At 43.7% G+C, this 72,089-nt stretch overlaps 1 protein-coding gene across 1 annotated transcript; it reads left to right on the top strand.

Moving 5' to 3' along the window:
• Positions 1-17,134: 17,134 nt before the first annotated feature.
• LOC310871896 (NACHT, LRR and PYD domains-containing protein 12-like) lies at positions 17,135-65,997 on the top strand (the record flags this gene model as incomplete). Its single annotated transcript, XM_083783533.1, has 15 exons — positions 17,135-17,248; positions 37,377-37,389; positions 39,809-41,642; positions 42,793-42,957; positions 43,711-43,875; positions 44,629-44,793; positions 54,576-54,752; positions 55,239-55,484; positions 57,155-57,319; positions 58,072-58,236; positions 58,701-58,946; positions 60,711-60,887; positions 61,887-62,015; positions 63,225-63,274; positions 65,302-65,997. The coding sequence occupies 15 exons, from the start codon at positions 17,135-17,137 to the stop codon at positions 65,847-65,849; spliced, it is 4,359 nt and encodes a 1,452-aa protein (XP_083639659.1). The 3' UTR covers positions 65,850-65,997.
• Positions 65,998-72,089: the final 6,092 nt, after the last annotated feature.

Genomic DNA, 72,089 nt, shown 5'->3' with positions numbered 1-72,089 from the left:
GTCCTTGAATTGTAAGTCGCCATCTTTCTAGATCCGTTTGGGCCCAGCTCAGCCATTGGCTGGCCCAGACAACGAGGCGGGACTTCCCCCCTTCTTCTTCGTTGGTTTTTATTTTGACTCGAGTGGGTGGGGTATCCCGTTCATAGATTGTAACGGTAGCCACGCCCCTCAGAACATACAATACAATACATATAAATGGGACCATAAGTTTCCCAAAAGAATATTATGACATTAGAAATGAGACTTTAAACTAGTGACTGGAAGCAGAAAGTATTCATGACCATGTTTATTAAGGTAATACAGTCTAGGTGAAGTTGGGCCCAAATACATGGATCTCTATGGAGCTATGGGGTTTTTTGAGCCCAATGACAGCGCCACAACAGGCCATTATATGAATTTTCAGGAAATCCCGATTTCCTTATGGCTTCACAAAATATCTGTCTGACTGCCCCCCTGGTTAAAACACAGTCGACCATTTTGACACAACACCAACACAGAGAAATGAACACGCTTTCAGTTCACAACGAACATATTCAATTGTTTCAGCATCTTGTTCCAACATCTTAGCATGATCAACAGTAAATAATTAGTGTTGCTGCAGGAGTGTGAATGAACCGTGCGGTCACTGGAACAAAGCCACCGTATTAGCATTTGAATACCTGTTCTGTGAACACCGTAAAGGTGTGTGCAAAATGACCAGGGGGAGGGGAGCTTCAGCCTTCAGTCAGTGTGTGCTATTTGGCTTACAATTGTGTCAGTGGGTGCTTAACTATTTGCCAGATCCAAGGCATTTCAATGTAGTTGATATGATTCTCTATGGGATAATGCAGTTTTTGAATGATTTATTGAAAATTCTATTCTGAAAACTCTATTCTAAAGTATTATTTTCCAAATATTTTTTTTCTGCTGGGCGTACATACCCATGCCATGTCTCATTTTAAATGGTGAGTTGTCTAGTTAAAAAGAAAAAAAAAAGTTTCTCACATGTACCACTGTAGATATTTTGCCATCTATAAATAGCATGGTCAGTCATGAGCAATCTGACCAATCCATCCAAAACTGCCAATAGCTCTGAATTGGAACATGATAGAAACTCAACATTTTTTGGGGATAAAATTAGACATTCTAATGCACATGTTGATATGTTTACATAGTCTGGCCAGTACCTTGTCTATTCATGCATGTATCTCAAAAAAACTGTTATGAAGAAACACAGTTTTGATAAAAACACATCCAAGGACATTGTTTTGATATGACTTTGTGCCCATGATATGTATCAAAATATAGACTTGAATGTATACTGTATTAAAATTGAGTTCTCTCTACCATTACAGAGTAAATCACAGTTGAAACTCGCTTAGTCATATACAATAAACCTCACAATAGTGAACAAATAGCCATGACAGGTATAACTCTCATTGGAAAAGCGTCCATTTTATTTTGTATGACTACTGTCTAACATAATAGAATTATAATAAATATTACAGAAAATAAATAATAAATTAAAAATAACAAAACAGTTACTCCTCCCCACCCACTGCAGTCCAGTTGTTCTTCATCGCAGTCTTGACTCTTCATCCTCATCTGATGCCAGTTCTAAATATATAAAAAAATAAATAACCATACTAATTGTAGCCAACCGGCAATTCTTCATTGGTATTTTTTACCCTGCTGCTAGCGATCAAATTAATTTATTGTATACCGTGGCTTATAGCAGGGGTCTGCAACTTTTTTGAAACAAAGTGCCATGTTTTTAGTTTCTGGATAGTCAGTGTGTCACTTTAATGCCACCACACCACAATTCCAACATGTTTTGATTGTCCACGAATATAACCTTTTCCCTTGTTAAATATTATTTCACATTGTTATAATGATCATTAGACTCAGAGCATAGGCCTCCTATCTCTCTCCCCCAGTCAGAGTTCAGAGTTTTAATGAATGTAGAATGATGTGCTGGATGTAATTTACATACAAATATGAGTGAATTAATTTATTTGACTACACCAGTGCCAAAGGTTGCCTACCCCTGGCTTATAGGCTAGTAACAAGAAAAACGGGGGGGAAAGGAACATAAGTGTAACCAATGTGTCAGTAACCAATGCATGTTTGTTCTCCGTCTTTGTAGACAGTAAATAAAAAGGAACAAACATTACTCTTCAGATCACATCGCCTATAAGGCACGCTACAATATAAAATACTTGTACTGCCATGAGTGCATGCCTGCTACGATACAGACAGTACATACTACACATTTATCGTGGCAGGAATTGGCTTTTCTTCTTAAATTTCTGTCCTCCACATCCGACCGACCGACCAACACTGGAGGCCATCGTGGTGAGTCATTCTCGCGTCATGATCTGACTAGTAATTATCCAAGCATTTATTTGTAGCGATCATCTTATGATTTCTGATCACTATAGAATGGCACTTTCTACAATAAGATTACCTCAAAACATTCCGGGTTGATTGTCTTTGTTACATTCCCTTATATGTCTAGGGGCTATTAAAGGATGCAACACGGCTGGCAAGTGAAGTGTTGTTTATTCACGGTATAATAATAAGGTTACATACAATAGAAGAAATGCAATACAATAATTTACACAGGTATAACTATATAAATATGGGAGTATATAAATATATTTATAGTCTTCTAGACAACAGGGCTGAGCACCCTGCTCGAGCCGAATGTTACAACTTAAAGATCATGTTATTCAAATTATACAAAGACCAAAAATGGCTGTATGGGGCAACCCAGAGAAACAAACAAAAGAGACTATACCTATTGTAGAAACCAAATGAACCCTCTATCTAAACCTAACCAACAAAAGGAAAAGAAGGGTTACAAATGATAAGACTATATAAACTCTAACTTATGCCTAACCAAAGAATGACTGTTACAAAAAGCAAGCTCCCATACTCCTTTAAATCATACCTTACAACTCAATCCATGACATAAGTATAATTCACTGTAATTATACCTCAATTATACCTCACCAGGCACACCTCTTCTACTACAGTGAACGGTAGAGTGACTGATGTCAGTCTGCCTCAAGTCAAACGTTACTCTTTTACCTGCTTTTTACTAACACTAACATAACAAAGATGCCCAGAACATTGAGATGAACCTGTTTAGTTTATGGCTGCTCGAACAGCAATGGCAACATTAAAAAAAAAAAAAAACTGAATGTCAAAATATCCACCGTGGGGTCTGAGACCAGAGCCATTGAGTAATGGTTGAGATGAAGCAGTGAAAGGTCATACTAAGCATTTAAAGTAGCATTTAAATGACTCAATGGCTCTGGTCTCAGGCCCCGCGGTGGATATTTTGACATTCCGTTTGTTTTGTTTTTTGGAATGTTGACACTACTGCTGGAGAATAAACTAAACAGGTTAATCTTGATGTAAGCTGCGACCATAAGACCCGTTTCTGAATTCGCCCAGGGTGTCAAGGTGTATGAATGCCTTGTTTAGCATGTAGAATACATGACATCATCAAACATCAAACCCAATGTCCACCTGGTATGCAAACTGAAGGGGGCCAATGTTGTCACTCACCATCCGTGAGTGACGATTTTATACATGTGGTGGGGAGCTCAGAGTGGAAAGTAGGCTTTCTAATAACACAAACCACCTTTGTATTGGTGAGTATATAGGTAAAACGTATTTATATTCCCGCAACAGAAGAGAGGCTGGTCTGCATTTCATGCGAGACAACAGTCCCATAGCTCTAATGAAGGCATTAGACTAGATCTATACTATTACTATACTATACTATACTATACTATACTATACTATACTATACTATACTATACTATACTATACTATACTATACTATACTGCACTGTTACGCCAACACCTACAGTATGTATGGGCGATTGGGCGTACATACTGTAGGTGGTTATGGACAACTACCTATCCAATCACATCGACATCGGACATAAATTTGTGCATTCATTATTTAATACTCCTATCTGTATCAATAGGAAGATATATTAGAGTGTTCAGATAGATGTAATCATACATCAGAGCATTTCAATGTGTTTAAAATAGACACCACGTTTGTCAAACATTTCAAAAGTTCACTCGTTTTCACATAGCCATAGGGTTCCAGACACACCCAATCATAATGATAAACATCAACGCGTTTGTAATGGTCCAAAACTGTGACAGACACAAAGTTTGCATGTGTAGCTCATCTGGTTTTACAGCCAAAACAGTTTTAGTTAGCAGCCATTGAGGTTGCGATGGCGACCCCAAAGGTCGCCAGCTGTACATTAATGTCAGATGCTGTGACACTTTGTGATACTTGAATAAATGTTTTATACCATATGTTGTAATAATTCTGACCTTTATTACTTGGGCAAGCAGAGCGCGCAAGTAATAGTTTCTCCCAGGACTCGTATGCACCGTCCCAGCCAACCCGCCACTTTTGATGCGTATGCACCGTCCCAGCAAATTGTGCCTGATTTGCTGGTACCAGATTACATGGTGTGTATGTATAACTAGCTCTCAATGATGACGTAATAAATATGTGGATTAAAGGACCCAATGCCAGAGTGTAATTGGTTTTCGATGGTGACGTAATGACGATATGTTTTAGTGTTGGGAGGATTAAAGGTAATGCTCCTGTGTATACATGTATGTAATCTGGCACCACTGCCGTATCAGGCACAATTTGCTGGGACGGTGCATACGCATCAAAAGTGGCGGGTTGGCTGGGTGGTGCGAACGGCGCAAAGTAACCACAGTGTACCGCTAATCAACTTACGAATTACATATACATAGTATATGTATAACTAGCTCTCAATGATGACGTAAGAAATATGTGGATTAAAGGACCCAATGCCAGATTGTAATTGGTTTTCGATGGTGACGTAATGACGATATGTTTTTTACACCTAATAATTAGACATTTCAAACGTTCCTTCACAGAGAGATACTGAGATTTGACAGTTTATAGCGGTCGAAAGTACTTGCGCGCTCTGCTTTCAATGTGTTTAAAATAGACACCACGTTTGTCAAACATTTCAAAAGTTCACTCGTTTTCACATTATACATAGGGTTCCAGACACACCCAATCATAATGATAAACATCAACGCGTTTGTAATGGTCCAAAACGATGACAGACACAAAGTTTGCATGACTGTGTAGCTCATCTGGTTTTACAGCCAAAACAGTTTTAGTTAGCACCCATTGAGCCAACAAGCAAGCAAGTATGCACTCGACAGAGTGCAGTTCTAGTTGCATTTGTCTTTAGTCTTGTCCATTTTTTGCATTATTCAATTTATATGTCTCTCTCTCTCTCTCCCTTCCTCCCCCCCTCTCTCTCTCCCCCCCCCCTCTCTCTCTCTCTCTCTCTCTCCCTTCCTACCCTCCTCTCTCTCTACCCCCCCCTCTCTCTCTCTCTCTCTCTCTCCCTTCCTCCCCCCACTCTCTCTCCCTTCCCCCCCCTCTCTCTCTCCCCCCCCCTCTTTCTCTCCCTCCCCCTCTCTATCTCTCTCTCTCTCTCACACTCCCTTCCTCCCCCCTCTCTCTCTCCCTCCCCCCTCTCCCCCCCCCCTCTCTCTCTCTCTCTCTCTTTCTCTCTCTCTCTCTCTCACACTCCCTTCCTCCCCCCTCTCTCCCCCCCCCCTCTCCCCCCCCTCTCTCTTTCTCTCTCTCCCTCCCTCCCCCCCCTCTCTCTCATTTCTCACATTGCTTAAAGGAGCCTTCAGTGATTTTCAGTGATTTAGAAAAAAACCTGGTCCACCCAGGTAATATGATGTGCACATGCGCACGCTCTACAGTGGGGGGAGTCGGGGGACGTGCAACAGGCCAACAGCACGTGCACCAGGCCAACAGCACGTGCACCAAGGATTGGATGAAGGCTGGATCTAAAAAAAATTTTAACCATAGGGGTTAACTGGGGACATATAAGGAACACATTATATGGTCAGTGCACTCTATAGTAGGGAGGATTATATACAAAGTGATATCATCAAGTTTTTGGACAAAGGTCAAAGCACATCAAGGTGCTTTGCTGTCCTAGTGCCCTGTATCTGTGCACACACACACACACACACACACACACACACACACACACACACACACACACACACACACACACACACACACACACACACACACACACACACACACACACAGCGGTGGTGTTGTTACAACCGGTTTCCATGTGAAATGTTGTCACATGACAGCTTTTGTGCATCACCTCACAACAATGGTGATGCATGCCAGGCTCAGTGACAGACAGCGCCTGTGCATGCGCGTGTGTGTGTGAGTGAGTACTTTTCCCAGAAGGCAAGACTCAACTCATGTCAAATCGATTCAAATGAGATTTACTGGCATGAGAAAACATACGTTTGTGTCTGTCTCTGATTGGCTTATGCTGAAATCTTACCCTAGAACCAAATTCCAATACCCTAAATCTCAGCCACTCCATCGCTCCAGCATGGCATTATGGTGAAATATGTGACCTGCTGAAATATGTGACCAGAATACGTTGCCAGAATACCGCTAGATTGAACTCTGCTAATACACAAACCTCAACGATTTACATTCAGACACTGACATTATGCGATTGTCTACAGTGTATCTCCTGTGGAAATAATGTGACAATCGTGTAGACTCTACATGATTGTCACATATTTCCACAGGTCACCAATTCCACCGTAACACCACCATGCTGGCATGAGCCAGTGTGAGTCAGGGAGTGGCAGAGATTTTGGGCATTGGAATTGGAATGTTAACCAATCATCACTCCTCTCTGCCATGTTGCTGTGTGGCATGATTGTTATGAGTCACCTGTAAGGTAGACCAGTGGTTCTCAGCATGTGGGCTGGGACCCCCAGGGGGTCCACACATGACTTTGGAGTGGTCCCCGGATGACAGTGAAGTGGCAAGTTAAGGACTTTTAGGACCTTTATAATACAAAAACAATTAGTATAAAAATTAAAGAAAGAGCATTACTGCATCAAAACCTAATCAACAAACTATACTATAAAAACAGTCACAGTCACGTGCACACATTGTGCACGGTGTTTACTCTCCTACTGTTCCTAAACCACCATGCTTTACTCTCCTACTGTTCCTACACCACCATGCTTTACTCTCCTACTGTTCCTACACCACCATGCTTTACTCTCCTACTGTTCCTACACCACCATGCTTTACTCTCCTACTGTTCCTACACCATGCTTTACTCTCCTACTGTTCCACCACCATGCTTTACTCTCCTACTGTTCCTACACCACCATGCTTTACTCTCCTACTGTTCCACCACCATGCTTTACTCTCCTACTGTTCATACACCATGCTTTACTCTCCTACTGTTCCTACACCACCATGCTTTACTCTCCTACTGTTCCTACACCACGCCTACTGCTAATATAAATTATGTTCCTCGGTTTCCTGTCAATCAAAATCATGCCTAACATTAACCTCAGTAAAACAAATACAAGAACCGCTGGGAGTGAGATTTTAGGAAATGTTAGCCCCTCTAACATTCTCTGCACGTCTGTGTGTGTGTGTGTGTGTGTGTGTGTGTGTGCACGCGCATTATGTATACAGCAAACATTTCCTCTCTTTTTTTTAAGATTAGTTTTTGGCTTTTGTGCCTTTGTTGATAGTTACAGTGAAGCCAGACAGGAAAGAGGGAGAGAGAGAGAAGGGGAGAGACACGATGCAGCAAAGGTCATCATGAACGGGACTCGAACAAGCGACGAGCTGACGTGACAATAAGAGCCTATTATGTGGCATTATGTGGCATGTGCCTGGACTAGTCCAGCATTGACTGTTTCCTGGTGTATTGTGACTGTAATCTTGACAGGTTTCCTGAAGACCAAAGATGAGTCGGTGTGAGGAGAGAGAGGAGGAGGGAGCTGACAAACATCACATCCACAGAGCAGAGCCTCCATCCGTGTCTATGAAGAGTCATGAACCTCCTGACTTCAGTAATGAACCTGGGCCTCCAGATACAACGTATGTGAATCCTCCTATACAATTCAAGGTTCAATGCTGTACTTTATTCTTCCATCTTGTGTACACTACAGGTACATAAGAGTAAAACTTGGCTTCCTTCAGACAATGCAGCAGCATTATATACACAACACTATAATACAACTACTGTATGTGATCTCATGCTAAGTTACATGAATGACAAAAACAAGACATAACATCTAATAATTTTGTATCAATCCTGTTAAAAGTTAATCTACAGATTGTAAGTTACTGTGTGTGCAGTTTGTGAATGAAGTGGTACAAATCAGTGTGGTGTTCAGTAGACAGGCTGGCTGCTTGTGTGCATGTATAGTATGTGAACAGTAATATGTACAGTATGTGTAGGCTACAGTATGCAACAAGCCATGTTTAAACTATCACCCGTTATTGTATTGTACATTTAGTAAGTATTGTACAGTGACATCTAAAGTCTCTGTAATGTTTATGTTGTACTATTACTATAAAACTAAAATAAAGGGATTTAAGATCAATCTACCGGTATATGGCTCTGCCGCCTACTGACTGCCTAGTCCTAATCTGGTGTACTTGTGCCCCCTCTTGGCCAGGCCCTGTAACTACAGTATTTTACATGCCTAGTAAAACCACAACATAACAAGAATTTATATAATGTTTTTTGCAATTTTAGTTTTCTTTTCGCTGCAATGTTGTGAGAGGAAACTAAACGATGTTACCCTTGTATAAATAAAATGAAATGTAACAATAATACAAATTAAAAAAAAAAAAATGTCATTCACACAAACAATGTTATGATTCCAGAAGTCTGTACCACAGAGCAGAGTCTCCAACACCCAGCTACATGTCTATGAAGAGTGACACGTCTAAAGGACTTCCTCATGACTTCAGTAATGAACCTGGACCTCCACACACACAGTATGTGAATCCCCCTGTACAATATACACACTATGGTCCTCTCCTCATTGGCAAAGGAGAAATACGCCACAGTGTAACTGATGCGTAAACAGATGCATAATGTATTTATCCGACTCCGTCCGATCAAGCTGCAATTTCCTCCCGTGATATTCAGGGAACCTGCATGGTGTAATCACTTCATTTGTGCGGATCGCTGAGTGTATCCTTTCTGCATTTTTCCCAAGCGATTCGCCTGGTGTCGCCTGGTTAGTTGGAACATCCACGCCCATTCTGAATCTACACCATATAGCCTAAGGCAACAGTAAATCTCGAAATACGTCATCATAGACGGCACAGAGGATTCCCAAGCTTTAAATTATATACAACAGCCGCGATGAGCTTGTAGAGCAGTTCATTTTGACAGGAGGGTCTCTGCACGGACAGATCTTCAAGCAAACAGCGCGAGTTGTATATAATTATAAACGAAACTTGCCAACTTGGAACGCATTGCTTCACTCCTTGTTAAATGTCAGAACGTTAATAAGTTAACTGATGTTAGTTATACTTTCACATAATGAGAAATAAGTTAATTTGTACTGTTCACCATACGACCAAATGCTATATTACAACTCGGCAATGATAAAAGCCCTTACTGATGAATGCACTGCAGTCTGCAGGGTTATAAAAAAAGAACAATTGCACACTCGCCTGCAGAAGTACAATAGATATCTGATACTTTTTTTTTATCAGAGCTGCATTGATTCATGCGGGGAATAGATTAATATCATCTCACTGTCATCTGTCTGAATGCCATGTGGAGAATGGATTTGTTCTGATCATGGACACATAGGCATATAGCTATTTAAATGCTCAACCATATACGGCGGGTAGCCAATATCCTCTTTGTCAGATCCTCTTTGTCAGCCTAAGTGCAGGTTCATTGCATGATGTCGTCATTAAAATGATTTGCGGGAACATTTGTCACCAAACTTGATTGATCTCATGATGAGATCAATGTATTAGCCTACAGCCTACAAAGCTACAGTTGCCCATATTATAATTAAGGTGAGCTGGCTTAAAACTATGACTGGCCGAATTGCACGCGCTGATGCAATAATGTGGCAGCATGCTGCTGTCCCCCCCCCCCTTCTGAATAAATATACGCAAGCGTATGCCTTCTACACCATAGTGAGAGGTGGCGGAGCAATTTGCAGAGTTTCGGACCAACCAACGTCACCGTCAAGTTCACGGAGATATCCATGAATTCCGAATTAATGTGGGAATCCACGTAAATGCCTGTCCGCTCACGTTAAGCTCACGTTACGTAACGTTATGAGCGTAAACGCCTTTGTGAATGAGGACGTATAACACTACAATATACACACTGGTCCTCATTCACAACGGCATTCATGCTAATATCGTGAGCGGAGCGTGAGTGGACATGCATTTACGTGGATTCCCACATTTCGTGGGAACTCATGGCCATCTCTGTGAACTTGACGGTGACGTTGGTTGGACGGAAACTCTGCTGATATCCTCGTCAGCTCCAGTGTGGTGTAAAGGTCATACGGCCTGCGTATATTTATTTAGAAGGCTTTAGTCTTCATGCTGAATCAATAAAAAGTTACCAAATCTCAGATAAAATATGTAGGCATGTGTCCCCAACATTGGTCAGCACATAAAAAATGATAGCGTATATAAAAGCCAAGTATCACTTATATATCTGTCATGCATATGCAGTATGCCTACTGTATATGCATGCATTCTAGAGGCATTGGTCAATGAAGTTAGCCTAGAGTCCCATACAGAAAGTGCCCCCGCAAGCCCAAGCCTTTTTATTTATTTATTAGGATATATATATGCGGCTCACGATCTCAGCAGCCTTCTAGCCTACTCGCAGTGCAACGCGTTGTGAGCTTGTGGATCGGCTGCATGTTAAGAAACAAACTCACAATTAGGCTATAATAAGAACATGCACTTATATCTGCATTGTACAAATCTCACGTTGTTTAGTGTATAGTAATGCCTGCAGTAGGCCTTTTTTATAATAATGTATATTGGACACATGCGGACGCCCCAGTGGCACACAGAATATATCCAACTCTTACCTTGATCAGGCTTGATGTTGGATCGGATGAAATATAGTCCAAAAACTGATTAATCCCACAAGAAAAAAAATAAATAAAAAAAGAGCCAAAACCGCATGGTCCGGTGGATTAAATATGTCCTGTGTTCCCAAATCCGACAGTGCAGGGCAGGGAATCAATCACCCCAGTAATCAATAAATCAAATAGGCCAAAGGAAAATGATCAGATTTTATAACCCTGCAGTGCATGGCAATTCATCAGTAAGGGCTTTTATCATTGGCAAGTTTTAATATAGCATTTGGTCGTGTGGTGAACTGTACAAATTAACTTCTTTCTCATTATGTGAAACAGTGAACGTAACAGTAACTGTAACATCAGTTAACTTATTAACGTGATTTATTAACTTATTTAACAAGGATTGAAGCAATGCGTGCCAAGTTGGCAAGTTTTGTTTATAATTATATAGGCCTACATATAACTCGCGCTGTTTGCTTGAAGATCTGTCCGTGCAGAGACCCGCCTGTCAAAAGCTCATCACTGTTGTATAACTTGATCTGTGCAGGCTATGATGACGTATTTTGATATTTCCTGTTGCCTTATATGGTGTGGAATGGGCGTGGATGTTCACATAGGATAGAAAATATCCCAAGGATCACATAGGATCAAATATCCAATCGACAGTGGTAAGTTTAGTTATATATATAATAAGGACGGATCATCATAAGTCTCTGAATGGATATACAATATTATATTAATGCAAAACAAATAAAGGAACAGAAAATAAAAAAGGAACCTATCTTGACACCTGTCACATCATCACTTCATTTGTGCGGATCGCCGGGTGTACCCTTTCCGTATTTTTCCCAAGTGATTCGCCTTGTTTAATGGAACATCTATAACATACGACGAATTAGACCGTTCCTCACCCAGGAATCAGCCCAGCTCCTAATCCAGACAACAGTCTTGTCAAAACTCGACTATTGTAACTCCCTCCTTACTGGCCTACCAGCATGTGCACTCAAGCCTCTCCAACTGATCCAAAATGCTGCAGCTCGCTTGGTCTTCAACCAGCCAAAATTCTCACATGTCTCCCGCCTGCTCCGCTCCCTCCACCGGCTCCCGGTCGCTGCCCGCACAGAATACAAAACTCTGATGCTGGCTGCATTCAAAGCAACCAAAGGTATGGCTCCCCCATATCTTGCAAGTATGATTGAACCCAACAAACCCTCCCGCGCATTCAGATCAGCCAACGCAGGGAAGCTGGAAGTACCCTCACTAAAAACGCCGGGACAAGCTCCACACATTCCAAGCTCTTCTCCCTTCTGGCTCCAAAACTGTGGAATGCACTTCCCATTGCAGTCAGAACTGCAGCATCACTCCCAATCTTCCGCCGTAGTCTGAAAACCCACCTTTTCAGACTCCATCATAGCCCATAGCACTTACCCTACCACCTTAGATAGCATTTCTGTAGACTTAGATAGCATTTGATACAGACTTATAGCATGTAGACAGCACTATAATTGCATTGTATGTAGTCATAGCATGTCATAGCACATATGTATAGCATAGTATAGTATATGTATAGTTTATATGTATATTTTCATTATATTCCACTGTTACTTTCTTAGCTTACGCATGTTTCATGATAAATGCTTTTTATGTGATGTATTCCCATGCTTTTTTGTTCTTGCCTAATGTAAATCGCTCTGGATTAAGCGCGTCTGCTAAATGCCTAAATTGTAAATTGAACAACCATGCCCATTCCACACCATATAAGGCAATAGGAAATATCGAAATACGTCAAGTGAACGCGGTGCTCCGCGATGCATGAGCTTGTAGAAACAGTTAATTTTGACAGCAATGTCAACGGACGTTATAAAGTATAGGCTACTCTCAAAATCAACTTGTTTAAGTTCAAGCTCAAGGCTATAGCCTATAGGCCTACTTGACAAATACCTATAAGGTCTGAGGACGACCTAGAGAAAGCCATTTCTATTGAACAATTGCACACTCGCCTGCAGAGGTAAAATAGATATCCGATACTTTTTTTTAATCAGAGCTGCATTGATTAATGCGGGGAAGTCCGTCTTTTAGATTGATATCATCTCACTGTCATCTGTCTGAAAGCAGAATGGATGTGTTCTGATCATGGACACCTATAGGCCTATATATATATATACACATATATATATATATATATATATATATATATATATATATATATATATATATATATATATATATATATCAGAAGTGCATGTATATGCAAGTAAGTGCAGGTTCATTTCATATGACGTCGTCATATTAAAATGATTCGTGGGACATTTGGCACCAAACTTGATTGATCTCATGATGAGATCAATGTAGTAGCCTACAGCCTACACAGTTGCCCTTGCCCATATTATAATTAATTAAGGTGAGCTGGCTTAAAACTATGACTGGCCGAATTGCACTGATGCCATAATGTGGACTTCTATATATTTTTTTTATAGGGCTACTGTAATTAGCCCTAGTGATTGCTGTCTGTCTGTCAGACCGGCATGTCAGTGAACCCAGGGCTTGAAATTAACTTTTCTTGGTAGCACCAGTGCTCCCAAATTAAAGATGGAAACATTGGTGCTTTCTAGAGCAAGGGTGGCTATATTTTAGCTCACTAGCATTGACGCTATTTATTTACCACAAGATGTGAGGCACGCACGCGTATTGTACACACACGCACGGATATTGCTGGCCATTGCTGGTTTCACGCATGCGCACACCACTCGTGCTCAAGACGGATACATGATAAATGATACATGATACATACGGACATTCCTGGATGTAGGAGTGGTTGCACCACTCAAAAAGTTAGTAGCACTAGCAAAATATTTGGAGCACCTACACAAAAAGTAAGGAGCACAGACAATATATATCACGCAATACATTGTATTAATAAAACAGTATAACTCAGTATACCAATTTACAGTTGTAAACATCTCCATTTCAGTGCATTAGTCACGTGCATACCTAACCGGGGCATTAAGACATTGCATTTCTGAGCACTGAGCACTGCAGAGTTCATCACATGCCGGGTTAAGGCTTAACAATAAAATATTAATTATAATTATATATATATATATATTATATATTATTTATTCAGACCATGGAGAAAGCCTCGTTTTTCTTTTTTAACACATTGCACTTAAAATGAACTTTGTATGCCAATTTATTCAGTCCACCATAAACATTTTCCCTTCCCTTTTTTGCTAAACAGCTTGTCCCCCCAGGTCTCAATATTTGCTATTGAGAATAAAAGAAATTAAATCAAATGTCCACCAAATATGACGTATGATGATATAATAAGAGCACCTCACTTCACATGGGTGTGATTTTTAACTCATGCATTGTGCTGGGGCCAGGATTAAAAATGTGGTCTCCTGACTCTCAGTCCCTCCCTCTCCCATCCATCTCTTCACGGACACCGAAGCATCAAAGCTCTCCTGAGGAGGACCCTCTACAATTGCTCAATTCAACAGACCCATTCAGGATTCTAAAAACGCTTTCTCAATCCTGACCTAAGTTTTAAGTGTTTAGAGAGGCACTTGTCTTTATCTCCTTGGGCAAATCATTCCATTGCACCGTTTGTACTACATGGAATACAAGCTACTGTTATGCTAATTACTGTCTGTTATTTACTTAGTATTATTTCTAGTAGTATTATTCACTGTCTCTGTTGTTTGTATTGTTATTTCTGTTTGTATGATTCCAGTGTCCACCACAGAGCAGAGTCTCCAACTCCCAGCCTTCTGTCTGTGAAGAGTGACAAGTCTAGAGGAAATCCTCCTGACTTCAGTAACGAACCTGGACCTCCTGATTCACAGTATGTCAACCCTCCTATAAATATATACAACACTATAACACTGTAACACTATACGATATACACTATACAATATACACTATAACATATTTTATAGTGCCGGTGAGAAGGCGGGCAGCTGTGTTCTGCACTAGCTGTAAACGCCTGAGTGATGCCTGGTCGATGCCAATATACAAAGAGTTGCAATAATCTATTCTTGATGAAATCAAAGCATGGATAAGCATCTCCAGGTGTTTTTAGGGGGAGGTAGGATTTGACCTTGGCGATGATTGGAAGAAGAGAGTTTTAATGACGGAGCTGATTTGTTTATTAAGTTTTAAAATCTTTATCAAAAATAAAACCAAGAGGGGGGACAGTGGCACAGTCGGTAGTGTTGTCGCCTCACAGCTAGAAGATCTTGGGTTCGATTCCTGCTGTGGGCGCTGGGGGCGTGTTCTCTCCTCTGCGTCATCAGTGCCCATACCCGAGGGGGGGTTGGCGAAAGGACCTTTCTCTGTGGAGTTTGTATGTTCTCCCCGTTTCCCCTAGGGTAGGTACCCTCACATGTTCTCCCCGTGTCCTCTAGGGTAGGTACCCTCACATGTTCTCCCCGTGTCCCCTAGGGTAGGTACCCTCACATGTTCTCCCCGTGTCCCCTAGGGTAGGTACCCTCACATGTTCTCCCCGTGTCCCCTAGGGTATGTACCCTCACATGTTCTCCCCATGTCCCCTAGGGTACGTACCCTCATGTGTTCTCCCCGTGTCCCCTAGGGCAGGTACCCTCACAAAAACATGCAGTAATCCTGGTCGGAATGTGTTAAGGAGATAACTGTTACAATTGTTTAATTCAACAGACCCATTCAGGATTCTAAAAACGCCTTCTCAATCCTGACCTAAATTTTAAGTGTTTAGAGAGGCACTTGTCTTTATCTCCTTGGGTAAATCATTCCATTGCACCGTTTGTACTACATGGAATACAAGCTACTGTTATGCTAATTACTGTCTGTTATTTACTTAGTATGTTTTCTAGTAGTATTATTCACTGTCTCTGTTGTTTATGTATTGTTATTTCTGTTTGTATGATTCCAGAAGTGTCCACCACAGAGCAGAGTCTCCAACTCCCAGCCTTCTGTTTGTGAAGAGTGACAGGTCTAGAGGAAATCCTCCTGACTTCAGTAACGAACCTGGACCTCCTGATTCACAGTATGTCAACCCTCCTATAAATATATACAACACTATAACACTGTAACACTATACGATATACACTATACAATATACACTATAACATATTTTATAGTGCCGGTGAGAAGGCGGGCAGCTGTGTTCTGCACTAGCTGTAAACGCCTGAGTGATGCCTGGTCGATGCCAATATACAAAGAGTTGCAATAATCTATTCTTGATTAAATCAAAGCATGGATAAGCATCTCCAGGTAATTTTAGGGAGAGGTAGGATTTGACCGTGGCGATGATTGGAAGAAGAGAGTTTTAATGACGGAGCTGATTTGTTTATTAAGTTTAAAATCTTTATCAAAAATAAAACCAAGAGGGGGGACAGTGGCACAGTCGGTAGTGTTGTCGCCTCACAGCTAGAAGATCTTGGGTTCGATTCCTGCTGTGGGCGCTGGGGGCGTGTTCTCTCCTCTGCGTCATCAGTGCCCATACCCGAGGGGGGGTTGGCGAAAGGACCTTTCTGTGTGGAGTTTGTATGTTCTCCCCGTTTCCCCTAGGGTAGGTACCCTCACATGTTCTCCCCGTGTCCTCTAGGGTAGGTACCCTCACATGTTCTCCCCGTGTCCCCTAGGGTAGGTACCCTCACATGTTCTCCCCGTGTCCCCTAGGGTAGGTACCCTCACATGTTCTCCCCGTGTCCCCTAGGGTACGTACCCTCACATGTTCTCCCCATGTCCCCTAGGGTAGGTACCCTCACATGTTCTCCCCGTGTCCCCTAGGGTAGGTACCCTCATGTGTTCTCCCTGTGTCCCCTAGGGTAGGTACCCTCACATGTTCTCCCCATGTCCCCTAGGGTACGTACCCTCATGTGTTCTCCCCGTGTCCCCTAGGGCAGGTACCCTCACAAAAACATGCAGTAATCCTGGTCGGAATGTGTTAAGGAGATAACTGTTACAATTGTTTAATTCAACAGACCCATTCAGGATTCTAAAAACGCCTTCTCAATCCTGACCTAAATTTTAAGTGTTTAGAGAGGCACTTGTCTTTATCTCCTTTGGTAAATCATTCCATTGCACCGTTTGTACTACATGGAATACAAGCTACTGTTATGCTAATTACTGTCTGTTATTTACTTAGTATGTTTTCTAGTAGTATTATTCACTGTCTCTGTTGTTTATGTATTGTTATTTCTGTTTGTATGATTCCAGAAGTGTCCACCACAGAGCAGAGTCTCCAACTCCCAGCCTTCTGTCTGTGAAGAGTGACAGGTCTAGAGGAAATCCTCCTGACTTCAGTAACGAACCTGGACCTCCTGATTCACAGTATGTCAACCCTCCTATAAATATATACAACACTATAACACTGTAACACTATACGATATACACTATAACACTATACAATATACACTATAACATAAAGGGAGTCTACCAACGCGCCTAAAGCCTGAAACGGCTGATCCGGTGCTTCACAGGTGCAAGGACATCATGAGTTGCATAAGGAGAAGAGACTGGAGCAGCACGGACATTTAGAGCCTTTTATTTAGGTGCTGACAATACAAACGACTAACGTTTCGACCTTGCGGTCTTCATCAGAGTCATGACTCTGATGAAGACCGCAACATTAGTCGTTTGTATACTCAGCACCTAAATAAAAGGCTCTAAATGTCCGTGCTACTCCAGTCTCTTCTCCTTATGCAATACACTATAACATATTTTATACTGACGGTGAGATGGCGGGCAGCTGTGTTCTGCACTAGCTGTAAACGCCTGAGTGATGCCTGGTCGATGCCAATATACAAAGAGTTGCAATAATCTATTCTTGATGAAATCAAAGCATGGATAACCATCTCCAGCTGTTTTTAGGGGGAGGTAGGATTTGACCGTGGCGATGATTGGAATTTGGAAGAAGAGAGTTTTAACGACGGAGCTGATTTGTTTATTAAGTTTAAAATCTTTATCAAAAATAAAACCAAGAGGGGGGGCAGTGGCACAGTCGGTAGTGTTGTCGCCTCACAGCTAGAAGATCCTGGGTTCGATTCCCGCTGTGGGCGCTGGGGGCGTGTTCTCTCCTCTGCGTCATCAATGCCCATACCCGAGTCGGGGTTGGCGAAGGGGCCTTTCTGTGTGGAGTTTGTATGTTCTCCCCGTTTCCCCTAGGGTTGGTACCCTCACATGTTCTCCCCGTGTCCCCTAGGGTTGGTACTCTCACATGTTCTCCCCGTGTCCCCTAGGGTATAGTACCCTCACATGTTCTCCCGGTGTCCCCTAGGGTAGGTACCCTCACATGTTCTCCCAGTGTCCCTAGGGTAGGTACCCTCACATGTTCTCCCTGTGTCCCCTAGGGTAGGTACCCTCACATGTTCTCCCCGTGTCCCTAGGGTAGGTACCCTCACATGTTCTCCCCGTGTCCCCTAGGGTAGGTACCCTCACATGTTCTCCGCGTGTCCCTAGGGTAGGTACCCTCACATGTTCTCCCTGTGTCCCCTAGGGTAGGTACCCTCACATGTTCTCCCCGTGTCCCTAGGGTAGGTACCCTCACATGTTCTCCCCGTGTCCCCTAGGGTAGGTACCCTCACATGTTCTCCGCGTGTCCCCTAGGGTAGGTACCCTCACATGTTCTCCCCGTGTCCCCTATGGGTAGGTAGCCTCAGAAAAACATGCAGTAATCCTGGTCGGAATGTGTTAAGGAGATAACTGTTACAATTGCTCAATTCAACAGACCCATTGAGGATTCTAAAAACGGCTTCTCAATCCTGACCTAAGTTTTAAGTGTTTTAAGTGTGTTGTCTTTATCTCCTTGGGCAAATCATGCCATTGCACCGTTTGTACTACATGGAATACAAGCTACTGTTATGCTAATTACTGTCTGTTATTTACTTAGTATTATTTCTAGTAGTATTATTCACTGTCTCTGTTGTTTATGTATTGTTATTTCTGTTTGTATGATTCCAGAAGTGTCCACCACAGAGCAGAGTCTCCAACTCCCAGCCTTCTGTCTGTGAAGAGTGACAAGTCTAGAGGAAATCCTCCTGACTTCAGTAACGAACCTGGACCTCCTGATTCACAGTATGTGAACCCTCCTATAAATATATACAACACTATAGCACTGTAACACTATATGATATACACTATGGTCCTGATTCTTCAAAAACGAAATGCGCCAGAGTGTAACGGTGGCGGAAACAGATATCGTATTTATCCGTCCGATCAAGCTACGTTGAGATGACGTGTTATTCAGAGAGTGGTGTGTACCACAGGTGCGCAGGTGTATCGCAGGTGTATGTCATACTGAATGCAGCGGGTGCAAAGTGATCGGAAAAGCACCCGACAACCTCATCTGCATTGATCCACGCCCAATTTCATACCATAAAAGGCTTCAAGCATGACTCAGCAGACAGCAGTTTGTCTGAGATCACAGCCGCGGTCACTGCTATCGAAGCTTGCAACGGTGCGTGCTCCGCTGAAGCAATATAATTATAATTTATTTAATTAAGTTCGGGACCAAGGCGGGTGCTCTCTCACACCTATGCAGAGGTAAAACATATCCGATATTTAAAATATCGGATATGTCAATGCAAAAGTCGTCTTTTCAGAGAGAGCGAGAGAGAGAGAGAGACGAGAGAGGGAGGGGGGCTGCATGGGCCCTCGACACTGTTGCGCGATAAAGAACAGTAGCCCATAGCCCCATACATTCATAAGTAAATATATTATAGGCCTACCTCGTAGGCCTGGGATCCTCTTGTCTGAAGAAATTATAATCCAGTGAGTTTATCCAGTGAGTTAAACTATTCTGTGTGTGGCATCCATGTGATCAATATCAATATACATTATTATAAATTCTGTCTGTCTGTCCGTCATGTTCACGAGTGGAGGTGAGCTGGTTTAAAACTGATATGACTGGCCGACTTTCAAACACGCTGCATTCATTAGGCTATAAATGTGGTCTTCTATTTTTTATATAGGGCTAATTAGCCCTATTCATTTTCCAATGTGAATCGGATCGGCAGCACGCTGCATGTCTGCCCCCCCCCCCCACACACACACACCGAAACAACGTTAGATTCGTACAGTGCAAAATGCAGATAAGTGTAGGCCTATGTTCTTATTATAATTGTGAGTTTGTTTTTTAACATGCAGTCCGCGAGAGCCGATCTACAAGCTCACAACGCGTTGCACTGCGAGTAGCCTAGAGAAGGCTGTCAAGTGAGCAGCGCAATCGCGCATGGCATGCTATAGAAATATCCTAATAAATAAATAAAAAGGTGTCGGGGCTTGCAGGGGCAGTTTCCTTATGGGACTCTATAGGCTAACTTGCCTCTAGAATGCATTTAGGCATACAAGTGCACTCGGCTTTTATATATATATATATATATATATATATATATATATCGTTTTTTTATGTGCTGATCGACCAATATGTTGGGGGCACATGCCTACATATTTTATCTGAGATTTGGGGACTATTTATTGATTCAGCATGAAGACTAAAGCCTTCTGAATAAATCTATACGCAAGTGTATGCTTCCGCAAATTTCTCCGCCACCTAAAGAGGTGGCGGAGGATTTAGCGGAGTTTCCGACGAACCAAAGGCAGCGTCAAGTTCACGGCCATTTCCATGAATTCCAAATTAATGTGGGAAATCCACGTAAATGCCTTTCCGCCAGCGTCACGGCAATATATCAGCGGAAACACGTTGAAGAATCAGGCCCTATAACACTATACAATATACACTATAATATAAAGGGAGTCTACCAACGCGCCTAAAGCCTGAAACGGCTGATCCGGTGCTTCACATGTGCAAGGACATCATGAGTTGCATAAGGAGAAGAGACTGGAGCAGCACGGACATTTAGAGCCTTTTATTTAGGTGCTGAGTATACAAACGACTAACGTTTCGACCTTGCGGTCTTCATCAGAGTCATGACTCTGATGAAGACCGCAACATTAGTCGTTTGTATACTCAGCACCTAAATAAAAGGCTCTAAATGTCCGTGCTACTCCAGTCTCTTCTCCTTATGCAATACACTATAACATATTTTATACTGACGGTGAGATGGCGGGCAGCTGTGTTCTGCACTAGCTGTAAACGCCTGAGTGATGCCTGGTCGATGCCAATATACAAAGAGTTGCAATAATCTATTCTTGATGAAATCAAAGCATGGATAACCATCTCCAGCTGTTTTTAGGGGGAGGTAGGATTTGACCGTGGCGATGATTGGAATTTGGAAGAAGAGAGTTTTAACGACGGAGCTGATTTGTTTATTAAGTTTAAAATCTTTATCAAAAATAAAACCAAGAGGGGGGGCAGTGGCACAGTCGGTAGTGTTGTCGCCTCACAGCTAGAAGATCCTGGGTTCGATTCCCGCTGTGGGCGCTGGGGGCGTGTTCTCTCCTCTGCGTCATCAATGCCCATACCCGAGTCGGGGTTGGCGAAGGGGCCTTTCTGTGTGGAGTTTGTATGTTCTCCCCGTTTCCCCTAGGGTTGGTACCCTCACATGTTCTCCCCGTGTCCCCTAGGGTTGGTACTCTCACATGTTCTCCCCGTGTCCCCTAGGGTATAGTACCCTCACATGTTCTCCCGGTGTCCCCTAGGGTAGGTACCCTCACATGTTCTCCCAGTGTCCCTAGGGTAGGTACCCTCACATGTTCTCCCTGTGTCCCCTAGGGTAGGTACCCTCACATGTTCTCCCCGTGTCCCCTATGGGTAGGTAGCCTCAGAAAAACATGCAGTAATCCTGGTCGGAATGTGTTAAGGAGATAACTGTTACAATTGCTCAATTCAACAGACCCATTGAGGATTCTAAAAACGGCTTCTCAATCCTGACCTAAGTTTTAAGTGTTTTAAGTGTGTTGTCTTTATCTCCTTGGGCAAATCATGCCATTGCACCGTTTGTACTACATGGAATACAAGCTACTGTTATGCTAATTACTGTCTGTTATTTACTTAGTATTATTTCTAGTAGTATTATTCACTGTCTCTGTTGTTTATGTATTGTTATTTCTGTTTGTATGATTCCAGAAGTGTCCACCACAGAGCAGAGTCTCCAACTCCCAGCCTTCTGTCTGTGAAGAGTGACAAGTCTAGAGGAAATCCTCCTGACTTCAGTAACGAACCTGGACCTCCTGATTCACAGTATGTGAACCCTCCTATAAATATATACAACACTATAGCACTGTAACACTATATGATATACACTATAACACTATACAATATACACTATAATATAAAGGGAGTCTACCAACGCGCCTAAAGCCTGAAACGGCTGATCCGGTGCTTCACATGTGCAAGGACATCATGAGTTGCATAAGGAGAAGAGACTGGAGCAGCACGGACATTTAGAGCCTTTTATTTAGGTGCTGAGTATACAAACGACTAACGTTTCGACCTTGCGGTCTTCATCAGAGTCATGACTCTGATGAAGACCGCAACATTAGTCGTTTGTATACTCAGCACCTAAATAAAAGGCTCTAAATGTCCGTGCTACTCCAGTCTCTTCTCCTTATGCAATACACTATAACATATTTTATACTGACGGTGAGATGGCGGGCAGCTGTGTTCTGCACTAGCTGTAAACGCCTGAGTGATGCCTGGTCGATGCCAATATACAAAGAGTTGCAATAATCTATTCTTGATGAAATCAAAGCATGGATAACCATCTCCAGCTGTTTTTAGGGGGAGGTAGGATTTGACCGTGGCGATGATTGGAATTTGGAAGAAGAGAGTTTTAACGACGGAGCTGATTTGTTTATTAAGTTTAAAATCTTTATCAAAAATAAAACCAAGAGGGGGGGCAGTGGCACAGTCGGTAGTGTTGTCGCCTCACAGCTAGAAGATCCTGGGTTCGATTCCCGCTGTGGGCGCTGGGGGCGTGTTCTCTCCTCTGCGTCATCAATGCCCATACCCGAGTCGGGGTTGGCGAAGGGGCCTTTCTGTGTGGAGTTTGTATGTTCTCCCCGTTTCCCCTAGGGTTGGTACCCTCACATGTTCTCCCCGTGTCCCCTAGGGTTGGTACTCTCACATGTTCTCCCCGTGTCCCCTAGGGTATAGTACCCTCACATGTTCTCCCGGTGTCCCCTAGGGTAGGTACCCTCACATGTTCTCCCAGTGTCCCTAGGGTAGGTACCCTCACATGTTCTCCCTGTGTCCCCTAGGGTAGGTACCCTCACATGTTCTCCCCGTGTCCCTAGGGTAGGTACCCTCACATGTTCTCCCCGTGTCCCCTAGGGTAGGTACCCTCACATGTTCTCCGCGTGTCCCTAGGGTAGGTACCCTCACATGTTCTCCCCGTGTCCCCTAGGGTAGGTACCCTCACATGTTCTCCCCGTGTCCCTAGGGTAGGTACCCTCACATGTTCTCCCCGTGTCCCCTAGGGTAGGTACCCTCACATGTTCTCCGCGTGTCCCCTAGGGTAGGTACCCTCACATGTTCTCCCCGTGTCCCCTATGGGTAGGTAGCCTCAGAAAAACATGCAGTAATCCTGGTCGGAATGTGTTAAGGAGATAACTGTTACAATTGCTCAATTCAACAGACCCATTGAGGATTCTAAAAACGGCTTCTCAATCCTGACCTAAGTTTTAAGTGTTTTAAGTGTGTTGTCTTTATCTCCTTGGGCAAATCATGCCATTGCACCGTTTGTACTACATGGAATACAAGCTACTGTTATGCTAATTACTGTCTGTTATTTACTTAGTATTATTTCTAGTAGTATTATTCACTGTCTCTGTTGTTTATGTATTGTTATTTCTGTTTGTATGATTCCAGAAGTGTCCACCACAGAGCAGAGTCTCCAACTCCCAGCCTTCTGTCTGTGAAGAGTGACAAGTCTAGAGGAAATCCTCCTGACTTCAGTAACGAACCTGGACCTCCTGATTCACAGTATGTGAACCCTCCTATAAATATATACAACACTATAGCACTGTAACACTATATGATATACACTATAACACTATACAATATACACTATAATATAAAGGGAGTCTACCAACACGCCTCAAGCCTGAAACGGCTGATCCGGTGCTTCACAGGTGCAAGGACATCATGAGTTGCATAAGGAGAAGAGACTGGAGCAGCACGGACATTTAGAGCCTTTTATTTAGGTGCTGAGTATACAAACGACTAACGTTTCGACCTTGCGGTCTTCATCAGAGTCATGACTCTGATGAAGACCGCAACGTTAGTCGTTTGTATACTCAGCACCTAAATAAAAGGCTCTAAATGTCCGTGCTGCTCCAGGGTCTTCTCCTTATGCAATACACTATAACATATTTTATACTGCCGGTGAGATGGCGGGCAGCTGTGTTCTGCACTAGCTGTAAACGCCTGAGTGATGCCTGGTCGATGCCAATATACAAAGAGTTGCAATAATCAATTCTTGATGAAATCAAAGCATGGATAACCATCTCCAGCTGTTTTTAGGGGGAGGTAGGATTTGACCGTGGCGATGATTGGAATTTGGAAGAAGAGAGTTTTAATGACGGAGCTGATTTGTTTATTAAGTTTAAAATCTTTATCAAAAATAAAACCAAGAGGGGGAACAGTGGCACAGTCGGTAGTGTTCTCGCCTCACAGCTAGAAGATCCTGGGTTCGATTCCCGCTGTGGGCGCTGGGGGCGTGTTCTCTCCTCTGCGTCATCAGTGCCCATACCCGAGGCGGGGTTGGCGAAGGGGCCTTTCTGTGTGGAGTTTGTATGTTCTCCCCGTTTCCCCTAGGGTATAGTACCCTCACATGTTCTCCCCGTGTCCCCTAGGGTAGGTACCCTCACATGTTCTCCCCGTTTCCCCTAGGGTAGGTACCCTCACATGTTCTCCCCGTGTCCTCTAGGGTAGGTACCCTCACATGTTCTCCCCGTGTCCCCTAGGGTAGGTACCCTCACATGTTCTCCCCGTGTCCCCTAGGGTAGGTACCCTCACATGTTCTCCCCATGTCCCCTAGGGTACGTACCCTCACATGTTCTCCCCGTGTCCCCTAGTGTAGGTACCCTCACGTGTTCTCCCCGTGTCCCCTAGGGTAGGTACCCTCATGTGTTCTACCCGTGTCCCCTAGGGCAGGTACCCTCACGTGTTCTACCCGTGTCCCCTAGGGCAGGTACCCTCACAAAAACATGCAGTAATCCTGGTCGGAATGTGTTAAGGAGATAACTACAATTGTTTAATTCAACAGACCCATTCAGGATTCTAAAAACGCCTTCTCAATCCTGACCAAAATTTTAAGTGTTTAAAGAGGCACTTGTCTTTATCTACTTGGGCAAATCATTCCATTGCACCGTTTGTATTACATGGAATACAAGCTACTGTTATGCTAATTACTGTCTGTTATTTACTTAGTATTATTTCTAGTAGTATTATTCACTGTCTCTGTTGTTTATGTATTGTTATTTCTGTTTGTATGATTCCAGAAGTGTCCACCACAGAGCAGAGTCTCCAACTCCCAGCCTTCTGTCTGTGAAGAGTGACAAGTCTAGAGGAAATCCTCCTGACTTCAGTAACGAACCTGGACCTCCTGATTCACAGTATGTGAACCCTCCTATAAATATATACAACACTATAGCACTGTAACACTATATGATATACACTATAACACTATACAATATACACTATAATATAAAGGGAGTCTACCAACGCGCCTCAAGCCTGAAACGGCTGATCCGGTGCTTCACAGGTGCAAGGACATCATGAGTTGCATAAGGAGAAGAGACTGGAGCAGCACGGACATTTAGAGCCTTTTATTTAGGTGCTGAGTATACAAACGACTAACGTTTCGACCTTGCGGTCTTCATCAGAGTCATGACTCTGATGAAGACCGCAACGTTAGTCGTTTGTATACTCAGCACCTAAATAAAAGGCTCTAAATGTCCGTGCTGCTCCAGGGTCTTCTCCTTATGCAATACACTATAACATATTTTATACTGCCGGTGAGATGGCGGGCAGCTGTGTTCTGCACTAGCTGTAAACGCCTGAGTGATGCCTGGTCGATGCCAATATACAAAGAGTTGCAATAATCAATTCTTGATGAAATCAAAGCATGGATAACCATCTCCAGCTGTTTTTAGGGGGAGGTAGGATTTGACCGTGGCGATGATTGGAATTTGGAAGAAGAGAGTTTTAACGACGGAGCTGATTTGTTTATTAAGTTTAAAATCTTTATCAAAAATAAAACCAAGAGGGGGGACAGTGGCACAGTCGGTAGTGTTCTCGCCTCACAGCTAGAAGATCCTGGGTTCGATTCCCGCTGTGGGCGCTGGGGGCGTGTTCTCTCCTCTGCGTCATCAGTGCCCATACCCGAGGCGGGGTTGGCGAAGGGGCCTTTCTGTGTGGAGTTTGTATGTTCTCCCCGTTTCCCCTAGGGTATAGTACCCTCACATGTTCTCCCCGTGTCCCCTAGGGTAGGTACCCTCACATGTTCTCCCCGTGTCCCCTAGGGTAGGTACCCTCACATGTTCTCCCCGTGTCCCCTAGGGTAGGTACCCTGTTCTCCCCGTGTCCCCTATGGGTAGGTAGCCTCAGAAAAACATGCAGTAATCCTGGTCGGAATGTGTTAAGGAGATAACTGTTACAATTGCTCAATTCAACAGACCCATTGAGGATTCTAAAAACAGCTTCTCAATCCTGACCTAAGTTTTAAGTGTTTTAAGTGTGTTGTCTTTATCTCCTTGGGCAAATCATGCCATTGCACCGTTTGTACTACATGGAATACAAGCTACTGTTATGCTAATTACTGTCTGTTATTTACTTAGTATTATTTCTAGTAGTATTATTCACTGTCTCTGTTGTTTATGTATTGTTATTTCTGTTTGTATGATTCCAGAAGTGTCCACCACAGAGCAGAGTCTCCAACTCCCAGCCTTCTGTCTGTGAAGAGTGACAAGTCTAGAGGAAATCCTCCTGACTTCAGTAACGAACCTGGACCTCCTGATTCACAGTATGTGAACCCTCCTATAAATATATACAACACTATAGCACTGTAACACTATATGATATACACTATAACACTATACAATATACACTATAATATAAAGGGAGTCTACCAACGCGCCTCAAGCCTGAAACGGCTGATCCGGTGCTTCACAGGTGCAAGGACATCATGAGTTGCATAAGGAGAAGAGACTGGAGCAGCACGGACATTTAGAGCCTTTTATTTAGGTGCTGAGTATACAAACGACTAACGTTTCGACCTTGCGGTCTTCATCAGAGTCATGACTCTGATGAAGACCGCAACGTTAGTCGTTTGTATACTCAGCACCTAAATAAAAGGCTCTAAATGTCCGTGCTGCTCCAGGGTCTTCTCCTTATGCAATACACTATAACATATTTTATACTGCCGGTGAGATGGCGGGCAGCTGTGTTCTGCACTAGCTGTAAACGCCTGAGTGATGCCTGGTCGATGCCAATATACAAAGAGTTGCAATAATCAATTCTTGATGAAATCAAAGCATGGATAACCATCTCCAGCTGTTTTTAGGGGGAGGTAGGATTTGACCGTGGCGATGATTGGAATTTGGAAGAAGAGAGTTTTAACGACGGAGCTGATTTGTTTATTAAGTTTAAAATCTTTATCAAAAATAAAACCAAGAGGGGGGACAGTGGCACAGTCGGTAGTGTTCTCGCCTCACAGCTAGAAGATCCTGGGTTCGATTCCCGCTGTGGGCGCTGGGGGCGTGTTCTCTCCTCTGCGTCATCAGTGCCCATACCCGAGGCGGGGTTGGCGAAGGGGCCTTTCTGTGTGGAGTTTGTATGTTCTCCCCGTTTCCCCTAGGGTATAGTACCCTCACATGTTCTCCCCGTGTCCCCTAGGGTAGGTACCCTCACATGTTCTCCCCGTGTCCCCTAGGGTAGGTACCCTCACATGTTCTCCCCGTGTCCCCTAGGGTAGGTACCCTGTTCTCCCCGTGTCCCCTATGGGTAGGTAGCCTCAGAAAAACATGCAGTAATCCTGGTCGGAATGTGTTAAGAAGATAACTGTTACAATTGCTCAATTCAACAGACCCATTGAGGATTCTAAAAACAGCTTCTCAATCCTGACCTAAGTTTTAAGTGTTTTAAGTGTGTTGTCTTTATCTCCTTGGGCAAATCATGCCATTGCACCGTTTGTACTACATGGAATACAAGCTACTGTTATGCTAATTACTGTCTGTTATTTACTTAGTATTATTTCTAGTAGTATTATTCACTGTCTCTGTTGTTTATGTATTGTTATTTCTGTTTGTATGATTCCAGAAGTGTCCACCACAGAGCAGAGTCTCCAACTCCCAGCCTTCTGTCTGTGAAGAGTGACAAGTCTAGAGGAAATCCTCCTGACTTCAGTAACGAACCTGGACCTCCTGATTCACAGTATGTGAACCCTCCTATAAATATATACAACACTATAGCACTGTAACACTATATGATATACACTATAACACTATACAATATACACTATAATATAAAGGGAGTCTACCAACGCGCCTCAAGCCTGAAACGTCTGATCCGGTGCTTCACAGGTGCAAGGACATCATGAGTTGCATAAGGAGAAGAGACTGGAGCAGCACGGACATTTAGAGCCTTTTATTTAGGTGCTGAGTATACAAACGACTAACGTTTCGACCTTGCGGTCTTCATCAGAGTCATGACTCTGATGAAGACCGCAACGTTAGTCGTTTGTATACTCAGCACCTAAATAAAAGGCTCTAAATGTCCGTGCTGCTCCAGGGTCTTCTCCTTATGCAATACACTATAACATATTTTATACTGCCGGTGAGATGGCGGGCAGCTGTGTTCTGCACTAGCTGTAAACGCCTGAGTGATGCCTGGTCGATGCCAATATACAAAGAGTTGCAATAATCAATTCTTGATGAAATCAAAGCATGGATAACCATCTCCAGCTGTTTTTAGGGGGAGGTAGGATTTGACCGTGGCGATGATTGGAATTTGGAAGAAGAGAGTTTTAACGACGGAGCTGATTTGTTTATTAAGTTTAAAATCTTTATCAAAAATAAAACCAAGAGGGGGAACAGTGGCACAGTCGGTAGTGTTCTCGCCTCACAGCTAGAAGATCCTGGGTTCGATTCCCGCTGTGGGCGCTGGGGGCGTGTTCTCTCCTCTGCGTCATCAGTGCCCATACCCGAGGCGGGGTTGGCGAAGGGGCCTTTCTGTGTGGAGTTTGTATGTTCTCCCCGTTTCCCCTAGGGCAGTGGTTCTCAACCTGTGGTACGCGTACCACCAGTGGTACTTGAGCCCCCCCCAGGTGGTACGCGGAAAATCTTCCCAAAAGATCAGGGATGCCGTGATCTGATCCACAGATCGGATATCAGGTCGATATCAGCCAAAAAACGTGATCTGGATCGGATCGGACTACAGCGAAAATGACCGATCCCAAGCACTGCAAGCACTTCACTCCAGTCCATTCCAGTACTCCACTCCAGGCCATTATTCCTCCAGCAGTGTTCATAGACTGCTACAGACACAGTCATATGGACAGTAGCAGACTGTGCAGGCTGCTAGGCTAACCACTAGCCAGCACTGCTTCTCAGAAAGCAGCACTGACAGCCGCTCGCATGGGAGTATTATATATTATAAAACGAAAAAGACAGCCGAGTGCAAAAAAATAAAGGGATGGATTTGCCACCGTGGCAACTTCCGCAACTACAGCAGCAAAGTTTCAGCCTTAGCTCCATGCAAGCTAATCTTTAGCATTGCTTAGCATCAACATCTTAGTAGACGAGAGAGACGGAACAGCGCAACAAGCTGACAGCTGAGCATGACGACATGCTCATGTTCTTAAAATTATATCTCCCCACAGTCCCCAACAGTTTTGTTTGACAAATATGACCGCTGTTTGTCAATACTTATGTGACAGACCATGCTATGATGCTAATAAATCTGCTTAAATGCTAACTGCCAACCAATGCTTAAATAGAACGGACATCACTATAGTTACATTGTCACGGACAGACAGTGCTGTGTAGGACAGTAGGCTACACGGTTTTTAAAGTGGGATCAGGGGTCCCCACTCCCAGCCAAATGATAGGTTCCATTTGTACACTAAGAGTTAAATTGACATTGATTTTACAATATAAACAAATAGAAAATAATAATTTGGGGTCCCAGAGATACAAATGGCTGGGTCCTTAATATTAAAATGATGTGAATTGATAGATTCATAAAAACACACAGCTGCTGTATTGGGGCAAATGAGTTTCAAAACCTGTATTCAGAATTAATGTGTATAGCCTACCTATGCTATTGATAAATGTATTAACTAAAAAAACCTGGGGATGCCTGTATGGCTCCTCATTGTAAAGTATAGTTAAAGTGCCTGTTTTGTACAGCATGATTTTGGCTGACGTCTGTGAAAAATAAATAAATATTCTTAATTTCTTATTAGGAATAATTTTTTCTCCTGTGTGAACTGTGCATATATGTATAAATTTTCACATAAGTTATAATGGTGGTCATATTGTCATTATCATTTTGATAACAGTAGGTAGTTACCCAAAATCCATCATAAACCCGCCAAAAAAGCATCAATATACTAATATACTAATACTAATAGCACGCGCGTGCACATTTGGCGGTGGTGGTACTTGGAGTGATAGAAAAAATCTGAGGTGGTACTTGGTGTAAAAAGGTTGAGAACCACTGCCCTAGGGTATAGTACCCTCACATGTTCTCCCCGTGTCCCCTAGGGTAGGTACCCTCACATGTTCTCCCCGTTTCCCCTAGGGTAGGTACCCTCACATGTTCTCCCCGTGTCCTCTAGGGTAGGTACCCTCACATGTTCTCCCCGTGTCCCCTAGGGTAGGTACCCTCACATGTTCTCCCCGTGTCCCCTAGGGTAGGTACCCTCACATGTTCTCCCCATGTCCCCTAGGGTACGTACCCTCACATGTTCTCCCCGTGTCCCCTAGTGTAGGTACCCTCACGTGTTCTCCCCGTGTCCCCTAGGGTAGGTACCCTCATGTGTTCTACCCGTGTCCCCTAGGGCAGGTACCCTCACGTGTTCTACCCGTGTCCCCTAGGGCAGGTACCCTCACAAAAACATGCAGTAATCCTGGTCGGAATGTGTTAAGGAGATAACTACAATTGTTTAATTCAACAGACCCATTCAGGATTCTAAAAACGCCTTCTCAATCCTGACCAAATTTTTAAGTGTTTAAAGAGGCACTTGTCTTTATCTACTTGGGCAAATCATTCCATTGCACCGTTTGTATTACATGGAATACAAGCTACTGTTATGCTAATTACTGTCTGTTATTTACTTAGTATTATTTCTAGTAGTATTATTCACTGTCTCTGTTGTTTATGTATTGTTATTTCTGTTTGTATGATTCCAGAAGTGTCCACCACAGAGCAGAGTCTCCAACTCCCAGCCTTCTGTCTGTGAAGAGTGACAAGTCTAGAGGAAATCCTCCTGACTTCAGTAACGAACCTGGACCTCCTGATTCACAGTATGTGAACCCTCCTATAAATATATACAACACTATAGCACTGTAACACTATATGATATACACTATAACACTATACAATATACACTATAATATAAAGGGAGTCTACCAACGCGCCTCAAGCCTGAAACGGCTGATCCGGTGCTTCACAGGTGCAAGGACATCATGAGTTGCATAAGGAGAAGAGACTGGAGCAGCACGGACATTTAGAGCCTTTTATTTAGGTGCTGAGTATACAAACGACTAACGTTTCGACCTTGCGGTCTTCATCAGAGTCATGACCGCAACGTTAGTCGTTTGTATACTCAGCACCTAAATAAAAGGCTCTAAATGTCCGTGCTGCTCCAGGGTCTTCTCCTTATGCAATACACTATAACATATTTTATACTGCCGGTGAGATGGCGGGCAGCTGTGTTCTGCACTAGCTGTAAACGCCTGAGTGATGCCTGGTCGATGCCAATATACAAAGAGTTGCAATAATCAATTCTTGATGAAATCAAAGCATGGATAACCATCTCCAGCTGTTTTTAGGGGGAGGTAGGATTTGACCGTGGCGATGATTGGAATTTGGAAGAAGAGAGTTTTAACGACGGAGCTGATTTGTTTATTAAGTTTAAAATCTTTATCAAAAATAAAACCAAGAGGGGGGACAGTGGCACAGTCGGTAGTGTTCTCGCCTCACAGCTAGAAGATCCTGGGTTCGATTCCCGCTGTGGGCGCTGGGGGCGTGTTCTCTCCTCTGCGTCATCAGTGCCCATACCCGAGGCGGGGTCTTCTAGGGTAGGTACCCTCACATGTTCTCCCCGTGTCCCCTAGGGTAGGTACCCTCACATGTTCTCCCCGTGTCCCCTAGGGTATAGTACCCTCACATGTTCTCCCCGTGTTCCCTAGGGTAGGTACCCTCACATGTTCTCCCCGGGTCCCCTAGGGTAGGTACCCTCACATGTTCTCCCCGTGTCCCCTAGGGTAGGTACCCTCACATGTTCTCCCCGTGTCCCCTAGGGTAGGTACCCTCACATGTTCTCCCCGTGTCCCCTAGGGTAGGTACCCTCACATGTTCTCCCCGTGTCCCCTAGGGTAGGTACCCTCACAAAAACATGCAGTAATCCTGGTCGGAATGTGTTAAATGTCCAATGCCTGTCACGGTTTGAGACAAGGAGAGATAGGACCCAAGTGCAGGACAGACAAACGGACGCTAAGTACGATGCAAGAGGTTTTAATAGTAGAATTAAATACACGAGGAGAAACACTAGGAATAAACACGCTGACTTACATTGAGGACCTGACAAGGGACCGAAACACACTGGGGCATATATATACACACAAAGACTGACTAGACACAGGTGAACAACTAACAAAATCAACACAGGGATTGGCTGAGAGACAAACAAGACACAGGTGGAGAAAACTAACAATCACAGGTGGTGAGACAACACAGGTAACAAAAGCAACAGAGGAAACCAAGGGACCAAAAATACTACAAAACAAAAGCACAACAGAAAACGTCACGGATCGTGACAATGCCACGCCCCGAAATTAATATGGGTGGTACAGTACATCACGTGGTCTGAGTGAAAACAGTTTGAAAGCGTTCACGATGGGCTACGGCGCTAGCAACAAGTGGCTACTAGGTCAGGCTAGCGTTTTTGACTTTACATTTAGCGTCATATTGGCTATAAATGTAATTAAAAAAAAAACTCTTAGTTAGAATGCAATTGAGGTTGGCGTGGGTTTTTTTTAGGGGAACTGCAGCACAAGCGCAAATTTCGGACTCGAGTCCCACGTTCCCCCGGCCACCAACAACCCTGTCTGCCCGCTCTGAGTAGAGCCCTGAGCCCCACAGCACGACTACTGTTCTCTTCCCTTTCTTTCTTCCCCTCTCAGCCGCAGGCTGACTGTACACCCACTGTAATACCGTAGTTAGTTACCACAACATTGTTCAAGTGAACTATAGTGTGTGTGTTTATATTCATTGTAATAATCAATATATCGCTATGATGAATTATCGGCCTGGTTGTCCGAGCCGAGTGGGGAGGGGGGCTCTCTTTCTCTCTCTCTCTCTCTCTCTCTCTCTCTCTCTCTCTCACACACACACACACACACACACACACACACACACACACACACACACACACACGTGTACACACACACACAGCCCCGGTTGTCCGCGGCCTCAGAATGCCTCTCTCTCTTCGGGCATGATGGAGGAGGTGAAAACTCGAAAAGATTTCGTCCTGTGGATCCATTTTGATTTTATTTTGAATTTCCTGCATTCTCTGGGCTGAGGGTGGAGCTGGCCAAGAGTGTGATTGCCGATTGGTGTGTGTGTGTGTGTGTGTGTGTGTGTGTGTGTGTGTGTGTGTGTGTGTGTGTGTGTGTGTGTGTGTGTGTGTACACACGTGTGTGTGTGTGTGTGTGTGAGTGTGTGTGTGTGTGTGTGTGTGTGTACACACATGCCCAGTTCACTGCGTGCTGTGTACATGTGTGCCATGAGCACTGCAGCCTGCATGACCAGAAGACTAGGCTCAGTGCCCCGGCGGTGAGAAAGGGGCATCTGAGACGGGCTAGACTACATGCGCGGCGAAAAATCATCATAGCAATATTGATTATTACAATGAATAAGCATAAACACACGTACTTGAACAATGTTGTGGTACATAGGATATTTGAAGACTGATATGCATTTTTGCAGTGCCGCTACTCAACCTGTGAGCAGGGCTTCGCAGCAGGCTGATCTTAGCCGTGGTTGAGGGCATGTCAGCGGGCGAGAGAGAGAGAGCTAGATGGCCGGGGCATGGGACTCGAGTGCAAAATTGCGATTATGCAACAGTTACCCTAAAACAAAAAACATGTCAACTCAATGTCATTGTAACTAAGATTTTTTTTTGAATGAGACTTTCACCCAGTATGAAGCTAAATGTGACACCAAAATTGTAGCATAAGTTGCTATGCTACTACTGCCACCAAGCCCGGCGAGCCCGCATAGAAGTCGATGGGGAAAGTTAATCGGCACTATGAGTTTCGGCAGAGAGTTTTAACGACGGAGCTGATTTGTTTATTAAGTTTAAAATCTTTATCAAAAATAAAACCAAGAGGGGGGACAGTGGCACAGTCGGTAGTGTTCTCGCCTCACAGCTAGAAGATCCTGGGTTCGATTCCCGCTGTGGGCGCTGGGGGCGTGTTCTCTCCTCTGCGTCATCAGTGCCCATACCCGAGGCGGGGTCTTCTAGGGTAGGTACCCTCACATGTTCTCCCCGTGTCCCCTAGGGTAGGTACCCTCACATGTTCTCCCCGTGTCCCCTAGGGTATAGTACCCTCACATGTTCTCCCCGTGTTCCCTAGGGTAGGTACCCTCACATGTTCTCCCCGGGTCCCCTAGGGTAGGTACCCTCACATGTTCTCCCCGTGTCCCCTAGGGTAGGTACCCTCACATGTTCTCCCCGTGTCCCCTAGGGTAGGTACCCTCACATGTTCTCCCCGTGTCCCCTAGGGTAGGTACCCTCACATGTTCTCCCCGTGTCCCCTAGGGTAGGTACCCTCACAAAAACATGCAGTAATCCTGGTCGGAATGTGTTAAATGTCCAATGCCACGCCCCGAAATTAATATGGGTGGTACAGTACATCACGTGGTCTGAGTGAAAACAGTTTGAAAGCGTTCACGATGGGCTACGGCGCTAGCAACAAGTGGCTACTAGGTCAGGCTAGCGTTTTTGACTTTACATTTAGCGTCATATTGGCTATAAATGTAATTAAAAAAAAACTCTTCGTTAGAATGCAATTGAGGTTGGCGTGGGTTTTTTTTAGGGGAACTGCAGCACAAGCGTAAATTTCGGACTCGAGTCCCACGTTCCCCCGGCCACCAACAACCCTGTCTGCCCGCTCTGAGTAGAGCCCTGAGCCCCACAGCACGACTACTGTTCTCTTCCCTTTCTTTCTTCCCCTCTCAGCCGCAGGCTGACTGTACACCCACTGTAATACCGTAGTTAGTTACCACAACATTGTTCAAGTGAACTATAGTGTGTGTGTTTATATTCATTGTAATAATCAATATATCACTATGATGAATTATCGGCCTGGTTGTCCGAGCCGAGTGGGGAGGGGGGCTCTCTTTCTCTCTCTCTCTCTCTCTCTCTCTCTCTCTCTCTCTCTCACACACACACACACACACACACACACACACACACACACACACACACACACACGTGTACACACACACACAGCCCCGGTTGTCCGCGGCCTCAGAATGCCTCTCTCTTCGGGCATGATGGAGGAGGTGAAAACTCGAAAAGATTTCGTCCTGTGGATCCATTTTGATTTTATTTTGAATTTCCTGCATTCTCTGGGCTGAGGGTGGAGCTGGCCAAGAGTGTGATTGCCGATTGGTGTGTGTGTGTGTGTGTGTGTGTGTGTGTGTGTGTGTGTGTGTGTGTGTGTGTGTGTGTGTGTGTGTGTGTGTGTGTGTGTGTGTGTGTGTGTGTGTGAGTGTGTGTGTGTGTGTGTGTACACACATGCCCAGTTCACTGCGTGCTGTGTGTGTGCCATGAGCACTGCAGCCTCCATGACCAGAAGACTAGGCTCAGTGCCCCGGCGGTGAGAAAGGGGCATCTGAGACGGGCTAGACTACATGCGCGGCGAAAAATCATCATAGCAATATTGATTATTACAATGAATAAGCATAAACACACGTACTTGAACAATGTTGTGGTACATAGGATATTTGAAGACTGATATGCATTTTTGCAGTGCCGCTACTCAACCTGTGAGCAGGGCTTCGCAGCAGGCTGATCTTAGCCGTGGTTGAGGGCATGTCAGCGGGCGAGAGAGAGAGAGCTAGATGGCCGGGGCATGGGACTCGAGTGCAAAATTGCGATTATGCAACAGTTACCCTAAAACAAAAAACATGTCAACTCAATGTCATTGTAACTAAGATTTTTTTTTGAATGAGACTTTCACCCAGTATGAAGCTAAATGTGACACCAAAATTGTAGCATAAGTTGCTATGCTACTACTGCCACCAAGCCCGGCGAGCCCGCATAGAAGTCGATGGGGAAAGTTAATCGGCACTATGAGTTTCGGCAGAGAGTTTTAACGACGGAGCTGATTTGTTTATTAAGTTTAAAATCTTTATCAAAAATAAAACCAAGAGGGGGGACAGTGGCACAGTCGGTAGTGTTCTCGCCTCACAGCTAGAAGATCCTGGGTTCGATTCCCGCTGTGGGCGCTGGGGGCGTGTTATCTCCTCTGCGTCATCAGTGCCCATACCCGAGGCGGGGTCTTCTAGGGTAGGTACCCTCACATGTTCTCCCCGTGTCCCCTAGGGTAGGTACCCTCACATGTTCTCCCCGTGTCCCCTAGGGTATAGTACCCTCACATGTTCTCCCCGTGTTCCCTAGGGTAGGTACCCTCACATGTTCTCCCCGGGTCCCCTAGGGTAGGTACCCTCACATGTTCTCCCCGTGTCCCCTAGGGTAGGTACCCTCACATGTTCTCCCCGTGTCCCCTAGGGTAGGTACCCTCACATGTTCTCCCCGTGTCCCCTAGGGTAGGTACCCTCACATGTTCTCCCCGTGTCCCCTAGGGTAGGTACCCTCACAAAAACATGCAGTAATCCTGGTCGGAATGTGTTAAATGTCCAATGCCACGCCCCGAAATTAATATGGGTGGTACAGTACATCACGTGGTCTGAGTGAAAACAGTTTGAAAGCGTTCACGATGGGCTACGGCGCTAGCAACAAGTGGCTACTAGGTCAGGCTAGCGTTTTTGACTTTACATTTAGCGTCATATTGGCTATAAATGTAATTAAAAAGAAAACTCTTAGTTAGAATGCAATTGATGTTGGCGTGGTTTTTTTTTAGGGGAACTGCAGCACAAGCGCAAATTTCGGACTCGAGTCCCACGTTCCCCCGGCCACCAACAACCCTGTCTGCCCGCTCTGAGTAGAGCCCTGAGCCCCGCAGCACGACTACTGTTCTCTTCCCTTTCTTTCTTCCCCTCTCAGCCGCAGGCTGACTGTACACCCACTGTAATACCGTAGTTAGTTACCACAACATTGTTCAAGTGAACTATAGTGTGTGTGTTTATATTCATTGTAATAATCAATATATCGCTATGATGAATTATCGGCCTGGTTGTCCGAGCCGAGTGGGGAGGGGGGCTCTCTTTCTCTCTCTCTCTCTCTCTCTCTCTCTCTCTCTCTCTCTCTCTCTCTCTCTCTCTCTCTCACACACACACACACACACACACACACACACACACACACACACACACACACACACGTGTACACACACAGCCCCGGTTGTCCGCGGCCTCAGAATGCCTCTCTCTCTTCGGGCATGATGGAGGAGGTGAAAACTCGAAAAGATTTCGTCCTGTGGATCCATTTTGATTTTATTTTGAATTTCCTGCATTCTCTGGGCTGAGGGTGGAGCTGGCCAAGAGTGTGATTGCCGATTGGTTTGTGTGTGTGTGTGTGTGTGTGTGTGTGTGTGTGTGTGTGTGTACACACGTGCGTGTGTGTGTGTGTGTGAGTGTGTGTGTGTGTGTGTGTACACACATGCCCAGTTCACTGCGTGCTGTGTGTGTGCTATGAGCACTGCAGCCTGCATGACCAGAAGACTAGGCTCAGTGCCCCGGCGGTGAGAAAGGGGCATCTGAGACGGGCTAGACTACATGCGCGGCGAAAAATCATCATAGCAATATTGATTATTACAATGAATAAGCATAAACACACGTACTTGAACAATGTTGTGGTACATAGGATATTTGAAGACTGATATGCATTTTTGCAGTGCCGCTACTCAACCTGTGAGCAGGGCTTCGCAGCAGGCTGATCTTAGCCGTGGTTGAGGGCATGTCAGCGGGCGAGAGAGAGAGAGCTAGATGGCCGGGGCATGGGACTCGAGTGCAAAATTGCGATTATGCAACAGTTACCCTAAAACAAAAAACATGTCAAGTTGTCAACTCAATGTCATTGTAACTAAGATTTTTTTTTGAATGAGACTTTCACCCAGTATGAAGCTAAATGTGACACCAAAATTGTAGCATAAGTTGCTATGCTACTACTGCCACCAAGCCCGGCGAGCCCGCATAGAAGTCGATGGGGAAAGTTAATCGGCACTATGACGTCATCATCATGATAGCATTGTTTGATAGCCGTTCTTATCTCCAGAGGGGCGTGACATTGGGCCTTTAAGGAGATAACTGTTACAATCAGGGCTCCAGACTAACTTTTTCACAGGCAGCACTGGTGCCACCTATACCTTTTCAGTTGGTAGCGCCACCACAAATTAGGTAGCACCAACTTTTTCTTTGTATGACCTTATCACCAAGGCTAGCAAAGGTTTTCTTGGCTGAAGCATAAATGCCTTAAATTAAGCACATAACATGGAATATTTCTCATTCACACACATTCTATGGGAAATTATTATAATTAATTAACCTATAGTGCATTTTTCCATATCGTTATTATCATTTGGCTATATGAAACAGAAATGAGACACACCCCTTACCTTCTGCATGGGCATGTTCAACCTAATGGCCAATAAGGATATTTAACACAGAGGTGCCCATGTGCCCACTCTTCTGCATGGGCAATGGGCATGTTCAACCTAATGGCCAATAAGGATATATTTAACACTGAGGTGCCCATGTGCCCACTCTTCTGCATGGGCAATGGGCATGTTCAACCTAATGGCCAATAAGGATATTTAACACAGAGGTGCCCATGTGCCCACTCTTCTGCATGGGCAATGGGCATGTTCAACCTAATGGCCAATAAGGACATTTAACACTGAGGTGCCCACGTGCCCACTCTTCCTGCACCCTTTTGCAATGTGAAATGCCACCAAATTCATAATCCTTGCCCACTTTGCTCGTCTTTTTTTTATATGGAATGAACATGTGTGTGTGTGTGTGTGTGTGTGTGTGTGCGTGCGTGCGTGCGTGCGTGCGTGCGTGCGTGCGTGTGTGTGTGTGTGTGTGCGTGCGTGTGTGCGTGCGTGCGTGTCTCTGACACTGCAGTCAAACCACACCTGGACTCACCACACCCAGTCAAACAACACCTGGACTGAAGACACCCTGTCAAACAACACCTGGACTGAAGACACCCAGTCAAAACACAGGTGGACAAAGTAAGAATGTGCACTCATTGAAAATCCATGCTAATAAATTGAAATCATAGACTAAATGTTCAAATAATTATTGTCTGTATCAATTATATCCAAGTGCATATAATGAAGCTAAACAACTATCAACTCAACAGCTGGACTAAAAAAACTGATCTTGTGTTGTTACTTTTGCCTGTTTTTCTGAACAAATAATTGCATAGTTTCTGGAGGTATTTAATGTATAATGAATGTGTGCTGTATACAGTTATAGTTAAGTTATAAATTAACCTCAATGTTTAAAACATAAATGTTCTTCTCATTTCAGATGTCAGTATTTTGAACGATTATAAGGACAGTCTGAACAGTTTTGATGAAGCGAAAGACGACATGACGGAGGTGACGGAGGTTCCAGACTCTTCGTCTGGAACCTCCGTCACCGGCACCTACTCAGAGCTCTACATCTCAGTGGGAGAGAGTGAAGGGGTTAATCACCAACATGAGGTGATACAGCTTGAAACAGCTTCCAACATGAAGACCTTCCATGAACCAATCAACTGCTGTAAAATCTTTAAGATCCTCCTCCCTGGCAGAAAGACACCCATCACAAGTGTTCTGACCGAAGGCATCGCTGGCATTGGAAAAACATTCTCTGTGTGCAAGTTTCTTCTGGACTGGGCAAGAGGTTTGGAGAATCAAGATATAGATCTCGTGGTTCCCTTTTCATTCCGGGAGCTGAACTTGGTCAGAGATAAGCAGTACAGCCTTCTCAACCTGATCCATGATTTTCACCCAACATTAAAGAAGGTCACAGCAGAGCAGCTCGCTGCCTGGAAAGTTTGCTTCATCTTTGATGGCCTCGATGAAAGCAGGTTTCCATTGCACTTCGACAAAAATGAAATCATCCCTGATGTCACAGTGACATCATCTGTGGATTCTCTGTTGACAAACGTCATCAAGAGGAATCTGCTCCCCTCAGCCCTCTTCTGGATAACCACCAGACCAGCAGCAGCCAATCAGATCCCTCGTGCATGTGTTGACATGGTGACAGAAGTGCGAGGGTTCACAGACCCCCAGAAGGAGAAGTACTTCAGAAAGAGATTCAGTGAAGAGAAGCTGGGCGACAGAATTCTCTCACACTTGAAGACATCGAGGAGCCTCCACATCATGTGTTACATCCCACTCTTCTGTTGGATCATTGCTACCGTTCTGCTGGACATGTTGAGGACACACACCACCATTGGACAGCTGCCCAAGACCCTGACTGAGATGTGCTGCCACTTCCTGTTGGTTCTGACAAACAGGAAGAAGCAGAAGTATGATGAGACTCATGTCAAAAAGAAAGCAAAAGAAAAGGGGACTCAACAGCAGCTCACAGAGACTGACAGGAAAGTTCTTCTGAACCTGGGCATGCTGGCATTTGGACATCTGAAGAAAAGAAGCATCATGTTCTACCAAGAAGACCTGGAAGAGTGTGGTCTTGATGTGAAAGACGCCTCGCTGTACTCAGGAGTGTGCACGCAGATCTTCAAGAGAGAGGATGTGCTGTTTCAGAAAAAGGTCTACAGCTTTGTTCATCTGAGCATCCAGGAGTTTATGGCTGCAGTCTACCTGTTCCACTGTTTCACACAGAAGAACATGAAGGTACTGAAGACATTCCTGGAAGATGAAAAGTACAGAGGTAAGAGCTCCCTCTCCGACTTCCTGAAAGCTGCTATGGAAAAATCCCTGAAGAGTAAAAATGGCCACCTGGACCTACTTGTTCGGTTCCTTCATGGCCTCTCACTGGAGTCCAACCAAAGTCTGTTAGGAGGCCTGCTGGGTCAGACAAGACAAGGAGGTCAGAAAAAGAAGCAGATCCAGAAAGCCATCCAGAACCTGAAGGAGATGTTAACTCGTGGTGATGCCTCTCCTGACAGATGTATCAACATGTTCCACTGTCTGATGGAGATGAACGACCAATCATTACATCAGGAGATCCAACAGTTCCTGAAGTCAGAGAACAGAACAGAGAAACTGTCTGAGTCTCAGTGTTCAGCTCTGGCCGTCATGCTGCAGATGTCAGAGGAGGTTCTGGAAGAGTTGGACCTGGACAAATACAACACATCAGAGGAGGGGCGAAGGAGACTGATCCCAGCTGTGAGGAACTGCAGAAAGGCTCGGTTAGTAGTCGAGTGAATAGAAACATCCTAGAGTCAATCTGCCATTACAGTTAACACTTTAGTTAACTAAAACATCTCCTATCTACTTATCCAGAGATATATACACAACTTGACAACACAGAATGACTGTACAGAGGAAGATAGACATTTTGATACGGTTCTTTTAATTACTCCGTTAAAGGAGCATAAGTTAACAGTTGTTGCTTGTGAAAAGGATCAATATTAATAATATAAGACACTTCTTATATCTGTGCATATGTTTAATGCAACGTTTGGAGCTGCTCATTTCCTTTTCTTGGGTTAACAAAAAAGAAAAGAAAAAAGTACCACATTGGATAATTCTTTCATAATTCTTATACAAGCTCACAATGCTGCGACCTGTTGTGAGCTTGTAGATCGACTATTTTCAGCAAAAATCAGTCATTATGACGGCATCAAGGACCGCCACAATACATTTTAGTCGACTAAATCAACTGTAGATTTAGTTGACTAAAATCTTATGACATTTAGTCGACTAAAACTAGACTAAACACTAAAACATTCCAGGTGACTAAAATGTGACTAAAACTAAATGAAAGCTATTCAAGAGACTATGACTAAAACTAAAATCAAAATGTGCTGCCAAAACAACACTGGACTATGTTATAATATTGTATGTTATGAAATGTTATAATATTGTATGTTATGAAATGTTATAATAGTGTAGGTTATGAAATGTTATAATAGTGTAGGTTATGAAATGGTATAATATTGTAGGTTATGAAATGTTATAATATTGTAGGTTATGCAATATTATAATATTGGGGTAAATTCAAACTAACAGTAAAGCCTACAGCTGTGGCCCAGCTTGAGGAGACAGGGAGCAGAAATAGAGACTGAATGCTCGTCTCCAGCAGCTTGTTTGTAAAGCTTTTACACCGTTTAGGCAGTAAATATGCAATGTTGTTGTTCAGTCTTCATTTCACTCCTTCAACTGCTGGTTGAAGTCTTTGATATCAAAATGTCTATCTTCCTCTGTACAGTCATTCTGTGTTGTCAAGTGGTGTATACATTTCTGGATAAGTAGATAGGAGATGTTTTAGTTAACTTCAATGACGGTGAACTAGCTATCATTTGTTTTTATAATCTCTTGTTTAATCTGCATTCACAGACTTGTTGGCTGTAAACTCAGAAAGACAGACGTTAAAGTTGTGGCTTCAGCTCTCAGCTCTAATCATTCCCATTTGAGAGAATTGGACCTCAGTGAAAACGACCTGCAGGACTCAGGACTCTGTGCTTCACTGAAGAGCCCACACTGTAGACTGGAAGTTCTAAAGTAAGATGCATTTACCACATTAATTTTACTCACTTCTGTTTATTATGCACTGTATTATGTGAATATAATATGATTGCTGTGGTGAGAATATTAATAAGCTTGATATCATGCAGGTAACCCAAGTTTATGGGCCTGAGTATATGTTAAAATTACCCAAATAGGTTTGAAAGTGTAATAATCCTTTAAGGCAAATGTATAAGCTTCTGAGCTACTTCGTCAGCTGATGTACAAACTCACAACGCGTCGAGGACGCAACGCTTGTGAGCTTGTAGATTGTCTATTTTATACGTGCGACCCGTTGTAGCTACACCACAGTTATCAAGCTTTACCGAGGTACGCAACAGATCAACACATAATCAATATCCTGCATCTACCTACTGTACCAATCAAATATCATTATATTAGTCTAGGCCTGTGGTTCCAAACTGAGGGTCTGGACCCCCAAGGGGGTCCCCAGATGATTAGCTTAATGTGCAACTAGTGTGGTTTCTCACTCAACAGTAAACACACCAATTTACAGTTTAAGTGTATACAGACTAGTATCTGCACATTTCTAAAGGTACAATTTAATGACTTTTAAAACATTTTTAAAACCAATTTGGTAAATTGACGAATATTAAGGTATCTGTGCAGCCAAGTCAAACTAAATGAAATGCCTACAATTGTTGCTTGTCATGGTATTGGGTCCTCAGTTCAAATAATTGTTTAGGTCTAATTGGTTTTGATAATCTCTTATTTAATGTGCATTCACAGACTTGCTGGTTGTAAACTCAGAAAGACAGACGTTGAAGATGTGTCTTCAGCTCTCAGCTCTAATCCTTCCCATTTGAGAGAATTGGACCTCAGTGAAAACGACCTGCAAGACTCAGGACTCTGTGCTTCACTGAAGAGCCCACACTGTAGACTGGAAGTTCTAAAGTAAGATGCATTTACCACATTAATTTTAATCACTTCTGTTTATTATGCACTGTATTATGTGAATATAATATGATTGCTGTGGTGAGAATATTAATAAGCTTGATATCATGCAGGTAACCCAAGTTTATGGGCCTGAGTAGATGTTAAAATTACCCAAATAGGTTTGAAAGTGTAATAATCCTTTAAGGCAAATGTATAAGCTTCTGAGCTACTTCGTCAGCTGATGTACAAACTCACAACGCGTCGAGGACACAACGCTTGTGAGCTTGTAGATTGTCTATTTTATACGTGCGACCCGTTGTAGCTACACCACAGTTATCAAGCTTTACCGAGGTACGCAACAGATCAACACATAATCAATATCCTGCATCTACCTACTGTACCAATCAAATATCATTATATTAGTCTAGGCCTGTGGTTCCAAACTGAGGGTCTGGACCCCCAAGGGGGTCCCCAGATGATTAGCTTAATGTGCAACTAGTGTGGTTTCTCACTCAACAGTAAACACACCAATTTACAGTTTAAGTGTATACAGACTAGTATCTGCACATTTCTATAGGTACAATTTAATGACTTTTAAAACATTTTTAAAACCAATTTGGTAAATTGACGAATATTAAGGTATCTGTGCAGCCAAGTCAAACTAAATGAAATGCCTACAATTGTTGCTTGTCATGGTATTGGGTCCTCAGTTCAAATAATTGTTTAGGTCTAATTGGTTTTGATAATCTCTTATTTAATGTGCATTCACAGACTTGCTGGCTGTACACTCAGAAAGACAGACGTTGAAGATGTGTCTTCAGCTCTCAGCTCTAATCCTTCCCATTTGAGAGAATTGGACCTCAGTGAAAACGACCTGCAAGACTCAGGACTCTGTGCTTCACTGAAGAGCCCACACTGTAGACTGGAAGTTCTAAAGTAAGATACATTTACCACATTTATTTTGATCACTTCTGTTTTATTATGTACTGTATTATGTGAATATAATATGAATGCTGTAGTGAGAATGTATTAATAAGCTCTATAAAAGTGTAATATCCCTTTAAGGCAAATGTATACGCTACTTCGACATACTGTAGAACGTGGTTGCGCACCGAAAATAGCTGATCTACAAGCTCACTGTCTCCAAATGTCTTAATGCTCAGGGTGGGATCTATGTTGGTTCTCTGCTCTACATGTAAAGTGTCTTGAGACAACTTGTTGTAAGTCGACACTTTAATAAAATGGAACTGAATTGAATCACAGCGTGGCGAGGACACAGCACTTGTGAGCTTGCAGATCGGCTATTTTCAACGTTCAACCCCTTGTAGCTGCGCCACAGTTATCGAGCTTTACCGTGGTAGGCATTAATACGTATTCAATAGTCTGTATCTACCTACTGTACTAATCTATTATCACTCTATTAGTCTAGGTCTGTGGTTCCCAAACTGTCTGATGGAGATGAACGACCACTCACTACATCAGAAGATCCAACAGTTCCTGAAGTCAGAGAACAGAACAGAGAAACTGTCTGAGACCCAGTGTTCAGCTTTGGCCGTCATGCTGCAGATGTCAGAGGAGGTTCTGGAAGAGTTGGACCTGGACAAATACAACACATCAGAGGAGGGGCGAAGGAGACTGATCCCAGCTGTGAGGAACTGCAGAAAGGCTCGGTTAGTAGTCAAGTGAATAGAAACATCCTAGAGTCAATCTGCCATTACAGTTAACACTATAATTATAAATGAAGGTTGGCATAAAAGTTGTCTGCATTTCAAATAGTGATTAGTGGTATTGTGTGGTATTATGGGTATTGTGTGTATTGTCTGCATTGTTCTGCATTGTTCCATGCCCCTTTTAACACCATAAAAGACAGCCAAAATACCCAACGTTAAACCCGCTTCACTGTGGTGAAAGCACTCAGTAGAACAAGTTGAAAGGTGTCACTCACAGATCTATAAGCATACAATGCTTTGCATCGCAACACATTGACAGCTTGTAGGTCTGGTTAATTATCAAAGAGAGTCCTTCGATGCGATGTAATATAAAAAAACAGCCAAAGCTTTTGAAAGTGGTACAAAGTTGACCTACACTCTAGAGGGGAAGGCCATGGAGTCCCTTAATCTGTAGGGTCCATCCTCCAGGGACCATGTGTGTGATATGATCTGTAGGGTCCATCCTCCAGGGACCATGTGTTGTGGCGCTCCGCGCCTGTAACCCCTCTCCTACGCACATGCACACGCACGCACGCACGTCACGCAGACTTTGACACTCCTACGTCACGTGCCCGCGGGGCTACGAGAATGCATGAATGGAACGGGAGCGAGTTTGAGGAAGTGACACTGACAGCTGTCATCTCGACAAACGGTTCATAGTTTGTAGCCAGCCGTGGGACTGCCCAACACCACGCCATCCTAACCGTGAGAGTAGTGGTTTCCCCGTCGGAGCGTGGCTGCTCGTCCGACGCCCGGCTCTCGCTGGCGTCGCTGACAACACCGTGTCGGTATGGATTAACGTTGATCACCCCGGATCGTAGATGCGGACACGCTAACCGCGTCATCTTTCAGTAAGGGATTTACACAGCGCTCTGAACATGACTGTCTGACGTGCGGACTGACGTTGTTTTGTTTTGTTATTTTATTTGTTTGGGGGGAACACTCAACTCACAAACTGTGGATACTGGTGCTGCGTGCCTGAACGTTATTTGTACATCATATCGTTTGTCACGTGACGTGACGTGGGAACATTGAACAGTTATTATTGGATTTGGTTTGGGGTCACTGTTGATTGAATATACAATACACTGCTCACGTAAATGAAGTCCTCTGTGTGTGCGTGTTTCCTTTGTGATTCTGTATGGTATTGTTGTGTGTCTACTGTTTGTTTCAGGGGTTGATATATTTGTTTGTCTATCCCTTGTACGGTGGTTGGGGCTGTTATTATTTTACCTATTTTTGTCAGACTGGGTCTCTGACTGGCACCCCGACGCGAGCTCGCCCCAACAAACCGCTACATAAAAAGTGGCACCCCAGTCTCATAGCACTGGAAAATCAAACAAACAAAAACGTGTGCACACAAAATAAAATACCAATGAACCCACAATCCCTGGCTTGGTCTAAAAGGAAAACACACTGGAGGACAACGCAGTTTATTCAACAAACAAACAAAGAAACGACCAAACAAAAACAAAAAACAGAGCACTGGGAAACAAACCATCATCATTTCAACTAAAATCATTTTCATCAACTAAATCACCATTTCAACTAAAAACCAGGAGACAATGTCAAACAAAATGGAGGAAATGGTGCAAAGAATGCTTATTTCTCTGGATGACATGGGAACATCAGCAGGGGAAGCGGATGAGTCTGGTGATGAACAGGCAGCTCCCCCTGGTGGCAGTGAAGGAGATGGATTGAGCCATTCACCTGGAGAGCAGGCTTTATCTCCTGGAGAACAGACCCCAGTCTCCGTCACGGACCGGGCTGTTTTAGATATGGATCTGGTTGTGGAGGAACCCGTCGCTGCCCCAATGCAGCCACTACACCAATATGATCAGTTCAAAAACAGCTTCAATACTCTGGAAAAAGGTCAAAATAAAATCAGGGACGCACTGTATAACATAAAAATGGAGCAACACGCTGCTGTGCAGAAAATGAATGAGACCTTGTCTGCTCTAAAAGAGAATTTAACTGAGAGACAGGAACAAGGGGAGCAAAAAATGAAAGATCACATTAAACAGCATGCAGAATATCTCAGGACACAGTTGGTGGACACCATCAAGTGGAGGCTTCACCAGTACCAGGTGGAAGTGCTCAAGGATGTCCACAGAGTCATGACTCCAATGGCCGAGACAGTCACTCACCTGCAACAGGACATAACAACATGTCATGGTTTATTGAGCAGTGTGGCTGAGGAGGTTACCAACATTAAACAACACACCCTCCAAACTTCACAGGCCTCTATACCACCACCAGCAGGACAAAGCACCGCTATTCCATTGCTGCTTCCTTCTGTCGCCCTACCTTCATCAGGGCCCAAGGTCGATGCTCGACTGCAGTCCACCATGCACGCTGCTCATGGTGGAGAGCCATTCCCAGCGCACATGGGCTCTCCTATCCAGGGGGCCCTGGGGGGAAGAGTGATGAAGAGCCCAATCCGATTACAATTCCCTTGTTTTGGTAGGATGGAAGATGACACTGATCCTCTCACCTACCTGGAACAGTGTCGTGATTATCTGGCCTTGAACCCACTTTCTGATGAAGAGTTGCTGGCCACCCTGCGCAACGTCCTGTTCGGCACAGCCCGAGACTGGTGGGACGTGGTCAGGCGGGAGACCTCTACATGGAGGGAGTTTGAACAGGGTTTCCTGTCAGCATTTCTCTCAGAGGACTATATGGATGAGCTGGAAGAACGGATCAGGACAAGAGTGCAGGGAGATGGGGAAAGCATCAGAGACTTTGCTTACATGTTCAGAGCGCTCTGCCGGCGGTGGAACCCAGATATTACGGAGGGAAAAGTCATCCAGCTCATATTGAAAAGCATTCACCCGGCACTGGCGAGTCAGCTGAGAAGCAGCGGGGTCAAGACTGTGGATGCTCTGGTGAGGCTGGGACAGCAACTGGAGAAGGACAAGGAGAAGCAGCTACACCAGGAGGCCACCAGGAAACACGTCCCAGCAACAAACAAGCCGCAAACTGCAGTAACTACACCCACCACCGCCCCACAAACATCGTCCTCGGCTGCTCAAACATACTGCTGGCGATGTAAGGGATCACATTCACCCCACAATTGCCCAAACTTTGTGTCCAATAAAGGGAAAAATCCAAAGTCCACGGACCAACCGCCATCTTCATCTGGGCCATCCACCAGCAGCAACCCCATAATGCATGCGGTGACACATCAACGGCCACCACAGCAAGTTTTCCCCTTCAACTCCAGACCTTTCCCTCGTCAGCTGGCTGTCCCCATAACCCTTGGTGCTGTGAGGGTCAGGGCTATGGTGGATTCTGGATCTTCCTACACACTTCTCAGTGAAGAGCTATGGGGGGCCATTAAAAAGAAGGACGTGGAATTACAACCCTGGGAGGGAAAGCCCCTGTATCTGGCAGATGGAGGAGAAAGATGGCCATTGGGATGGCAGGATGTGGTGGTAGACCTACATAACCATACCTGCACACTTCCGGTGGTAGTACTTTCAGCACAAAGCCTGGCCTTCCCTGCAGTTCTTGGTCTGGACTATCTAAGCCTAAGTGGCCTACAGATCGATGTTGGCCAGAATTCCTACTGGTTCAGGAACAAGAGGGAGGAAAAACTCTACAGTTTTGAAAAGGAGACAGAGATCCTCACGGTATCGGAGAAGAAGGACGTGCTGTCTTTTTACACAGCCATTGATCCACGCCGGACCACACAGGTCACTCCCCCCTCCCGGGACGCAGAGCTGTGGGAGAAGGCAGTGGAGGAAGCGGAATTGGATGGGAATGACAAAAAGCAGTTGTTCGAGCTCCTACAGAGCAATGCTGATGTGTGCACCTCTGCACTGGGCCAAACAAATGTGCTCAAACACAAAATCTTCCTTACACAGGAGATGCCAATCAAACAGAAGTCGTACCGGGTCTCCCCGGCAAAAATGAAGGTGATGAAGGAGCTAGTCGAGGAGATGCTAGCAGCCGACATCATTGAACCCTCCTCTTCGGCTTGGGCGTCTCCGGTGGTCCTCATCCCTAAAAAAGATGGGAAAATCAGGTTTTGTGTGAATTACATCAAGCTCAACGCAGTGTCACAAACCGATGCTTACCCTCTCCCCACCATACAGGAGATCTTGGACTCACTGGCCGGCTCGGTGGTGTTCTCCACCATCGATCTTCAAAGTGGCTACTGGCAGTGCCTCATGGACGAGTGCAGCAAGGACAAAACCGCCTTCACCTGTCCCTTTGGCCTGTATGAGTTTAAAGTGATGCCCTTCGGTCTCAAAAATGCACCAGCAACATTTCAGAGATTGATGGAACTCACCTTAGGAGAGCTGAAAGGCAATATTTGCTTTGTATACCTGGATGACATAATTGTCTACTCACCATCTTGGGAACAGCACTTCTGCGACCTGCAGCGGGTGTTTCAAAAGCTCAGGGAGGCGAGATTGACCGTCAGCATGAAGAAATGCAACTTCTTCCAAACGTCCCTCAAATTTCTGGGTCACTGGGTCTCGGCGGCAGGAATTCAGGTGGACCCCGACAAGACCAAGGCGGTGGACGAGTTCCCTGTGCCAACTAACATCAAGGGTGTTCAGCGGTTCCTGGGTATGTCGGGCTGGTACCATCGCTACGTCCCAAACTTCTCTCAGGTAGCAGAACCCCTGAACGCCTTGAAACGCAAAGGCGTTAAGTTCAAGTGGACCCCTCAGTGCCAAGGGGCTTTCGACCACTTACGAGAGTGTCTGGTCTCCCCACCCATCCTAGGCCATCCCAACTTTGACCTCCCTTTTGTCGTCTATACCGATGCCAGCGACGTCGGCCTTGGAGCGGTGCTGGCTCAAAAAACTGGGCTTGGCACAGAAGAGGTCCTGGCATACGGCAGCAGGAGTCTGAACAAGGCAGAACGCAATTATTCGGCCACGGAAAAGGAGTGCTTGGCGGTGGTGTGGGCTCTGGAAAGGTGGCGTTACTACCTGGACGGAAGGGTCTTCACGGTGGTCACAGACCATGCAGCATTGCTGTGGGTGCTCAAGAGCCAGAGACCCAATGCACGGCTCACTCGGTGGGCTCTCCGGTTGCAGGAGTTCACATTCACCGTGGAATACAGGAAAGGAAAGTACAACATCGTTCCTGATGCCTTATCCAGAGCTCCATACGATTTCACCCCAACCACCAGCTTGCCACCTGCCTGTGCCACCCTGCTGTCAGTCAAGGCGGAGGGGGGAAAGGAGTTGCCCATCTCGGATGAGCAAATTTGGAGAGCGCAACAGGAGGATGCAGACTGCCAGCGGCTGTATCAGGCTGTGATGGATGAAGGAGAAATCACTTTATCAGAGACCACAAAGTACACCATATTGGAAGACAAAGTGTACCGAGTGTTACAACTTCCACATAAAACCATTTATCAAGTCTTCATTCCTGAGAGTCTCCGCTCGCAGCTGTTTCAGCTGATCCACGAGGACCCATTGGCTGGACACCTGGGCAGGTACAAGACCTACAAGAGGTTGCTAGGCCTGGTCTACTGGCCACGAATGAGCCTGGATGTTAAAGCATATGTACAGAACTGTCAAGTGTGTCAACGCTACAAACCTGAGAGCCGCAAGGTCGCTGGGAAGCTACAGCAGACGGTCGTGAACCACCCCTGGGAGATGCTGGGTGTGGACTTGATGGGTCCCTTTCCTAGGAGTTCCAAAGGAAACGTCTACCTGTTGGTATTTGTGGATTACTACACCCGTTGGGTCGAATTATTTCCCCTTCGCAAAGCCACAGCAGAGACGGTCTCCCGAACCCTCATTCAGGAAATCTTCACCAGATGGGGGGTCCCCAACTACATTTTGTCTGACCAGGGATGCCAGTTTGTCTCCTCCTTGTTCAAAGCCACCTGTGACAAATGGAGCCTGAAACATAAGAAAACCTCCGCCTACCACCCCCAAACCAACATGACAGAGAGAGTGAACCGGACCTTGAAACAAATGATCGCCTCCTATGTAGGGGAGAATCACAAGCTCTGGGACAAACACCTGCCCGAATTCCGGTTTGCTCTCAACTCGGCAGTCCACGAATCCACCGGAGTCACCCCAGCGGAACTGAACCTCGGGCGAACCCTCCGCGGGCCTGCCGATGTCCTGCTCCAACCCAGAGGGGCGACACCTGACTCTTCAGCCTACAAAACAATAACCAAACTTCAGGATCTCACCACATTTGCACAGGAAAACCTCACAAAAAGTAGAACCAGACAAAAAAGGAATTATGACAAAACTCACAGAGACCAGCAGTTTCAGGAAAGAGACCGGGTATGGCTTCGATCCCATCCACTATCCAAGGCAGAGAAAGCCTTTGCGGCCAAGTTGGCTCCCAAGTGGCTAGGGCCATACCGCGTTGTGGCTCAGGTGGGCCCGGTCAACTTTGACGTTGTCCTGGAGGACAGTGGGGAAAATAGGAAGGTGGTGCATGTGGCACGCTTGAAGCCCTGTTACCCCACTGCTCAGGAAGTGGATAAGCTGGAGAGAGAGAAGGTCATGGCCATATTCAATGAGGAGAGTGACGACGAGGACTTTTTGGGCTTCCCTACTTCGTCCACCAAACTGTCCTCTGCGCTAGTGTCCACTGCTCAGGAAGTGGATAAGCTGGAAAGAGAGAAGGTCATGGCCATGTTCAACGAGGAGAGTGACGACGAGGACTTTTTGGGCTTCCCCACTAGCCCAACGGCCTCCTCCACAAAACTTGCCTCTGCGCTAGTTCCTACTGCCCAAGAGTGGGATATGTTGGAGAGAAGACGGCTCCGGGAGATCTTTGAAGAGGAAACAGACGAGGAATCGTTCCCCGGCTTCCCGTCTAGTCCACATGCCTCGGAGAAAGCCTTTTCACCAGCTGAATGTTCGGACAGGGAGGCAGAGGACGGCAGAGGAGGAAATCAAGCTCAAACCCTTTGCAGCTTTTCTTCAAGGGGGGGGAAGTGTGGCGCTCCGCGCCTGTAACCCCTCTCCTACGCACATGCACACGCACGCACGCACGTCACGCAGACTTTGACACTCCTACGTCACGTGCCCGCGGGGCTACGAGAATGCATGAATGGAACGGGAGCGAGTTTGAGGAAGTGACACTGACAGCTGTCATCTCGACAAACGGTTCATAGTTTGTAGCCAGCCGTGGGACTGCCCAACACCACGCCATCCTAACCGTGAGAGTAGTGGTTTCCCCGTCGGAGCGTGGCTGCTCGTCCGACGCCCGGCTCTCGCTGGCGTCGCTGACAACACCGTGTCGGTATGGATTAACGTTGATCACCCCGGATCGTAGATGCGGACACGCTAACCGCGTCATCTTTCAGTAAGGGATTTACACAGCGCTCTGAACATGACTGTCTGACGTGCGGACTGACGTTGTTTTGTTTTGTTATTTTATTTGTTTGGGGGGAACACTCAACTCACAAACTGTGGATACTGGTGCTGCGTGCCTGAACGTTATTTGTACATCATATCGTTTGTCACGTGACGTGACGTGGGAACATTGAACAGTTATTATTGGATTTGGTTTGGGGTCACTGTTGATTGAATATACAATACACTGCTCACGTAAATGAAGTCCTCTGTGTGTGCGTGTTTCCTTTGTGATTCTGTATGGTATTGTTGTGTGTCTACTGTTTGTTTCAGGGGTTGATATATTTGTTTGTCTATCCCTTGTACGGTGGTTGGGGCTGTTATTATTTTACCTATTTTTGTCAGACTGGGTCTCTGACTGGCACCCCGACGCGAGCTCGCCCCAACAAACCGCTACAGTGTGTGATATGATCTGTAGGGTCCATCCTCCAGGGACCATGTGTGTGATATGATCTGTAGGGTCCATCCTCCAGGGACCATGTGTGTGATATGATCTGTAGGGTCCATCCTCCAGGGACCATGTGTGTGTCATCATCTGTCTAGCATGAAGGTGCACAACACACATCCTGGCAATAATTTAAAGATAATGTTGTCCTAAGTGTAGTAGCTGGTGAATGCAATTATCAATGCTGTATAATGGCTGAATATCCATGGACAAGTTATAAGCAACATAGTTTGTCTAAGCTCCAGATTCAATAATGATATTTGAACTGCCACGGTTCTTTTAATTACTCCGTTAAAGGAGCATAAGTTAACAGTTGTTGCTTGTGAAAAGGATCAACATTAATAATATAAGACACTTCTTATATCTGTGCATATGTTTGATGCAACGTTTGGAGCTGCTCATTTCCTTTTCTTTGGTTAGCAAAAGAGAAAAGAAAAAAGTACCACATTAGATAATTCTTTCATAATTCTTATACAAGCTCACAATGCTGCGATTGGCTATTTTCAGCAAAAATCTGTCATTATGACGGCATCAAGGCCCGCCACAATACATTTTAGTCAAATAAATCAACTGTAGATTTAGTCGACTAAAACTTATGACATTTAGTCGACTAAAACTAGACTAAACACTAAAACATTCCAGGTGACTAAAATGTGACTAAAACTAAATGAAAGCTATTCAAGAGACTGACTAAAACTAAAATAAAAATGTGCTGCCAAAAACAACACTGGACTTATAACATTGTGTAGGTTATGAAATGTTATAATATTGTAGGTTATTAAATGTTATAATATTGTAGGTTATGAAATGTTATAATGTTGTAGGTTTTGAAATGTTATAATATTGTAGGTTATGATGCATGTTATAATATTGTAGGTTATGAAATATTATAATATATTGGGGTCAATTCAAACTAACAGTAAAGCCTACAGCTGTGGCCCAGCCTGAGGAGACAGGGAACAGAAATAGAGACTGGATGCTGGTCTCCAGCAGCTTGTTTGTAAAGCTTTTACAACGTTTAGGCAGTAAATATCCAATGTTGTTGTTCAGTCTTCATTTCACTCCTTCAACTGCTGGTTGAAGTCTTTGATATCAAAATGTGTTGTCAAGTGGTGTCTATATCTCTGGATAACTAGATAGGAGATGTTTTAGTTCAATGACAGTGAATTAGGTATCATTTGTTTTTATAATCTCTTATTTAATCTGCATTCACAGACTTGTTGGCTGTAAACTCAGAAAGACAGACGTTGAAGATGTGTCTTCAGCTCTCAGCTCTAATCCTTCCCATTTGAGAGAATTGGACCTCAGTGAAAACGACCTGCAGGACTCAGGACTAGTGGAGCTGCTCTGTGCTTCACTGAAGAGCCCACACTGTAGACTGGAAGTTCTAAAGTAAGATACATTTACCACATTCATTTTAATCACTTCTGTTTTACTATGTACTGTATTATGTGAATATAATATGAATGCTGTGGTGAGAATGTATTAATAAGCTTGATATTGAACGTGTAATATCCCTTTAAGGCAAATGTATAGGCTACTTCGACATACAACGTGGTTTCGCACAGAAAATAGCTGATCTACAAGTTCACTGTCTCCAAATGTCTTAATGCTCAGGGTGGGATCTATGTTGGTTCTCTGCTCTACATGTAAAGTGTCTTGAGACAACTTGTTGTGAGTCGACACTTTAATAAAATGGAACTGCATTGAATCACAACGCGTCGAGGACACAACACTTGTGAGCTTGCAGATCGGCTATTTTCGATGTTCAACCTCTTGTAGCTACGCCACAGTTATCGAGCTTTACCGTGGTACGCATTAATACGTAATCAATAGTATGCATCTACCTACTGTACTAATCTATTATCACTCTATTAGTCTAGGTCTGTGGTTCCCAAACTGTCTGATGGAGATGAACGACCACTCACTACATCAGAAGATCCAACAGTTCCTGAAGTCAGAGAACAGAACAGAGAAACTGTCTGAGACCCAGTGTTCAGCTCTGGCCGTCATGCTGCAGATTTCAGAGGAGGTTCTGGAAGAGTTGGACCTGGACAAATACAACACATCAGAGGAGGGGCGAAGGAGACTGATCCCAGCTGTGAGGAACTGCAGAAAGGCTCGGTTAGTAGTCAAGTGAATAGAAACATCCTAGAGTCAATCTGCCATTACAGTTAACACTATAATTATAAATGAAGGTTGGCATAAAAGTTGCATTTCAAATAGTGATTAGTGGTATTGTGTGGTATTATGGGTATTGTGTGTAATGTCTGCATTGTTCTGCATTGTTCCACACCCCTTTTAACACCATAAAAGACAGCCAACGTTAAATACGATTCACTGTGGTGAAAGCACTCAGTAGAACAAGTTGAAAGTTGTCACTCACAGATCTATAAGCATACAATGCTTTGCATCGCAACACATTGACAGCTTGTAGGTCTGGTTAATTATCAAAGAGAGTCCCTCGATGCGATCTAATATACAAAAACAGCCAAAGCTTTTGAAAGTGGTACAAAGTTGACCTAGAGGGAAAGGCCATGGAGTCACTTAATCTGTAGGGTCCATCCTCCAGGGACCATGTGTGTGATATGATCTGTAGGGTCCATCCTCCAGGGACCATGTGTGTGGCATCATCTGTCTAGCATGAAGGTGCACAACACACATCCTGGCAATACTTTAAAGATAATGTTGTCCTAAGTGTAGTAGCTGGCGAATGTAATTATCAATGCTGAATAATGGCTGAATATCCATGGACAACTTAAGTTATAAGCAACATAGTTTGTCTAAGCTCCAGATTCAATAATGATATTTGAACTGCCACGGTTATTTTAATTACTCCGTTAAAGGAGCATAAGTTAACAGTTGTTGCTTGTGAAAAGGATCAATATTAATAATATAAGACACTTCTTATATCTGTGCATATGTTTGCTGCAACGTTTGGAGCTGCTCATTTCCTTTTCTTTGGTTAGCAAAAAAGAAAAGAAAAAAGTACCACATTGGATAATTCTTTCATAATTCTTATACAAGCTCACAATGCTGCGATTGGCTATTTTCAGCAAAAATCTGTCATTATGACGGCATCAAGGCCCGCCACAATACATTTTAGTCAAATAAATCAACTGTAGATTTAGTCGACTAAAACTTATGACATTTAGTCGACTAAAACTAGACTAAACACTAAAACATTCCAGGTGACTAAAATGTGACTAAAACTAAATGAAAGCTATTCAAGAGACTATGACTAAAACTAAAATCAAAATGTGCTGCCAATAACAACACTGGACTTATAACATTGTGTAGGTTATGAAATGTTATAATATTGTAGGTTATTAAATGTTATAATATTGTAGGTTATTAAATGTTATAATATTGTAGGTTTTGAAATGTTATAATATTGTAGGTTTTGAAATGTTATAATATTGTAGGTTCTGATGCATGTTATAATATTGTAGATTATGAAATATTATAATATTGGGGTCAATTCAAACTAACAGTAAAGCCTACAGCTGTGGCCCAGCCTGAGGAGACAGGGGACAGAAATAGAGACTGAATGCTGGTCTCCAGCAGCTTGTTTGTAAAGCTTTTACAACGTTTAGGCAGTAAATATCCAATGTTGTTGTTCAGTCTTCATTTCACTCCTTCAACTGCTGGTTGAAGTCTTTGATATCAAAATGTGTTGTCAAGTGGTGTCTATATCTCTGGATAACTAGATAGGAGATGTTTTAGTTAACTTCAATGACAGTGAATTAGGTATCATTTGTTTTTATAATCTCTTATTTAATCTGCATTTACAGACTTGTTGGCTGTAAACTCAGAAAGACAGACGTTGAAGTTGTGGCTTCAGCTCTCAGCTCTAATCCTTCCCATTTAAGAGAATTGGACCTTAGTGAAAACGACCTGCAGGACTCAGGACTCTGTGCTTCACTGAAGAGCCCACACTGTAGACTGGAAGTTCTAAAGTAAGATACATGTACCACATTTATTTTGATCACTTCTGTTTTATTATGTACTGTAATTATGTGAATATAATATGATCGCTGTGGTGAGAATATTAATAAGCTTGATTTCAGGTAACCCAAGCTTATGGGCCTGAGTTGATGTTAAAATTACCCAAATAGGTTTGAAAGTGTAATAATCCTTTAAGGCAAATGTATAAGCTTCTGGGCTACTTCGTCATACAACTGGATTACACACCATAAACAGCTGATGTACAAACTCACAACGCGTCGAGGACGCAACGCTTATGAGCTTGTAGATTGTCTATTTTATACGTTCGACCCGTTGTAGCTACGCCACAGTTATCAAGTTTTACCGAGGTACGCAACAGATCAACACATAATCAATATCCTGCATCTACCTACTGTACCAATCAAATATCTTTATATTAGTCTAGGCCTGTGGTTCCCAAACTGAGGGTCTGGACCCCCAAGGGGGTCACCAGATGATTAGCTTAACTAGTGTGGTTTCTCACTCAACAGTAACAGTTTAAGTATATACAGACTAGTATCTGCACATTTCTAAAGGTACAATTTAATGACTTTAAAAACATTTTTAAAACCAATTTGGTAAATTGGCGAATATTACGGTAGACGCAAACACAACATGTATCTGTGCAGCCGAGTCAAACTAAATTAAATGCCTACAATTCTTGCTTGTCAGGGTATTGGGTATAATTTGTTTTGATAATCTCTTATTTAATCTGCATTCACAGATTTGCTGGCTGTAAACTCAGAAAGACAGACGTTGAAGATGTGTCTTCAGCCCTCAGCTCTAATCCTTCCCATTTGAGAGAATTGGACCTCAGTGAAAACGACCTGCAGGACTCAGGACTCTGTGCTTCACTGAAGAGCCCACACTGTAGACTGGAAGTTCTAAAGTAAGATACATTTACCACATTCATTTTGATCACTTCTGTTTTATTATGTACTGTATTATGTGAATATAATATGAATGCTGTGGTGAGAATGTATTAATACGCTTGATATTGATCCTGTAATATCCCTTTAAGGCAAATGTATAGGCTACTTCGACATACAACGTGGTTGCGCACCGAAAATAGCTGATCTACAAGCTCACTGTCTCCAAATGTCTTAATGCTCAGGGTGGGATCTATGTTTCTTCTTCTTCTCACTTGTTGTGAGTCGACACTTTAATAAAATTGAACTGAATTGAATCACAGCGCGACGAGGACACAACACTTGTGAGCTTGCAGATCGGCTATTTTCGACGTTCAACCCCTTGTAGCTGCGCCACAGTTATTGAGCTTTACCGTGGTACGCATTAATACGTATTCAATAGTCTGCATCTACCTACTGTACTAATCTATTATCACTCTATTAGTCTAGGTCTGTGGTTCCCAAACTGTCTGATGGAGATGAACGACCACTCACTACATCAGAAGATCCAACAGTTCCTGAAGTCAGAGAACAGAACAGAGAAACTGTCTGAGACCCAGTGTTCAGCTCTGGCCGTCATGCTGCAGATGTCAGAGGAGGTTCTGGAAGAGTTGGACCTGGACAAATACAACACATCAGAGGAGGGGCGAAGGAGACTGATCCCAGCTGTGAGGAACTGCAGAAAGGCTCGGTTAGTAGTCAAGTGAATAGAAACATCCTAGAGTCAATCTGCCATTACAGTTAACACTATAATTATAAATGAAGGTTGGCATAAAAGTTGTCTGCATTTCAAATAGTGATTAGTGGTATTGTGTGGTATTATGGGTATTGTGTGTATTGTCTGCATTGTTCTGCATTGTTCCATGCCCCTTTTAACACCATAAAAGACAGCCAAAACACCCAACGTTAAACCCGCTTCACTGTGGTGAAAGCACTCAGTAGAACAAGTTGAAAGGTGTCACTCACAGATCTATAAGCATACAATGCTTTGCATCGCAACACATTGACAGCTTGTAGGTCTGGTTAATTATCAAAGAGAGTCCTTCGATGCGATGTAATATAAAAAAACAGCCAAAGCTTTTGAAAGTGGTACAAAGTTGACCTACACTATAGAGGGAAAGGCCATGGAGTCCCTTAATCTGTACGGTCCATCCTCCAGGGACCATGTGTGTGATATGATCTGTAGGGTCCATCCTCCAGGGACCATGTGTGTGATATGATCTGTAGGGTCCATCCTCCAGGGACCATGTGTGTGATATGATCTGTAGGGTCCATCCTCCAGGGACCATGTGTGTGTCATCATCTGTCTAGCATGAAGGTGCACAACACACATCCTGGCAATAATTTAAAGATAATGTTGTCCTAAGTGTAGTAGCTGGTGAATGCAATTATCAATGCTGTATAATGGCTGAATATCCATGGACAAGTTATAAGCAACATAGTTTGTCTAAGCTCCAGATTCAATAATGATATTTGAACTGCCACGGTTCTTTTAATTACTCCGTTAAAGGAGCATAAGTTAACAGTTGTTGCTTGTGAAAAGGATCAACATTAATAATATAAGACACTTCTTATATCTGTGCATATGTTTGATGCAACGTTTGGAGCTGCTCATTTCCTTTTCTTGGGTTAACAAAAAAGAAAAGAAAAAAGTACCACATTGGATAATTCTTTCATAATTCTTATACAAGCTCACAATGCTGCGATTGGCTATTTTCAGTAAAAATCTGTCATTATGACGGCATCAAGGCCCACCACAATACATTTTAGTCAACTAAATCAACTGTAGATTTAGTCGACTAAAACTTATGACATTTAGTCGACTAAAACTAGAATAAACACTAAAACATTCCAGGTGACTAAAATGTGACTAAAACTAAATGAAAGCTATTCAAGAGACTATGACTAAAACTAAAATCAAAATGTGCTGCCAAAAACAACACTGGACTTATAACATTTTGTAGGTTATGAAATGTTATAATATTGTAGGTTATTAAATGTTATAATATTGTAGGTTATGAAATGTTATAATATTGTAGGTTTTGAAATGTTATAATATTGTAGGTTATGATGCATGTTATAATATTGTAGGTTATGATGCATGTTATAATATTGTAGGTTATGAAATATTATAATATTGGGGTCAATTCAAACTAACAGTAAACCCTACAGCTGTGGCCCAGCCTGAGGAGACAGGGAACATAAATAGAGACTGGATGCTGGTCTCCAGCAGCTTGTTTGTAAAGCTTTTACAACGTTTAGGCAGTAAATATCCAATGTTGTTGTTCAGTCTTCATTTCACTCCTTCAACTGCTGGTTGAAGTCTTTGATATCAAAATGTGTTGTCAAGTGGTGTCTATATCTCTGGATAACTAGATAGGAGATGTTTTAGTTCAATGACAGTGAATTAGGTATCATTTGTTTTTATAATCTCTTATTTAATCTGCATTCACAGACTTGTTGGCTGTAAACTCAGAAAGACAGACGTTGAAGATGTGTCTTCAGCTCTCAGCTCTAATCCTTCCCATTTGAGAGAATTGGACCTCAGTGAAAACGACCTGCAGGACTCAGGACTAGTGGAGCTGCTCTGTGCTTCACTGAAGAGCCCACACTGTAGACTGGAAGTTCTAAAGTAAGATACATTTACCACATTTATTTTGATCATTTTGAATAATATGAATGCTGTGGTGAGAATGTATTAATAAGCTTGATATTGAACGCTTAATATCCCTTTAAGGCAAATGTATAGGCTACTTCGACATTCTCATTCTCATTTGTGTGTGTTTTTATATCAAGTCCATACAAATAAAAATGTAATTACTTCCTTAAAACTAAAATGTGCTGCGTGATGACTGATGACGTGTAGAGATACACATCAATAAAAGGCCAAAACAAATGAAGCTCACCCATTTGAGTCCCATTCCTGCGCGTCCGTCCAAACACAGCTGCTACTGATTACAGAAATCATCCGTTTTTAATCTCATTCAAGATGACATCCAGACTCGTTTTAAACTAATCATCACGCTAACATAATGTATATGGTCATGTGTACAGGTTAGAGATAACCCCCTAGCTTTGCTGCAGGTCTCTCTGTCACTTGTAAACAAACCAATGTGCATGTGCGTGCACGTGGCCGTGCATGAGACGGACCTACGTCCCCATAGCCTGGAGGGATGCAACGCTCTGATTGGTTCAGAAACTAAGATCCTGCCATCTGAGGCTGAAACTTCAAAATAGAATGCACAAAAAGCTATTTCACTACACCTTTAATTTAATGCCTACAATTCCAAGTGCTTCTAAGGGTGGGGGGTCCCAGTTCAATATATAAGTCTTTTGGGGGCTCCCAGTTCAATATATAAGTATTTTGGGGGGTCCCAGTTCAATATATAAGTCTTTTGGGGGGTCCCAGTTCAATATATAAGTCTTTTGGGGGTCCCAGTTCAAGTATTTTTCAAATATGATTATGTTGGGGGTTCAGGGTTTGTTTTAATGGAACTAAAACATCCAGGTGTGAAGGCACCCTAAGTGGGACAAGAGAGTCCTTGAAGCAGGTTTTCAATCCAGGAATAATGCATATTATAAATGTGTCATTCATTCATTCATTCATGTATGTTTCCATCTGGTATTTCAGACTGGCTCACTGCTTCTTGTCAGAGAGATGCTGTGAAGCTCTGGCCTCAGCTGTAAGATCTAATCCCTCCCTAAGAGAGTTGGACCTGAGCCTCAACGTGGTGAATGATTCAGTCCTGAAGAACTGCAAGTGAGTAGACTTGGGCTGTGTCCATGTTGGACAGTGCAGTGTTTCCCTTTACAGTGTATTCACTCTGACACAACGCCATGCATGCAGAGAGAACAATGCAGTGCCTCAAAGAAACTATAGGATAGCAGGTCAACAATGAACATCTGTCACAATAGGCATTAAATACTTTTTAATGTCAAGGACCCCCAAATTGACACTCATTAGCCCCACGGACCCCTATTTGAAAAGATATTCCAGGGCCTTCATAAGAGAAGATTTTTACGGCAGTGATTCTCAACCCGTTTAATTTCAAGGACCCCCAGTTTGACATACATTAGTCTACGGACCCCCATTTAATGGGATTTCTATCTCTGAGACCCCAATTCATATTGCAAAACCAATGTTATTTTAACCATAAGAGTGTACAAATCGAACCCATAATGGTCCAAATTTGGTTCCAAACTATCATTTAGCTGGGGACCCCCTGGAACTCCCTCAGGTACCCCTGGGGGTCCCCGGACACCACTTTGGGAACCACTGGACTACACAGTAAGCAAGAACAACACATGGTAATACATCAAATATATGGGAATAATCATCATAAGTAAGCTAAGAATCTAACAGTAGAATATCTGTACAATGAAACTATACACTATAGTACATAATATGCTATCTAAATTACATAATTTGGCCAATGAACATGTAAGGTCTACGGGCTAAGATAGTGGAGTGGTTTTATTCTGTGTCTGAGGAGGTGATGAGATCCAAACTGGGCAGCAGTGAGTATGTCTGGATGAGCTGCAGGGCCAAGATAATGACAGGAGAAACACTGTAGTGTCAACTAGTGGAGACGTTGGGTTAGACAGTCAGACATTGATGCATTGTTGTTCTACTTCCTACAGAGTGAAACACTGTAGTGTCAACTAGTGGAGACGTTGTGTTAGACAGTCAGACATTGATGCATTGTTGTTCTACTTCCTACAGAGTGAAACACTGTAGTGTCAACTAGTGGAGACGTTGTGTTAGACAGTCAGACATTGATGCATTGTTGTTCTACTTCCTACAGAGTGAAACACTGTAGTGTCAACTAGTGGAGACGTTGTGTTAGACAGTCAGACATTGATGCATTGTTGTTCTACTTCCTACAGAGTGAAACACTGTAGTGTCAGCTAGTGGAGACGTTGTGTTAGACAGTCAGACATTGATGCATTGTTGTTCTACTTCCTACAGAGTGAAACATGGAAGAGAAGATGGGTTTAATTCTACGCTCATTTCAAAACGTGAGTATCTGTCTGTCTGTGTCAACATCACACGTTAACATTTTATACACGGTTGTATACTTGGTTGATGTTGTCCTGAAAACTCTTGTGCTCTCTACTCTGTGCTCTTGGCCTGGTCCTTAACACCACCAAGATGAGGTCATGTGGTTTGACAGAAACAATGGGCCTCATTCACTAACCTGGTCGTAAATAACATGTATTTCGTCTATATTTGGCATAAGTTCAATTCTGACGTGCGATGCATGAAAGGTGGTGCAGAGCCGTGATGTGTGCGAGGTGTGTCTCGTTTTTGTTAGAAAGTCACAAGTGATCTCCGTGTTGATCATTTGCATTGTTCCACGCTCCATTTGACACCATACGAGACAACTGGAAATAAAAATAACACTTGTGTGAACTGAGCGGTTCAACTATACATTTATTGGTATAGTTACTGCTCTGTACTGTATTGTAGTGTACTGTGCTCTATACTGTACTTTGATTATTTTTGGAGAAATGACAGTTACACCGTGTGGGGGTCCCCGGAACATCCAGACCCCCAGGAACGTGTCCAGGGGGCCGGGGCGGTTCTGGCAAGCCTTTGCGCGTCCGACATGGTTGAGAAATGACAGAGTTACCGTATTGCAGCTTTCCGTGCTCGGACAGAGAGACAGACACGTTCACATAGAAGACAGACACGTAAACATAGAGACAGACACACGTGTACACATAGAGACAGACACGTACACAGAGAGACAGACACGTACACATAGAAGACAGACACGTACACATAGAGACAGACACGTTCACATAGAGACAGACACGTACACATAGAGACAGACACGTACACAGAGAGACAGACACGTTCACATAGAAGACAGACACGTACACATAGAGACAGACACGTTCACATAGAAGACAGACACGTACACATAGAGACAGACACGTACACAGAGAGACAGACACGTACACATAGAGACAGACACGTACACATAGAGACAGACACGTACACAGAGAGACAGACACGTACACAGAGAGACAGACACGTACACATAGAGACAGACACGTACACATAGAGACAGACACGTACACATAGAGACAGACACGTACACATAGAGACAGACACGTACACATAGAGACAGACATGTACACATACAGACATGCACGTACACATATATAGGGACAGAACGAACGAAAATACATCGCATGGATGCAACTGGGACGTATCCTCAGTAATGTATCTCAAGGTCATCGGGGTTTCGGGTCTCACGAACATCCTACCCCTCACTCGGGTGACCCAGCCGGGGTGATCAAGTCCCGACTTACGTCCCAGTAGCTACCCTCGATCTGACCCACTAGGGAAAGACAGGGGCGCACAATCCGTTGGAACCACTCCGGGACTACTATGCCGGGACTGAGAGGTACTATTCTGGCATGTGGAGGGACTGGGCTCTGTGGGTAGACTCCTGTCCGGGCCCCTCCTAGGTCTCACCAGGTCCACTCCTGCTCTCACCAGGAGTACCGCGAGGACCTGTGCGTTGCACCAGACTCCCAGCACCAGACACTTCATTCAGGAGATTCTTGAGCCGCAATGGTTCTGCAGGCTCCACCGCTGGGCAACTGTAGTACTGCAGGCTCTGTACTGTATTGTAGTGGGCTGTGCTCTATGCTGTACTTTGATTAATTTTGGAAAAGGACAGAGTAAGGGCCGATTCATACTCCTATTTTAGAGCCGAATAAAAGTTGGTTCGGCGCTGTAGAGCCTACAATGTGACGTCATTTGAGGTTCGGGGGGGGTGGGTACCATCCTAAAGTCGGCTCTTCGGTGCTACTGAAAATTTCTGACGAGCCGAAATCATTTCGGCACTACAGTGCCGAAACAGCGGTAAAATAGGAGTATGAATCGGCCCTTACCGTGTGGGGGTCCCCGGAACATCCAGACCCCCAGGAACGTGCCCAGGGGGCCGGGACGGTTCTGGCAAGCGAGTGGCCGAGATTGTGTCAGTCAGTGAATGATGTATTTAATGTTTCCTGTGTTGTTTTCTCATCAGATTTCCAGCGTCTCACACTGGACACAAACACAGCACACAGAAACCTCTCTCTGTCTGAGGACAACAGGAAGGTCACATGGAGGTCAGGGGGTCAGGATCCTCCTAATCACCCCGACAGATTTGATTACTTTGATCAGGTTCTGAGTACACAGAGTGTGACTGGACGCTGTTCCTGGGAGGTAGAGTGCAGTGGATGGGTTGGTATAGGAGTAGCTGACGGAACAATCAGCAGGAAAGGAAGTGGTGTTGACTGTAGGCTTGGATGGAAAGACAAGTCCTGGAGTCTGAGGTGTGATGGTGGTGATGGTACCAGTTACTCTGTCAGACACAACGGACAGCGGACTGTCCTCCCTGTCTCTGCCTCTAGAGGCTCCAACAGAGTATCAGTGTATGTGGACCGTCCCGCTGGGACTCTGTCCTTCTACACAGTGTGCTCTGACTCACTGAGACACCTGTACACCTTCCAGACCACTCCCACTCAACGTCTCTATGCTGGGTTCTATCTTTACCCCTCCTCCTCCTCAGTGCGTCTGTGTGAGCAGAGATAGAGGCTCTATGTGAGGGTGACATCATCAGGTCGCCATGGTTACTCAACATGTTTGAGTGAGTGCAGGTTGTCATGGTTACCACCGTCACCACGGGGTACTTTGACACTATAGCCGAGTCTGACATCATGGACTCCATATTTGGGCATGAACTCATGACATCACGGTGACATCATCGTGGTGATGTATATAAGCATAACAGTGACATCACACATTACAGCTCCTGGACGTTGTCATGTCAACACCCCCCATGTATTTGACCTTTGACCCAATGCATTGTAAGCTTGTAGATTTTCAAATACTGTAGCAAAGTAATATATGGTTAATATTTGATCATTTAGCTACTAGGACCCCCTGGAACCCCCTCAAGGACCCCCGGGGGACCCTGGACCACACTTTGAGAACCAGTTAGTGTTGATTTTGTCGACAAAAACTATACTAACACTAAAACATTTCAGATGACTAAAATATGACTAAAACTAAATGAAGCTAAACAGTGGTCTCAAAATCAGTTAAAAAATGTTAACCCTATATGTACACACTGGCTATTTGAAAACAGCAGATCTCACAATGTTTCGCGATGCATATTTAAAATAAGAAAGTATTTTTGTAAATATATATAGGCTATTTGAAAATTGTAACACAAATCTTGTGTTAGGGGGTCCCTGGTACAAAAATGTTCAAATGGGGGTCCCTGATACAAATCTGTTCAAATGGGGGTCCCTGGTACAAATATGTTCAAATGGGGGTCCCTGATACAAATGTGTTCAAATGGGGGTCCCTGATACAAATCTGTTCAAATGGGGGTCCCTGGTACAAATATGTTCAAATGGGGGTCCCTGGTACAAATGTGTTCAAATGGGGGTCCCTGGTACAAATGTGTTCAAATGGGGGTCCGTGGTCAGATCCATATTAATTTCAAACTCTATGGTATAAATGAGTCATCACCACAGGGAGCTTTAGATCTTACATTAGACTAGATGTCTGCATCTGTTGGGAGAGTCGTTGACCTTTGACCTGGTAGATGGGGAGAGTCATTGACCTTTGACCTGGTAGACAGGGAGAGTTTTTGACCTTTTGAAGCATCCTTTGAGTAACTGCTGTTGCTCAGTGTGGAGGCTGCAGCAGAGCTCAGTGTGGAGGCTGCAGCAGAGCTCAGTGTGGAGGCTGCAGCAGAGCTCAGTGTGGAGGCTGCAGCAGAGCAGGTTGTTTCTGGACTTCACCTTCACTGCCGTTCCCTTTTAGGTGTTCCTTGAAGGACAGGATTCTGTCGAGGGTCACACCGAGGTGGGTTGGATTAGAGGCAGCTTTATCTTGAGTCCACTCAGATGGATGTTCACTTCTCTGACAGCTTTATCTTGAGTCCACTCAGATGGATGTTCAGTTCTCTGACAGCTTTATCTTGAGTCCACTCAGATGGATGTTCAGTTCTCTGGCAGCTTTAGCATTGTGGAGATGGAATACACTGGAAGCTGGGCTTTTTTGCAGAACTGGTCCAGTTTGTAAAGGTCTTCAGTGAGCACCTGTTCCAGTGGGTCAAATTATGGTGGTTTGGAATGCCAAACAGATGTCGTCTGCACAGATGAATTTGCATGATTTGGTGGATGGTAGGTCGTTTAGCCGCTGCGTAGAGGTTGAACAGGGTTGGAGCCTGCGGGACTCAATTTCTCTGTGTTCTCTGTGGGCCTGTGTTCTGTCCGAGGTGAACTCTGAACCTCCGGTTGGTCAGCAGATTTGTGAGTTTCACTGTGAGGTCTTTGTGAGTTTCACTGTGAGGTGTTTGTGCCAGACGGTAACAAAGGCATCTGTGAGGTGGAGGAACACAGTCCCTGTCTTCAGTCATCTACCATGCAACATCTACACCCCCCACTGCTCCACTTCCATCTAGACCAACCCTCCACCAGCTGACTTCACCGTCCAATCAGCTTGGACAAAGGAATGGGAGTCCAAGGAGGTCCCAAACAAACAGTAATCGTTTTCCTCTAATGACTGTAACTGATTTATGAACTGCAGTAATGTCCTCAGCCACTTTCATTAGTGTTCAATCTTTGTATAATATTTGTATATTTGATATTTCTATATATTGGGCAAATGTATTGACATTGTTAATAGATACTGATATCTTGTATCTATCCAGTCTGTAATCACACCTTGGGTGTGACTGTGAGGTGATGATTAGTGATGGTGTGCACCTGCACAACGTCACCACTCCTTCAAAAGAGACTTGACTCCCACAACTCCTCACACTGAAGAAGGCTGTTAGCCCAAACGTTTGTCCCGATGAAATAGAGAAATAAACCAGCTTGAATTTGTTTCTTGGTGTGTGCGACCTCTCTACTTTTTATGATGTCGATTTAAGCCGGTAACGCACCATAAGTCAAAGTGCGGTGTGTACAAGAAAGGTTTCTAAAACAAATGCTTGCAATGATTTCAATGTGTTTGTAAATTTGTCTAGTAACAAACTAACGTGTAAAACAAATTATTGCAATGATTTCAGAATCATGAGAAATGGTTGACTAGACTTAACGTCTGCTCTCCTACTGCTGTGAACATGTTGTTGACTAGACTTCATGTCAATCACTCTGGATTCACATCTACTAAATGTGTTGTTAATTAACTCAAATCAATCATTGTTTATATAGCAATTCATTATTAGATCATCATTTCCTCACTTGTTCCATTGTGTTTTCATTGAATATTAATTTGATATAATTCTCATTCTTCACATGTTATTGTATGTGCAGAAGTGTAGAAGTCATAACTGCAGATTATTTAATCGGTTTTAAATGAAAAATGAAAAAAAACATCAATGAGTTCAATATAAATTAAAAGTGTCTAGTACCACTAGTCTAGAACAAAAGCCACATCAAATATGATGTAAAATCTTAAGTAAAAATTAACTTTACATTTTTCTACATTTAATTTGTGTACTCATCTCATTCAGTCATTCAGTTGTGAAAACAGACACTTGGAAAAGAGTATAGGCTATTTATTGATTGCTTTAATACTTTATTAACAGGCTTTGGGCCAAGCACCTATAGGGCCTAGGCTTGTTTCCATTGTGGTCCTCTGTATGATATCGGAATCGGTCACAATCGGTATCGGCAGATATGACCCTGCAAATAACCGGATATTGGTCATAATTCCATAATCGTGCACCGCTATTTGTTGACAGTCTGTCGTTGGTCCTGTGTATTAATATTCATAGTGTGACAACATGTCCACAATAAGAACTACGTTGGATCCAATCGGAACACACGTTATTATTTCATGTATAAACAAACAATGTAATTTACAGCTAAACATTTCTCTCAAGAATGTTTCTGAAAACATTTGAAGCGAGAAACAGACACTGAACGCACTGACCGGATATTGATTATATTGCTCCAACACTTCCCGTTGATTTCTGAGGCGCGTTGCACTGAACTCACCTGGCATAAACTAATGGAATTCTTTCATTACTGTAAGCAATGAAATCCACCTTTGTTTTGTTTTGACCCTAACATCTAACATCAGTTATTATGGAGGTACTTGGAGAGCCAATTTTCTGAGGTGGTACTTCAGTATAAAAAGGTTGGGAACCAATGGCCTAATGGACTACTTTCAATACCGTAAGCAATGAAATCCTTTGTTTCATTTGTACTTTTGGGTCAATTTGGTAATTTATTGTATACGTAAATAGCCATATATTGGGTCGCCAACTGAATAAGGAATAAGGAACCGTCCCTTGTTTGGAAACAACAATAAGACACACTTTGTTATCCGTAATCTTAAAGACATGTCCATTATCATAATATAATTCTAACAATGTCTGTTTGTCTGTCTGTCTGTCAGAAACAAACACTTATCTCCTCATTGCCTGCACCAATCACTCCCACTTTTCACACAGGCATTGACCATATGAATATGGAGGTCTTAACGGAGCCCTTTGTTCGATTTGAATTTATTAGTGAATTAAAAACGCAACGGGCGCAGTACCCCCTATGGGATATCTCACAACGGGTAAGGGCTAGTTGAACAAATTGATGGAATCAATCAATGACACATCCTTCAAAATCAGTTCAAACAGCTTATATATATAGAATAGAGGTTGTTAAAATACATTCATGTACATATAAACATATAGTAGAATACAGGTTGTTAAAATACATTCAATAAACATATCGTAGAATACAGGTTGTTAAAATACATTCATATACATATAAATATATAGTAGATAGAATACAGGTTGTTAAAATTAATTAATATACACACTATAATACAGCGTATTAGTTATTTAAACTCTTAAACCCTCTAGACTTACTAAACTGGACCTGAGTTGTCTCTGTGCTAGTTGTCTCTGTACTTGGACCGCTTCTTTTCTGTCTACACCAAATGTTGCCAAACATAGTCATCCTACAGCTTGTAGATCTGCTATTTTTGGCTGAAGGTTCCCCCCAGAATAGAGAGTGTGCATATGACATCATCATCATACCCAGAAGTTATGCGGGAACGCCTTTTCATCTCCTTCTTTCTTCTCAAACGTTCTCTTGCGTTCGTTTTAGCCTAAGCTTCTTAAACTTCTTACATTTATGTATTGTAATGCATGAAATTATGTGTTTGGACTGTGGAACTTAGAATACATGTAGGCTAATTATTTTCTTGCTTTGAAAAAAGAAAAAGAAAAAATATATAATATAACCTTACAGGTCTGTAACTCTGAGTTAGTACGGCAGTTAACCAAACCTATTGTGCATTTTATGACTAAAGCATGAAACTTTCTACAGTGTTTCTATATACTATGAAGTTTGTTTTCAGACGTGGAACCACTTCTGAGTTGATGTCTGTAACTCGTTAGAGGCTGTACACATATCGGGTTGTCAAAAACATGCATTTTTCCCTTTTTTGCAGGCACAAAGACAGTATATCAATAAGAAGAGTTCTGGAACCCACTAGTCATCATCAAATTGCTTTAGTAGGTTAAACTAACAGTAGAATATATGTCAATTGGGTTTCATGTCATTAGGTCACACAAACACCTCAAATAAACACAGACACAAAAATCGGATTTTCAACCATTTGTCTTCAATTGGATTGAGCATTTGACATCTCTTCTTAACATATCCTATTTGCAGTAAAGAGTGTCTACCATGCAATGACATTATTAGAGAGGCCTAACAGTCTCCTGAGCATGAACAACTTGAGGGCAGACTTTTTGCACTTGCATCGCTTCGTGCTCCCTTTCTTGCAACCACAATGTATCAGTTCATAGCAGCTCTGTGAGGCTTCTGGAAGGGTGGACCACAGTGGCTGCCATCCCAATTCTTCTTTCACCCAGCCCCAATCAGAAGGGCTAGGCTGGATGAAGGGAATGGCATAGAAGCCACATTGATGACCAACAGGGCACAGTGGCACAAGTCCTCTCGAGTAAGATACAATCAAACCAAACTGCAGCGACGGCGGAAGTCGCCAGAAGAGGTGAAACAGTCTGTAGTACCCAAAGTTCACACTCAGTCTACTGACACTGACAGCCATGTCTGTACTAAGGACAGGGTGTGCTTCTGCTGCAACACGTTAGCAGGCTCTAAAAAAAGTGCTACGTACATGAGGCTTCAACAAAACAGTTGGACTTCAATGTTAAGACAAGCTGCTTTGGAAACGGAAGACACTGAATTACTAGGCAAACTTGCACCTGGGGACATGATAGCCCTCGAGGCAAAGTATCATCGAAACTGCCTCCGGATGCTCTACAACAAATCAAGACAGGCTCATTCAAAGGATGGACATGAGGAAGAGACTCAGGTGCATGGTATTGCTTTCGCAGAGTTATTGGCCTTTATGGAGGAAAGTAGAGGTGATGACTGCGCCCCAGTATTCAAACTGGCAAACCTGGGTAAACTGTACCAAGAACGACTTAAACAGCTCAGTGCTACAGTAAATTATCGTGTCCACACAACCAGACTGAAGAACCGGCTTATGTCTCAGTTACCTGATTTAACGTCTTGTACGCAAGGAAGGGACACACTATTAACATTTCAGGATGATATCGGAGATGCTCTCAAGAAGGCATGTGATCACTACCGTGATGCTATGCATTTAGTGAGAGCAGCACAAGTGGTACGGAGAGAGATGTTTTCCAAGAAGTTAAACTTTGATGGCTCATTCCATCCTAACTGTCAGAAGGAGTCTGTACCTACATCTATTTTGGCCTTGGTGAACATGATCCTGGATGGGGCCAATATCAAACACCAGACTCAGCTTCTG

This window comes from Protomyctophum parallelum (assembly GCF_964188405.1).
Source record: "Protomyctophum parallelum genome assembly, chromosome: 1".
NCBI lineage: Eukaryota > Metazoa > Chordata > Actinopteri > Myctophiformes > Myctophidae > Protomyctophum > Protomyctophum parallelum.
The sequence above is the reverse complement of the archived record's forward strand: the minus strand, read 5'-3'. Positions and strand labels throughout refer to the sequence as shown.